The sequence below is a fragment of the Beta vulgaris genome, chromosome 1 (assembly GCF_026745355.1).
Source record: "Beta vulgaris subsp. vulgaris cultivar EL10 chromosome 1, EL10.2, whole genome shotgun sequence".
Lineage (NCBI taxonomy): Eukaryota > Viridiplantae > Streptophyta > Magnoliopsida > Caryophyllales > Amaranthaceae > Beta > Beta vulgaris.
Window position 1 is genome coordinate 49,421,803 of NC_079202.1, and position 72,089 is coordinate 49,493,891.

General features: G+C 37.7%; 3 protein-coding genes across 7 annotated transcripts; 1 reads left to right on the plus strand and 2 right to left on the minus strand.

Moving 5' to 3' along the window:
- The first annotated feature begins 3,987 nt into the window (after window positions 1–3,987).
- On the plus strand, window positions 3,988–7,598 carry LOC104891460 (transport inhibitor response 1-like protein). The gene is made up of 3 exons (XM_010677159.4): window positions 3,988–5,165; window positions 5,487–5,988; window positions 6,076–7,598. Exons 1-3 carry the CDS (start codon window positions 4,615–4,617, stop codon window positions 6,838–6,840), a joined length of 1,818 nt encoding a protein of 605 aa, XP_010675461.1. The 5' UTR covers window positions 3,988–4,614; the 3' UTR covers window positions 6,841–7,598.
- An 18,271-nt stretch (window positions 7,599–25,869) lies between these two features.
- Window positions 25,870–41,129, minus strand: LOC104891446 (pyridoxine/pyridoxamine 5'-phosphate oxidase 1, chloroplastic). 5 transcript variants are annotated; one of them, XM_048641799.2, is made up of 16 exons: window positions 40,931–41,128; window positions 40,665–40,820; window positions 40,534–40,572; window positions 39,451–39,618; window positions 39,253–39,358; window positions 38,189–38,355; window positions 37,847–38,089; window positions 37,329–37,417; window positions 37,188–37,238; window positions 36,976–37,066; window positions 36,699–36,773; window positions 36,165–36,269; window positions 36,000–36,070; window positions 35,526–35,621; window positions 26,737–26,838; window positions 25,870–26,114 (listed from the first exon to the last, which is right to left on the minus strand). In XM_048641799.2, the coding sequence occupies exons 1-15, from the start codon at window positions 41,099–41,101 to the stop codon at window positions 26,772–26,774; spliced, it is 1,695 nt and encodes a 564-aa protein (XP_048497756.1). In that variant the 5' UTR covers window positions 41,102–41,128; the 3' UTR covers window positions 25,870–26,114; window positions 26,737–26,771. The 5 variants fall into 5 exon arrangements, 3 of the variants coding, with proteins under 3 accessions (XP_048497756.1, XP_048497754.1, XP_010675447.1); XM_048641797.2 differs by lacking the exon at window positions 25,870–26,114 and having other exon boundaries at window positions 26,519–26,838; XM_010677145.4 differs by lacking the exons at window positions 25,870–26,114; window positions 36,699–36,773 and having other exon boundaries at window positions 26,519–26,838; window positions 40,931–41,127.
- Window positions 41,130–44,259: 3,130 nt separating this feature from the next.
- On the minus strand, window positions 44,260–47,985 carry LOC104891439 (uncharacterized). The gene is made up of 6 exons (XM_010677135.4): window positions 47,518–47,985; window positions 47,286–47,384; window positions 46,722–46,763; window positions 46,472–46,598; window positions 44,948–45,049; window positions 44,260–44,643 (listed from the first exon to the last, which is right to left on the minus strand). The coding sequence occupies exons 1-6, from the start codon at window positions 47,776–47,778 to the stop codon at window positions 44,525–44,527; spliced, it is 750 nt and encodes a 249-aa protein (XP_010675437.1). The 5' UTR covers window positions 47,779–47,985; the 3' UTR covers window positions 44,260–44,524.
- Window positions 47,986–72,089: the final 24,104 nt, after the last annotated feature.

Here is a 72,089-nt window from a genome sequence, read left to right on the forward strand (position 1 = left end):
GCACTTAAGTGCACTCAAATTACTTTGCAAATGGCCGATCGTTCTATAAAATACCCTCTAGGTGTTTTAGAAGACGTCCCTGTTAGGGTGGGAAAGTTTTATATTCCTGTTGATTTTGTGGTGCTTGATATGGAGGAGGATGCCCAAATTCCTATTATTCTTGGTAGGCCGTTTTTGTGTACAGCTGGTGCTGTTATAGATGTCAAGTCTGGGTCTTTAACTTTGAGTGTTGGTGATGATAATGTCACTTTTAAACTAACCAATGCTGTTAAGTCTCCTATGCTTGAGCAAAATTGCTGCAGGAGGAAAATGTTTGATGAGGGGGGGACTCATTGCCAAGCCCCTCCGATTTGAGATTGAGGAGGTAATATGGTCGTGCGGGACCTTTATAAACCAGCGCTAAGCGGGAGGCAACCCGTAGTTTTTTTCTCTTATCTTTTTTTTCTTTTATTTTTTTCATTTTTTCCCTTTTAGAGAGTGAGAGAGGCAGGAGCGTACTAACGTTAATTTTTCCTCTAAGCATAGTCCTATAGTTCATCTTGCGGCACTGAGGACATTGCCACGTTCAGCTTGGGGGAGGATTTTTGTATGTATTTTCTCTCTTTTACTACCTTTTAGTGTAGATTTTTTGCTTTCTTAGGCCAGATTTATTTGCTTTCAGAAAAAAAAAAAAAAAATATTGCTGAAAAAATAAAAAAATACGATTTGACTGGATTGGTGTGATTGCTTCCCTGTGCCCCATGATGTTCTTTGAAAGTATATTTGGGCTCTTTATCTGGATAGTTGGGCACTTGAGATTGTGATGCTGGAATGTGAACTCTAAATGCCTTGACCCTCAATGAGTTTTGATAATAAAGCGCTTATCTTGACTGCATACTTGAATTGGTTAGACTGTGAGGATTCATTCTTGCCAATGGATTCATTTCTATATCCATTCTGTTTTCTTGTGTGTTAGTTCCTCATTAGCTGACTGATCTTGACTTTGACATCGTACGCATTGATATCTGATGACTTGTGGCAATTGTTGTGATAGAGGCGTTCTTTTGTCTGCTTTTTGAGCCTTAAAGTAATTTTTGTGATATACTTTTACCTCCTTAGCCCCGCTGAGCCTAATGACTATTTCAGGTTACTAAACCTCATTACATGCCCATGGCCCTTATTTTGATATTAATCCCAAGCCTAGCTTGGGGGAGCATATGTTTGAGTTAGTATCTGAGATAGTTTTTATGAGTTACTTTGGATGGAGATGATTGTATTAAGGTACAAAAGCTGAGAAAAAGAAAAGAATGAGCAAAATGAAATACATGTGATTATGGGATTGGAAAAAAATGCAAAGAGAAAGAAAAAGAAAGATTGAAAAAGAAGAAACGAACAAAAAGTCAAAAATTCTTTCTTTTACAAGTGCTTGCAAAGAAAAAAAATTCATCACACTGCTTCAAGGATGAGTTTATTGAAATTTTTTGATTTATAGAATTGGGACACTGTTATTGGCTATATTCAGGTTGATACTTCTAGTAACTTGTGCTCCCCTATTCTTGGTTTTTCCACCACATTTCCCATACATAATCCATACCCATACCTAAGCCCTTACAACCCTGAAAAAGTCCTCTTGAGCTTGCGCTTACATTGTCTATCGATTGATGTGGTCAGTTTGTCAAGGTTAAAGAGTACGTTCGCTACTTGAGTCGACATGATTAGGTGAGTGCATTATCACCTTTCTAAACACATGAGAGTGTGAGTGGGAAGGGTTATTATGGTTGGGATGGTGAGTGATCGGGCACATCTTTTTGCCTGCCACAAAAATGTCGAGAGGAGTGACACCCCAGTGAGTGCCTTTTCGAGATTTGTATGTCATATAAGGCAGCGCATTTGATTGCTTATTTGGGCGATTGGTAAATAGAGTAATCTGAACAGTTGAACTTGAATTGTGCCTGCTTGAATGATTTATGAGCTTTACAAAAGATTTTATCTCTGTTTTCATATATAAAGGGGTAAGCAATCATATTCATGTTCATGTCTTATTTGCTTGAGGACAAGCAAAGGTTTAACTTGGGGGAGTTTGATATGTCACATATATATATAGTTTTAGATGCATTTTGATTGCATTTAGAACTCCTTTTAGAGCATTTAGGTGCATAATGGAATGAATTACGTAAGTTGTGCTCTACTACTCCCCGTTTGCGTGTTTTGATCATTTTCAGGTTACTTTGATGCAAATTGATTATGATTACCTAAGATCAAGCCTATTAATCATTGAAGATGAAGATATATTGCACAAGGATCACAATGCATCATTTCGGGACAATTTCGAGTTAGAATGAAGCAAAGAGTTGGTGAAAGAAGTGTCAAAACTGACACCTGTTCACTATTTTGGCCATAACTTTTGATATACAATTGATAATCAAGAAATTCCAGTTGGGTTGGAAACTAGACTTCAAGGGCTTTCCAATGATAGGTCACACGCCCAAACCGACATCTGGTTTGAGAGATACAGCCTTCACAAGTTGACGCAAAATCACTGTTTCTCCCGCGGTCGACCGGGCGGTTTTGCCCGACCGGGCGAAATCAATTTTTCACCAAAATGCAAGGAATGTTAGCCCGGTCAACCGGGCGAGAAAAATCCAAAATCGCTTGCGCGCCGGATCGCGGGGCGGATTTGCTTTTTTGTCGTAATTTGATCACCGTCGCCCGACCGGGCGGATTTCGCCCGGTCGACCGGCGGACTCTCAGGACGCGTTTTTCGGGTTTTTTAGCCGGTTTTGTAATAGTATAAATAGGTTTTTAGTATTTTCGTTAACTCTATCTTATTTTCTACGTTTTTTAGGCAAAACACTTAGTTTATTCTCTCTATTTTGTTGAACTTTTACATTGGAAGATTATATAGATCGTCGATTTCCTTTTCATCGTTCTTCAATCATTTGGTATTCTTCTCTACTTAGTTTAATTTCATGAATTCTTTTACTTTGATTATGTTTATTGCTTTCAATATCATCATGAGTGAGTAGTCTATTTCTAGGGTTTAGAGAGGGAAGCCATGTTTATACCTTTTTTATTGTAGTTTGATGTTCTTCAATAATTGGATTGAATTAGAATAATTCCTATTGATTTGTTATACTTGTTTAATTCATGTAATTGCGCAATATCATGAGTTATGTTTAGCTAATAAGAATTAGAATCGAAAGATCATATTCATTAGAGGCTTGTTACAATAGGTAGATTTGATTATGTTGAGCGACCGTACTGGCATATGTTAATCTAGGAGTTGTTAATGCCTGACCAAGGATTAGGAAATACTTCATTTATTGAACCTCAATCCAAGTGTTGTTGAACTATATTATATTGATTAAACTGGTATAAGCATGGTGGACCGATCGATTGCCCTAGGCTTTTAATTATTTGATAAATTCCCATTTTTCTCGCGTTCTAGTTTACTAGTTTAGTTATTAATTACTCAATCATTTCCTCTCTGGAAGTAGTTAGATAATTGAACATAAATCTGTAGAACTCCTCTCCCTGTGGATCGACCCGTATTTGCCAGTTTCTGCTAAACAGACACCGTGCACTTGCGGTATATTTTAAAACACATCAATCATGGGCCGGACCGGGATCGGACCGGACCACGTCCAAAAAATTTTGTCCATTGGTCGGGCCGGTTTGGGCCAAACTTTTGTGCCCAAAGCCCGCTATTTCGGGCCATAATTAGCAGGCTTTTCGGTCTAAAATCGAGCCGGTCAAAAAATAGACTAAAAAGTTATTTTTTGCTCGCCAAAGCAAAAAAAAAGCCGAGCCGGGCTGGATCGGGTCGGGCCCAACCACGGGTCAAAAAATTTATGCCTATAACTCGCTCAAAAATCGGGCCGAGCCGAACTAAAATGATCAGGTCTACATAATCCAAACAAGTAAACAACTACCAAGTCTCTCCACTCAAAAACTCCCCAAGTAAACTTCAAATCCGATAAAGCACCATGAATAGGCAATTGCCGACTTTAACCTTTTTCCACTAATTGAGATCTAATTGAGGTTTTATTAATTTGTAACTTTACTTATTTGACTTATAAAACAAAACGACGAGTACGATAGAGATTTCACAAAACTCCCCCTAACTACATAAAGTGGAAAGTGGTCAACTCACACAAGTGACACTCACTCACACAACCACTTCAATTGAAAATGAAAGCATAACAAAATAAATAAACTAATTATTTCCCCCCAAATAAATATAAAAAAAAAAACCTAAAAAGACAAACTCCCCTAATTATTTCTTATATAAAATAAAATAAAGACCCCCAAATAATGGAGGAGTAGTAGAAATATGAACAAGAGGAAGATGGTTGTTCTTTAGAGCTGGAGTTTTAAGACAAAAAAAAAAAAAAAAACCACCAATCAATGGAGAATCCCAATGTACTCCACACCACCACCACCACACACAAATTAAAAAAAAAAAACAAAATAAATATAGTATTAGACTATTAGTAGTAGTAGAAACCACACTCACTCATTTCCATCCCACCATTTTCTCTCTTCTAAAACCCTAACTTTTTTATTTTTTGTTTTTGTTTACTTCTCTGTTATACTTTTAACTGAATCTTTTCATCTCTCTCTTCTATCCGGAAGATGAGAGAGATTAACAGGCCCGACGATTCTACGATCGGGCCTGTTGCCGGGCTCGGCGGAGTGTCTTCATCATCTTCATGTTGCTACACTCCGCCATGTCCGGATCAGGTACTGGAGAATGTTCTAGAGAATGTTCTTCACTTCCTGACTTGTCGCCGTGACAGAAACGCGGCTTCGCTTGTTTGTAAGGCTTGGTATCGGGCTGAAGCGCTTACTCGATCTGACCTGTTCATCGGAAACTGTTACGCTGTGAGTCTTGCGCGTGCTACTAATAGGTTTAAGAGGGTTAAATCTGTTGTGATTAAGGGTAAGCCTAGGTTTGCTGATTTTGGGCTTACTCCACCTAATTGGGGAGCTAATTCAACTCGTTGGATTTCTGGGTTAGCTGAATCTTATCCTTGGCTTGAGAAGATTCATTTGAAGCGTATGTCAGTTACTGATTATGATCTTGAGATTGTTTCTAAATCTTTTCCTTTTTTAAAAGAGCTTACTCTTGTTTGTTGTGAGGCTTTTGGGACTAGTGGTCTTGCTCTTCTTGCTGCAAATTGCAGGTTTGTTTTCTATTCAAGTTTTTTTTTGCAATTGGTGAAATTTTGAAATCTGGGTAGTGTTTAGTTTTTTTTATTCTAATGTCTATTTTTGTGGGTGTGATTGGATATGTGGGAAAAATGGATCTAGATCTGAAAATGGAAAGTGGAGCTGATTAATTAGTTGCTTTATTTGGTTAATTAACTAAATGAGTTGGAAAACGATAGAAAAGTGTAGTTGAAGTTAGTAGAGATTTTATTGTTGTTGTTGTTGTTTGTTGTTTGTTGTTTGTTGTTGATGATGGTTAAGTTGTCCGTTTTTTTGTTTTTGTTGTTTTTATTCAGACAATTGAGAGTGCTGGATCTATTTGAGGATGATGTGAATGATGATGAAGAGGATTGGATATCTTGTTTTCCTGAGAATGGGACTTGTCTTGAATCGCTTAGCTTCGAATGTATTGATTTCCCGGTTAATTTTAGTGCGTTGGAGAAGCTCTTAGCGAGATCCCCGAACTTTAAGAAGCTTAGGGTGAATCGTTTCGTGTCGATTGACCAATTGCATAGGTTGATGGTTCGAGCTCCGCAGCTAACCCATTTAGGAACTGGCTCTTTTAGTCCTCCCGAAGTTTGGCAACCGTTTGAGCAAGACTTGGATTATCGAGCTGCTTTTGTTGCTTGTAAATCTCTTGTGTGTTTATCAGGTTTTAGAGAGATCGCACCGATGTTCCTGCCTTCCATATCCCCTGCGTGTGCTAACCTCACTTCACTGAACTTTAGCTTTGCTAATATAAATGCTGAGGAATTGAGATCAGTAATTTGCCATTGCCACAATCTCCAGACTTTTTGGGTAGGTGTCCTAGCTTTGTGTTTTCAATTGATATATGTAGTAAATAGTTAGAATTTTGTTTTATGAGTCATATTCTGCCCCTTGTAGGTGTTAGATACCATTCGGGACGAAGGGCTTCAAGCTGTTTCTTCAACTTGCAAAGATCTACGCGAGCTTCGTGTTTTCCCACTTGATGCTCGGGAAGACAGTGAGGGATTTGTGTCTGAAGTCGGTTTGCTTGCTATTTCTGAAGGGTGTAGGAAATTGCGATCCATATTATATTTTTGCCAGAGGATGACAAATGCTGCTGTAATTGCAATGTCAAAGAATTGTCCAGATCTTGTAGTGTTTCGACTTTGTATTATGGGCCGACACCGCCCTGACCACATCACCAATGAGCCAATGGATGAAGGGTTTGGAGCCATTGTCATGAACTGCAAGAAGCTCACTCGTCTTGCAGTTTCTGGGCTATTAACTGATAAGGCGTTTGAGTACATCGGGCAATATGGTAAACTGGTGCGCACCCTGTCAGTCGCTTTTGCTGGGGATACAGACATGGCATTGAAGTATGTTCTCGAGGGCTGCCCGAAATTGCTTAAACTTGAGGTTCGGGATTGTCCATGTGGTGATTCAGTGTTACGTGCTGGTTTAAACCACTTCTACAACATGAGATTCCTTTGGATGTCTGCTTGTAGGTTGACTCTTCCTGCTTGTAGACAGATTGCCAGAGAAATGCCTCATTTAGTGGTTGAAGCATTTACTGGTGGGATAGAACCTGTTGATGACAAGGATGAATTTGTTGATACGGTATATTTGTACCGATCTCTTGACGGGCCAAGAACGGATGCACCAGAACATGTGAGGATTTTGTAGGTTGGAAGTCGGAGGGTGATAACATGTTTCCATTGCTCTGACTCGTTCGTAATTAGAGAATGATTTTCCGCCCTTCTCGATGGTACACATGTAGTCATATGCAGCCCGGCGTTTGGAGCCTTTATGAATAGACGAGTACTCCTCCATGTATGATTCGGAGCTGTTGGGGTTGCATACGGAAAGTTATCAAAGGAGGGCGATTGGAACTCCTCAGTGCATAAGAGAATGGTCAATCAAGACAATAAGTATTATGGAGGTATTGCACCATTCGTGGTTGTTATACTCCTTTTTTCTCTTTTTCTTTTTTTACTTCCATTTTTTTCTTTTTCACATTTTCCCATGTTTTATTACCTCTTTGTGCATTTATTTCTACTACTAGAGATGGAAGATTGGAATTGGGGGAAGGATTATGAAGCTTATGAGTAGTATCATTTTTTTATATGATATGAATTCATAAGATCGGGTTCGATTATTGTATGTCAAAGATGCTCGGATCGGATTTCGATTGAATTGTTGATTTTTGGTTCAACCATAGCTTAGCTGCAGATAATACCAGGAAACTACAAGTCTCATTACAGAAGATGGATCATACTATATATCTTTCTTTCCCAATTACATATGCTCAAGAGAAACTGAATGGTTTATCAAATGTGTTTGATTGTAGTCTAGCACCTGACTTTTTATAAAATTTATTATGTTGTTAAATTTTAGCTTTGTTGAGATGAGTAATAAATGTTTATGAGAAGTATTCATGGGGATGGGCCAGAATTTAATATTGTGGGAGCCTCAGAGTCTGGGTTTGCCTTTTTCATTAGATGTAAAATCATCAATTCTGATTGCTGAGGCCCATTAATTGATGCTCAGAAAGTGTTGTTCAAGTACATGCTGTTGGCCCCTCTTCCATCTTCTCTCCAGTATTCATCTATTTTTTTTTAATCCTTCTTTTTACTATTGGATGTTTGTTTTTCTAAAAACTTGTACAATTCACAATTTGATCGTACACTTTTGTGTTTGAACATAATTCTTGCTACATAAACGCATTTTAGTATCTCTTTGATTAGTTGATCATAGATTACGAGAGTTACATTTCTTATTAAGGGTGTATTTTTTTCACCTAAAGTGAACTTAATATACATGATCGGACTTGATCAACGCCTATTTCATTTTATTTTTACAAAGATTGAGTTTCATAACCCTTTAAAACTTGTTCTTTGTAAGGTGAAGAGAATGCATTTGTGAAACTTTTTGTATTTCAGTCAATCAAATAACCTTTTGAGTTTTTTCTTCTCACGAAGTTGTAATTTTAGCATAATTTCTATCAACCAAATAATTGCTTAGTTAAAATGGTGGTTACACTAAAAAAGTTGCATGGAAAAGTTACTTACCTATCAATGGTGCTTGTTAAACAAAGGACAAATTTATAATCCTCTCTCGTCTTCAACAAAGCTATGGTAAAGTTTTCTTCAATTAAAATTTACGAAAAGTTTTTAAAATGGTCAATTCCCTAATGGTATATTCAAGAATGTTCAATTATGGAATACAGATTATGTCATATGTTAATGTTCCTTGTAATTGAAAAGTGTTACTTCAACTGTAGAAGTGCAACTACTACTCCATGTGCTCACCATCTTCCTTTTCTTTCTATGAAGTAATTATTGGGGAGAGAAATGTGGCAATATTTGTTTGTTGATTGTTCTTTGTTGGTATTCAAAATGGCAAGATTGTAAAAAAGAAAATAGAAGTGGTATCTGATTGTGCAATTAAATTTAAGCCATAGGGAGCAAAAAGTTGAGCTTTCTTTCTTTGCCTTAGCCAGTTAGTCTATCCCAATTTTCTTCAGTTGTTGGGGAAGCAAGTGGACCATTCTCTATCGCTTTCTTCTCTCAACTTTTTGAAGTTTTCATATCCTTTCAAATGTTTCGATTTGCATGTAATACAGCATGGGCTAAACTTCCTTTTTCAAAAGAGATACTCCATCCGCTTTTATAGTATGCACAATGTATTATTTGTTATATATCTAAAAAGTTGCTCCATTTCTAATTTAGTCATAAATCCTACCATCTAGAGAGAGAGGTGATAGCTCAGTGGAGTACCACCTCGAACTCTAGGGTATAGTCCAGGGTTCTAATCCTCATTCCAACAATATGTTGGGCATTTAATTCTGGGTTGTTTAGCCTTGTACTTAGCTTCTGAGCTGGTGTGCCCTGCAGGCTAGTAGTCTAGCAGAGCTTGGTTTTCAGACCAATTATCTTTCCTAATAATAATAATAATAATAATAATAATAATAATAATAATAATAAATTCTTACAATCTAGGGTGCGTTTTCTTCATCTTATTTTTATGAACTTGTCTAAATGAACTTATTGAAAATTATCTCTTATTTTAAATTATTAATTTCGAACTAGAGTTTTGACACTTCGCAAATAATATGTGATCTCACCATTAGAGATGGCAATGGGTCTTGGACCCGACCCAGACCCGCTTGGACCCAACCCATTTATAAGGGTCTGGGTCCATTTTTTATAGACCCAATGGGTCTGGGTCGGGTCTGGGTCTTAGAGAGCATGGGTCGGGTCTGGGTCCAAAAATATCAGACCCAGACCCGGTCCAGACCCGACCCACAGACCCATTTATATTAATATATTAAAAAAAAATTCTAAAAAGACTAAACCCTAATAAGCATACTCGCCCATCTCTAACAGTAACAGGCTAACAGCCGTTTTTTTTTTCTCTAACTCCAATACTCCATCCGTCTCCAATCTCCATGGCTCACTCCTTCGATCCTTCCTTGTTTCTACTCTCTAACTGGTTTGTTCTCCTACTTTTCTTCATTATCATCACGCAAAGTTAATAAAGTTATTTCTTTTTTTTTTTGTTGTTTCTGATTGCGCGTTAATTGGTTTGAACTTCAGAATTGTAGTTGAATTTGATTGCGAGTTTGCGACCACGCAATCCGGCGACCTCCTACTCTCCTAGCATTCGTCGACGACCAGCCACCTCAACAGTCTCGCAAGTCGCAAGTCGAAAGGTATGAATCTGCAACTCTAGTCTCTTTTTCCCTTTCTTTATTTTTCCTCAAGTCGCAAGGTATGATAATCTGCAAGTTTAATCTATAATCTGCAACTCGCAAGGTATGATAGAAAATGTGTAGATTTTATGAACTAAAATTGTAGTTTGGTTCGAAAATGTCATTGTAATTTGATAGAATAATTAGCTACTGTTATAGTGTTATTGTGAAATATATTGTAATTGTGAAATTTAGTGCATTTGTGAATAATTACCTACTGTTAATTAGTTTGGTTCGAAATTGTAGACTTGTTTTTGTAGTTTGATAGAAAATGTCAGTGCAAAGTCACTGCCTACCTAGTATGATTTACCTACTGTTATAGTGATAATTTATGACTATTTTGTATGATTTATGTATTTGTAGGATCTTGATGATGATGATGAAATGGACGAGAACTAGCGATGCCGAAGTGGAAATTTATGTATTTGAGACTTGAATTCTTGATGTTATATTGTTATTTTTGCTTGTCTTGAGACTTTGTTAGTTTGGAACATGTGTCTTTGTGATATTGTGAAGTCTCGTGACTCCATTGGAGAATTGTAACTTTGTAATGTGTATGGTATAATTTGTATGGTAATGCTTCACCAAATATATTCTTGAAACAATGTAGTGATCATATTCATAACAATATGCACAACTAAAATAAGTGTAATAGTTTTAAAATAAGAAACTAAGAAGGACCCATTTTAGACCCATTTAGGACCCATGGACCCATTAGACCCAGCGGGTCCGGGTCCGGGTCCGAAAATTCTGGACCCAGTGGGTCTGGGTCGGGTCTGGATCTTAAAAAAATAAACGGGTCTGGGTCTGGCTGGACCCGACCCAGACCCGGCCCATTGCCATCTCTAGTCACCATTATGCCTTTTCGCTATCTTCACTCAACCAATTATTAGAACTTGTGTTAAAATCCATTCATATGGAGCACAATACGAGCACTACGATTGATAGTTCTTCCTTTGCTGAATATATATACTTTCGGTATAAGAAATATGACATTTCAGATACTTTACTCTAAGATGAGGAATGTTAAGTTATTGTGGCATTCTCATACTATTTCATTTGTAACTAGTAAGAAAGTTTCTTATGTCTTACAAATCTAGTGAGTTAACACATATAATTACTCAAAGACTCATAATATAAGTTTCTGACCAGCATATTATAATCTTCAATATGTGGGTGGTGTTTGGGCTAATTATAGAAATGACGTTTCGTTATTGTGAAATGATGGATGATTTATAGTATTGTAGGGTTGGAATTTTGATCAGTGTACTATATATGAATAGTTTGAGTGACGAGCCCCTTAATTGTAGCCTCTGCTTTTTAATGTGTTTATCTTTACATCGTCCTTCCCTTCAACTAAAACAAATCAAAATTCCCAAGAAGAAGATATAGAGAAGATAAAGAAACTAAAACGTCCTTGAAAATTGAAAGAGACATACCAACCAGCATCTTTTTATATGTGTGACCGTCCTATGCATATCCATATGCGGAGGTGGTAGAATGGCAGTAAAACACTGTTGCAAGAATGTGACATTGAGACTTGATTCCGTTATAAAGCCATCACTCAGTCCAACCACACTATTCTTATTCTCAGTTATTACTATTCCTGAGTCATTCATCTTTACAAAAATAAGAAAGAAAATGTATTAAGAGTGAAAAAATAAATCAAGGATGTCTTGGCCTAGTGGTTAAGATTGAGGTACTGTGAACGATAGGTCACAGGTTCGAATCTCCCCTCCCCTTTTTTGTACTTTGTACCGTCTTCGTGACTCATGTGGATAAAAAAAAAAGTGTGAAAAAATAAAATCAAAAAGTTCAAATTCTACCTAAATTATTAGAATAGGCGTCTAATTTTAACATAAAATTAAACGAATTCAAGACCGAATTTTTCTAACAAGTTCATTCTATTTCACTCTAATCTAACACTATCATAGTCATCCATTCTCTTCTCATTCCTTTTTTAAAAGGTCTGAACATAAAATTTGATATGAAAAGTGGATTTTGGCAAATTCAAATAGAGGAAAAAGATAGATATAAAACCGACTTTAATATTCCTTTTGGACATTATAAATGGAATGTAATGTTTTTTGGATTAAAAAATTCTCCATCTGAGTTTCAAAATATTATGAACGATATTTTTAATCCTTATACTCAAAATATCATAGTCTATATTGATGATGTTTTAATATTTTCGGATTCCTTAGATCAACATTTCAAACACCTTAATACTTTCTTACATGTTATTAAAAAGAATGGTTTAGTCGTCTCTTTTCCTAAGATAAAAATATTTCAAACTTATAAAACTTGGGTCATATCAGAAGGGTTAATTGAGGGAGGGAAGTAGGAACTAGGTGAGTTTTTAAAAAAAATCGTCAGTTTTAAGTCATCGAGCCGGCTAAAAAGTAATACCCTAAAGTTGGGACCTACACAGGTTAATCAATAGTTCAGACCTTTTAAAATTTATCGCCCAAAGTTTAGACCTCTTTTGTCAATTTTTCAATTTTAAAATATGTAAAAACCTTGTAAAATGAACAAAAAAATTTTAATGTAAGCTTTTTTTTTAAAAAAAAAAATAAACAAAAATAAAATAATTTTTATCGTTCTCACCATAAAAGTGGTTCTCATATAAACCTATATCTATATGTATATTGCTATCGTCTTTTTTTTTTTTGTTGCTACATTTTCTATTAATGTATATCTCCTTCTATTTACTATATTACTTTAGTGTATTTGGTAATTACAACCTATAAAAAATACCAATATTACCATTTATATTTGTCATATTCCTTTCTATAACTTTCAAATATTTGTCATTTTTTCATAAGATTATGGTTCCCATCAAACTGTTTATATTTAATTTCCTATTAACTTGTTTCCATGCTTAACAACTTATTTGGTAGAAAGGATTTGGAAGGAAAAGAAAGGAACCGGAAGGAAATTTGTTACTTTCCAATGTTTGGTTCATTAAAAAAAAAAAAAAGTGAAAGGAAATGAAAGGAATTGGAAGGCAATACTCTTTAATAAAATTTCACTTTCCTTTTCTCCCAAAAGTGGGGGAATTTGGAAGGAAAGAGAAAATTTATACCAAACATGGGAAGTTAATGTTTTTTTCCTTTCTCTTCCATTCTTTTCTTTTCTCTTCCCTTGCTTTCTCTTCTCTTCCCTCCCTTTACTAAAAATGAACCAAACACACTGTAAATATAACAAGTAAATAAAGGCCATGGGAAATACAATTTACTTGTATAGGTGAGACTATATTATATGTCCTCCCAAACAACGGCTAATATACTTTGAAGATGGATTAGTGAATATTTATCTATCATGTTGTTTGGGTTTTTAGTGAATATTTTAATGTTACTTGATCGTCTAAGATCCAATCATGGAAGTAAATGTATTGTATTTGGAACGACATGCGTAAGGCGTTGAAAGGGCAAAGAGTGAGGGGTACTTTTATGGTGAAAACCTTAGCTTAAAAAATTGTGGTCCCACCACCATATCATTGAATTAGCGGGCCACGTACATGGGTGGTACTGTGGTACCCCTAAACATTCTACCGATCTACTCCATCGATACATGGCAAAATGATCTCAAAGATTGGTGGAACTTGATTTTACCAAGATTTGATATCACACTATTCACATAATACTCAATTTTTTTAAGTTCCACGATTAGTTCCTATTCTTTTGAATACATTTTCATTTTTTTAAGTTTAACTCGTTTTAGTTTAGTCATTTCAACTATTTTTTTCTCAAAGTATTACTTCATTTTAGTTTAATTTAGTTTAGTTCACCTCGTTTTATTTCAGTTCGTTTCAATTCAACTCATTTCAGTTCAGTTCAGTGTAGAGAATATGACATATTCTTTACATATTTACTCTTAGGGCCTGTTCTCTTCGGCATAAAACAGCTGAACTGAACTGAACTGAATTGAATTGAACTGGACTGAACTGAATTGAACTGAATTGAATTGAACTGAACTGAATTGAACTGAACTGATCTGAACTGAATTGAATTGAATTGAATAGAATAGTGATATGTGAGAGTAAAAGTATTGTCAAGAGCTGAACTGAACTGAACTGAACTGGTCTGAACTGAACTGAACTGAACTGATCTGAACTGAACTGAATTGAACTGAACTGAACTGAACTGAACTGAACTGAATTGAACTGAACTGAACTGAAAATAAGCTGGGGAGAACAGGCCCTTAGAGCAACTATATCTTTGATAAGAATAAGTGAAAGTTATAAAAAGTTAATATGTTGAAACAATATAAAAACGAATCCAACAATATCCCACATAACTATATAAATAATACATGATTGTCAAAGTATAATTTATGAATATTGTCAAAATGGTAGAACTAAAAGTCCAAAACAAATAAACTATCTTATTTCAACATTTTTTCGGATGAAACTATATTTTTATATATAATTTGGATATATTGGTTTCTGTAATTTACAATAAAGAGTTATATATAATAATAACTAAAATTGTTTGTTTGTAAACATAAATATCGGTTGCAATGGGAAAAGGAGGTAGCTCAGTGGAGTACCACCCGAAATTCCACAGCTTACAACTTTCATCGTACTGTGTTCTCCAAAGAGTAACTCTTCTCAAAATCACAAAAAAGGTGATAACTTGGAATCAAATGAGAAGTACGAGTTCTTGTGGTTTCGAAAGATTAAGCTACAGGAGAAACAGAAACATAGTGCTTTCCCTCCTTTTTCGCCTGACTCCTTAGTCTTAAGAATGCTGGTTTTTAGGTTTTAAAAGTGAGTGATTTCCCTTCTCCAACCCTTACTACCCAACCTGGGAACGGACATCTAATGCGTGATATACCGATTCGATCCAAGATCTTGAAATTTGGCATTGTCCAGGGTTCGAATTTTAATCCCAACAATATGTTTAGGCTGTTTATCTTTGTATCCAGCCTTTGAACTGGTGTGTCCTATAAACTAGTAGCCTGGTAGGGATTGGTCTTCGGACCAATTATCTTTCCTAGAGGAAGTAGTATTAACAAAGATAAACCCAAAATTGTTATTGTAGTTTTTTTTTTAAAAAAACACAAAGATAAGCCAATAAAAGAAGTGACAATGTACTTTTGTACAACCAATCATAGAAATTTATTGCATTCATCTGGAATCTACTTTTTATTTTGGAGTTGATGGTTGTTGCAAATTAAAGACCGAAATTTTGTTGAAAAATAATAATGAGTGGGATATTTTCCAGAAAAAGTTATGTATTAAATGTGTTGAGTATTATTCAACTGTCTGAGTCAGCTTCAATAAGTTTCACAATACGGTTAAGCACTTAAGTTAGTGAACGAAGAGCACTAAGATAGACACGCATCATATAATCATATATGATCTCTGTCTCTTGCCTTTCGGATCACCTAAAGCTAAAGTGACTAGAGTTCCTATTTAATGATTATAAATAACATGGATTTATCATTTCATGTATACAAATTTTGGCTCCTAACTAGGGAGCCTAAACAAACCCTCCTACACAAATCGGTCCAAGCAACATGGAAATAATGAATGCCTATGAACTGTGATTTTCTCTAGTCATATTAGTAAGCTTTTTCTAGGATGCAAACAATAGAGTTTAGAAGTGTGAATGATACAAGTTGAACTCATGCAACTTTGGGTTACTCCACTTCACTGGCCAATATTTCGGGTCGAGGTGAAATTAGTTGATCTTTGGCTAGGTGTCAAAACAGGTTCTTGAACAGGCTTGGATATACCTATGGCGAACAGATAAGACCCGTACATGTCAGGATTATGTCAGTCAGTTCCCTGGGTTATGATTGGTCAGGTTTTGTTCATCTGGGTTGATCACATTTGAATCATGGATTGTCGGGTGCCGAATATGTCTGGGTCGTTCCATTTACAAGACGACGATCCATTCTTGGGTAAGATCGCCTGTGGAATTTTTTTTGCCGGGTGTTTGCGCAGGTCGTATTTGAATTTCATGTACGCTTGGGTCGAGTCAAGTGTACCCGGGTTAAATCATATGACCTTAATTCGATCATTGTGAAGCATCGGGTTCATTCGCTATTAAACGTCAATTTGGCTTCGGTTAAACTCCGGGTCAAGTCATTATTGTATCTTGTTGTTAGCTTCTTTATCAACTAATTATCACTTATCAAATAGTTTCAAGATCGACTTATTATACATTATGTTGATTACATATATTAAATTGTCTTAGCATGTTCCCCATCATTGTCTTATTAAAAGTATTAAGACCATATATACACATATAAATATTAACACACTGGTTAGAAAGAGAAACTCTCTCTTCTTTCTAGTTTTTACTGTTCCATTGATTCTTCTTGTTTTCCCTCCAAATTTTTTCGGTGAACGTTTAAAACGTCTGCCATTGCTATGGCAAGGAAAACTGGAGATTCTGGGAAGAAGGTAGTGAAGCCAACAGGTCCAACATCGGATTCTCAAGCACTGAAAACTCGCTCCATTGATGAAGTAATGGGAATCGAAGCTTTGGATTTTGGTTTGGGTGATGTTTTGACACCGAAATCCTCAATTCGAAGTTTGCAGCAGCAATTGGAGGTCAGACTTAGACACACATTCAATGCGTGGCTTGATTCTCTTCATAAGACTTAGAATAAGGATCGCAATGAGGTATCGGTTTCTCTTGTTCCTATTTTACATCCTCTAGTTGATGTTGATGCAATTGAACAAAATGAAATTAGTAATAATGAGGTTTAAATTGAGGTTGAAGTTATGCTTTTTTGGAATTTCGCTGTGATTTGTTATGTTATTGGATCGAATCCTTCAATTCAAGTTATGGAAGGATTTATCCATCGTATATGGAATAGTTTTAATGTCGATAAAGTGGTTGTAATTAAGAAAGGAATCTTCATTGTTAGGTTTAATGCTATCGATAATAGAGATAAAGTGTTGCAAGGAAATTATTTATTTGATAGCAAACCTCTTATTGCTAAGCCATGGAATCCTGACATGGATGTAGAGAAGGAAGAGCTTGAATCGATTCCTATTTGGATTCAATTGAAGATTAGAAATCCATTCATCCATCACAACTGGGTGATTCGGGTGGGTCGGGTGATTAACGGGTGAAAAATCTAAATATCACATTTAGATTATACTTATTAAAAAAATAATGTACCCAACTTCCACCTACACTTTCCAAAATCATAAATAATATGCCGATGTTTTTAGCATAAAGAAAAGGTGACGTCGCACCATACAAGTTTTAGGAAGCGTCTTCATAATAACAAAGTCTCGACAACAATACTTCAACAATACGAGTTTCAACAATACGAGTTTCAACAATACGAGTTTGAACTATAAAAATTAAATGTTCAATCATTCATAATATTTCAACAAAAAGTGTTTTGGGAAGCTAGAGTTTGTAAGAGAATCAAAGGTTAGGTTTAGAGTTTTTAGTTTTTATATTTAGTATTTTAATTTAAAATTTATTATAAAAAAATTAAACGGATGGATGATGGGTCGGGTGCTTAACCGGGTGGTGGATCGGGTGATGGGTGAGAAATGGTCATCCGCATCCTACCCGGATTCGTCACCCAGTTCACCCTTCACCCGGTCTTCATCCGTTTATTACGGTTTTTCACCCTTTCATTTAAACAGGATGGAGCGGGTTACTGGATATCCACTAGATATTGCCATCTCTAGTCATACCTCCCCTAAAAATTTTGAGCCCAAAAAAAAAAATTAAATTTGTTTTTCTAATATTCTTTTTTTTTGGAGTTACATCACTTTTTCATTAGAGTTATATCATTTATTCATAAGAGTTATAGCACGTAAAATTTATTTTTATTTCTCATATAAGTATGCATTCTCATATATATATACTAGAATTTTTTGCACGCGATGCGTGCTTGGATTTTTTCCGAAACATAAACTCGATTTTCTTCGGCATAAGAGTTAAAATTTAAACATTAGATATACGAAATATAATTGTTTTTAGTTGCAAAATTTGATTGGTTTAGTTTCTGTCACTTAAGTCTATCACCATTCTTTTTTTTTTTTTTTACTTTTCAAAGTTAAATTATATGAGCAAAATAGAAATTTTATTGAATTTATTTATGATTTCTAATATTATAATTTTTTAGTTGATTTTTGAATTAAGTACAATACTTCATATATTGTAAAGAAAGTGAACACTTTGATTTCAAGTCAATTTTTTCATAGGTTGTAGTTTGTAAGTGAATTTTTAAGTTTTTGTAAAGTTTTCTCATTTTAGTAATTTGCATAACGTAAACTATGCAATTTTATGATTTTAGTTGACTTGTGAGTGATTGTTATAGCAATTTGTAAAGTTTCTTTTTTTTAAGTAATTTGTGAAGGATTTGCGAGTGAGTGTTGTAAATTAATTTTTGGTAGTTTTCTTTGAGTGTCGATTTTAATTTTGACATTCCTTTTGTAATTTAAAAAGGAAGGGGGGCAAAATAGGCATTTCAAAAGAGGACACCATTGCTCCCCCCTTCCCTTATATATATATATATATATATATATATATATATATATATATATATCAAAAGAAAAATAAACATATTTAAATGACTTTAGCTGGTTCAATCAAATTTTAGTTGAATTTAGGGTCGTGATAAATAAATAGGATTGAACTGGGTATTTACGGGTCTAGTCAGATTTTGGTTAATATCTGGTTGGTTCGATCAGGTTCGAGTTTGAATGCAGGTTTGTGTGGTTAGGACATAGAGCCTGTTCTCCCCACCTTATTTTCAGTTCAGTACAGTTCAGCTCCAATAAGTTAAGTTAAGTTCAGTTCAACTCCATTCTTTTATAACCATTTTGTTAAATATTATTATTATGTTGGTATAATTTATTTTACTAATTACTCTTATTATTATTATTATTATTATTATTATTATTATTATTATTTAAATATATATCATTACTATTAAGTATTATTATTATTTTTTTTGTTTCTACATATTATTTTGTTTATTATAGCTTTAATCATTATTATTACTATTATTATTAGGAGGAACATAGTTTAGGTCAAAGCACAAATAAACCCACTTTTTTTAGCCCATAAACCAATCAAATCGCGTCAAGACGTTTTATGATGTAATTTTCGCGGTCCAACCCAATCATTATTTTTATTACTAAATATTTTTATATTATTAAATCTAATTATTAAAATAGTAATATTAATTTACTTCTTAGATATTATTGTTATTATATATCATCATCAAGTATTAATATATTAATACAAATAATACAAAATAATTATTATTAATTATCATTATTATCATTAATTATTATTATTAATTTATGATTATTAATATTATTTATTTATAACTATCAATTTAAAAATATACAAAATACAATTATTAGTATTATTCATTATTATTACTTATCATTATAATTATTATTTAATATTCATATTATTATTGTTTAAAATATTATTTATATATTTATTACATCCAGTTTAACTCGATTTAATTTAATTTAATTTAATTTAATTTAATTCAATTCAATTCAATTCAATTCAATTCAATTCAATTCAATTTAGTTCAGTTCAGTTCAGTTTAGTTTAATTTAGTTTAGTTCAGTTCAGTTCAGTTCAGCTCCAATAAGTTCAGTTCAGCTGTTTTATGTCGAAGAGAACAGGCCCATAATATGATTTTTGCCGGGCGCCGGTCAGGTTTCGATCTGGTTTGGGGACTGACCCTCACAAGTCAAAACAGGTTCAAGTCAGGTCGATATCAGGTTGACCCAGCGGTTAGATATGTTTCTAACACCACTTAACGTCCAGTTCACTCAAGTTAATAATCAATATTGGATTTATCCATTTTGCTTTTGATAGTACTTGACTAGCTTTTAATGCACACGATGCGTGCGATGATATTTCCCCCAAATCAAACCACTACTCCCCCAATTATCATACTCATATTTCTGAATTTCACGCAATATTGTTCTCTCTCTATTCAATTGAACATCATCTTTATCAATCTTTCCCAATTCAAACCACACACTCGATTTTTTCTCTCTATATACAATTGAGACCGCGATTATTAGAAGTTGCAAAGCTGGCTTTGGCGGTCATGGAATTGGCTTTCGCTCAGCCCGTCATGGATCACCGAGCTTGCTTGCGGTCATGGCCCAAGCTCTGCAATTTATGTTGAAATTCGATTATGGGCAGAAATTTTTGATTTTAATATATGGGTTAAGTATTTTTTTTGATTTTCCCCAAATTCGAGTTCTCATATTATGTCTCAATTTTTTTTTAATATCTGGGCACGAATATTAAAGTTATATTAATGAATTTTTTTTTTAATTTTAATATATGGGTTTAAGTATTTTTTTTATCAAATTCTTTTTAATATATGGGCACAAAAACAACTGAGTTCTCATATTTTGTCTCAAATTTTTCTTATATCTATGGCACGAATATTGAAGTCATTTCTGACAAAATTTTATTTTTTTCGATCATTTATGATGTAATTTTAATTTCAACTATCTTCGAATTAAATTTTAAATAAACTGTAATTTAAGTGAAATTATTTTTTGGAAAAAAAATAATACAACACATATTCGTAAGAGTTACTGTAATTTGAGTTTAATTTTACTCGAACATACTACATATTTTTAAGATTTACTGAATATTGTACAACACACATAATTTTATTGTCAATAACGAACTGCGTACCTAAAGCATCGGCAAATTTCAGAGTTTCGTATTTAGGAATGTCGTGAAGGTCCAATCTATGAAGAGAACTGCTTTTTTTTTTTTTTGGAGTTTGTGTTATGGAAAATTTGATTTGAGAGGATGTTATGCCGTGTAATTTTTTTTTTGTTATTGTATGTAGTATCAACGTTTGGTAAGTTTTTGATTATTAATTTTTTTGATTGAATCTTTTTTGTTGGCAAGTTTATGTGGTTGAATCTTATATGAGTTGATTGATTTTTAATTTGATTTGATTGATATTTTTGTTTTGGCAAGTTTATGCATAGAATTGGAGTTGATTAGGTGGCTAGCTAGAGGTAGGGCCTGTTCTCTCCAACTTATTTTCAGTTCAGCTCCAATAAGTTCAGTTCAGTTCAGTTCAGCTCCAATAAGTTCAGTTCAGTTCAGCTCCAATCAGTTCAGTTCAGTTCAGATCAGTTCAGTTCAGATCAGTTCAGTTCAGCTCAGTTCAGCTCCATTCTTTTATAACCATTTTGTTAAATACTATTATTATGTTGGTATAATTTATTTTACTAATTACTCTTATTATTATTATTATTATTATCATTATTATTATGATTATTATTATTATTATTATTATTTAAATATATATCATTACTATTAATTATTATTATTATTATTATTATTATTATTATTATTATTATTATTATTATTGTTATTGTTGTTGTTGTTTCTATATATTATTTTGTTTATTATAGCTTTACTCATTATTATTACTATTATTATTAGGTCAAAGCACAAATAAACCCACTTTTTTAGCCCATAAACCAATCAAAACGCGTCAAGACGGTTTATGATGTAATTTTCGCGGTCCAACCCAATCATTATCTTTATTACTAAATATTTTTATATTATTAAATCTAATTATTAAAATAGTAATATTAATTTACTTCTTAAATATTATTGTTATTATATATCATTATCAAGTATTAATATATTAATACAAATAATATAAAATAATTATTACTAATTATCATTAATTATTATTATTAATAATTCATGATTATTAATATTATTTATTTATAACTATCATTTAAAAATATCCAAAATACAATTATTATTATTCATTATTATTACTTATCATTATAATTATTATTTAATATTCATATTATTATTGTTTAAAATATTATTTATATATTTATTACATTCAGTTTAATTTAATTTAATTTAATTCAATTTAATTCAGTTCAGTTCAGCTTCAATAAGTTCAGTTCAGCTCTAATAAGTTCAGTTCAGTTCAACTGTTTTATGTCGAAGAGAACAGGCCCGTAGTGGAAACTTGAAATATTATATCTATGTTGGGGCATTTAAGTAAATTTCAAGGGGGACACCATTGCTCCCCCTTGGCTTATATAATAGAGATTATTGTGTTTTCGAGTTTGTTATGACTTTTAAAGTCAAGTTTTTAATAGTTCGACTTGTCTTGTTAATTTTTCAAGTCAAGCTCAAGCTCGATTTGAGCTCACTCGAGTAACTCACATACTGTCCCATCTCATTTACCCCTATAGTTCAATTGACACAATTTTAATGAGAAAAATATAGTGTATGTGATTAGAACTTCTTGTTAAACTTGGTCGTGCATTAAAAATAATTTTCATACAAAATATAGGCCTCTTGGTAGATAATACTTTTATAAGAGCAAGAATTTAAAATTGATAATTAAATCACAATGGTTAGATGGGTAAACTTTTTTTTTGAAGATAAGAAGTTTTATATAGACTATCAGACAATGGTCACAAACTCACAATGCACCACAAGTCGGCAACTTTTAGTCAGCAAAGTTTTTTTTTAGCTCCAAATAAATGCACTCTTTTGCGCAAGAGTATGCGGAATGAAAACATCACCTCAGGAACAATGACGAACGTAGAGCAGGACAAGTCGCTGACGTATGAACGAGAACTAGTGGTATGCAGGTCATATTTAGAACCTTTTTGGCGGGAATATCATATCCCAGACAAATACGATAAAAAAGAAGATGGCCGCCATTGGAACTTTACCACAAACGGTGAGTTCTCTTTGAAGTGGGGATACTGATTTGTTCATATGGGTTGGCATACAAATAGTATAGTGTACACTAAGACTTAGGGTGTTTGGTATAGAAAAATTTGATATAGGAAACGGATTCAAATGAGCGTTTTCATTTCTAATTGTTTGGTATGAGTATTAAGTAACAAATACCGTTTACGGAAGGATTCACAATCCCCCCCATTTGTTACCCTTATCAAACTAGTGGAAACAAATCACGTTTCCTTCCTCAATCATAAACTTCTTAATTGTTTCCATTCCACTAGGATACCAAACAACTAGTAAAGGTAACAATCATTATTTCCATTTCCCCTCCTTATCCAAATCATTTCCATTCCATTTCCATTAATCATACCAAACGCCCCCTAAGTGCCCAATAAATTTGTTTTGGGATCACTTCACGTTTAGTGTAATAGATCACTTTTAGTGAAGGGTATTTTTTTCCCTAAATGAATCACTTTCATATAATTAAAGTTACTCATTTAGAGCAAAATGTTACCCTCATTTGATAATAATTTATAATTTATCGTACACCCGACAACTTCAAACATTTGTGTTCGGCATAGAAAGCGTACTTGTCTCCTTCAAAAATTTGGGGCATAAAAGGAAACTTCTCCGAAACTGGAAATTTTTTTGTATGTTAATTCTCAACAACAATATTCTAATCCTTTCCAGCCTACGAAAAAAACATCTTGAAAGCCCAAATCATTTGTTCAGAGACTATACAAGCCTCTCTTGATATATATTCGACTATCCGTAGTGGTTCTTGTGATCTCTCAGTGGGAAATCGGATCAAAAACTTCTTTGTCTACTTATGGCAGCAAGATAGATCGAACGAAGGACGAACGATGGATCTTGTTGTTATTCTTTTGGGAACTTTGACTTCACCAATATGAATTTATCTTCAAAGAAGCCATCAATCCCTTTAGAATCCTGGCATTTGCCAAAGATTGGCTAATGGCTAAGACACTAGGATCAAAGGCTAAGGAGGCAAATCGACAAGAACCTAACAACATTCCCCTAGGGGAGTCTTCCTCAGCCAATATGGACAATGGGAGCTCGATTTCCCCTCGAAATTATTACGAAAGTTTAGGTCAATGTAGTATGTAAATTAGAGCCGAGGAAGTAATATTTTGTTTACCAAACAGGTCACTATTTACTCAATTAACAAAAAGAGGAAAGTTATTTCCAAGATCTAAGCTCAAAACGCTAATCATGTAAAACATACATGCTTAAAAAATATGTAATACCAAAATCAACTTAACTTTAAAATTTGAAGCATCACACTTGGTAATTGTTATTTCTTTCCTCGAAAGTTAATTTTTTTCGATCAAGTTGCATTTCCTAAAATATGCATAGAAGTTTACTTTCCATATAATGTTCTATTTACCCATACGTATGGGTAAACAACTTCCTCGATCAACTATGTAAAACACTTCAAATTTACGACCTTCAATATCTTATGTTTTAATCAAAGCCAACCAAACAAGAACGGTTATATTCATATTGACAATTGATACATCAGAGAAACTAACAGACATGTAATGCATTTTCTAAAACTGAATATAAACCCACAATCATCGACTTCAAATCTTCAGTTTCTACTAATCGAGTGAGAACAAAACACAAAACCTTCGGCCAAATTTTTTTTTGCCAAAACATTGAAAAGAAGTGGCCCCCCTTCACTGAAAAGGTTGAATTTTGAAGACAAATGAGGATTAGGTTTACCAAACGGTTGGTCAAAAGAGGCTTGAAAAATGAAAAAAAAACTTGGTCTCACAAGTCACAACTCACATGCTAAAATCTTGTTTGGTGGAGCCCAAAGTTTGGTTAGAATCGACCATCTTTGCCTTTTTCTTTTCTGAGTTGCAGTGTTTTAAGTCTATCCTATCCATAACAGTATAACTATGAGCAAGCAACCACAACATAAATCTCCATAAAAAGCTCACCTTACATTCATGTGCTTCAACAGAGTATCATGAAAATTTGAAAAGCACTCTTGCGCTCTTTTTTTCTGAAGGGTGGCAGAAGAGTGGTATAAGTATGTGATAAGTCAAGCTTATATATGATCATACCAGAAACAATGGCACGTTTAACGATTGTCTGATGTTCTTAAATGTCAAGTTGATTAGGTACACTCCTGCAACATCTATTAGGTGCACACTTGGTTATTTGGAGCCGTCCAAATGAGAAAATTATAAATGTTACGGTAAAGTCCTTAGTCCCTGAAACTAGAGAGCGAAAATGGTCTAACCACGAGTCCAGGACAACTAGAGATGGTACCAATTAAGCATATTATTTAGTACCAATAAATACAAGGTTCTATAATAGTACAAGCACAAGTTTTATATAAAAGCAATGTACACAAGAAACCAAATTTGATAATAGAAAGAGTTTGGTAGGGACTATAAAATGTTCCAATTGACCACTCTTCCTAGAAGATTGTCTCAAAAATGGGCAAAAAAGTCGTGAGGATTTTCACATGCCTAACATGGAGGATGTTTTGCGAATTCCTAATTCACCAAAAATTAGATAATTTTGTCCATCTCAGAGATAGGTGACAGCAACCCACACATCAAGACACACTATTCCTATGCTTTTTTTATTTACTACGTTGTTATTTTCACTAGTTTTTAGGAGTTGTCGCTTTGATTCTTTTTTGGTGTACCTTTTGACTTATTTATCATTAAATAAGGTGAAAAAGGGTGAAAAGTAGTACTTTTTGGTGAAAAAAAGAAAAACAAATATAAAACAATTATTTTTTGGTGGGCCAAGTCTCCTAATAAGGAAAGTAAAAACAATGTAACAAATAAAAAACAACCATTTAAGAAAAATATAGCAACTAAAAAAAACGGAGGTAGTATTAACAAACCCCCTTCAGCATCTAATCGTGAGAAACTTTTTTTGTTTGTTTTCCTAACGATTAGGAACTAGAAAGAAAAAGAATGCCCCCGAAAGATAGTGAGACCGTCAAAAGACTTGAAACTATTTCTATACAGTTTTGTGACCACAAACAGTAATACACAAGCTGATGAACAAAAGCAAAAGAAGACGTCATCTTCAGGTTCACTAGATCAACAAAAATTTACAAGCAGCAAAAAATGCATCTTGATTATGACAAAATTAATGCATAGTATGATTAGAATAATGAATGTTAATCATGGTAATCAACCAACAAAGCCATAAATACTTATATTACTCCTATTTATAAGAAAACAAATGACAAGCCACCAAATAAAGTAACTCATTTAGATAGCTGCAATAATTATTTGATTCTCCAGATAACACAGCTTTTTTACATTAGTGCTAGCAAGCATGCAGAAAGGAGAGATGTGTATTAATTACAAGACTAACAATAATAATAATAGTGCCCAAAAGAACCAAGAAGCTTTTGAGAACAAGAATCTAAGAAACGCTTACTGTTCTTAGAAGTTAACACAGGAGAAAGTTGCAAAAGACAACGACAACACCTAAGAAATCATATTCCATGATAAAAACAAGTCAAATCCAGAAGATATATAAAGCTTTCAGCTGAGTTCAACCACAAAAGCATTCAAATTACTATCACAACTTTATAAGAAAAGATATGCAACTAAAGAAAGATCCCCACTTGAAACCTTTGAGCTACTGTACAGGCTGATACTCTTCAATCTCCCTGCACAGTAGTGCTTAACTGGAAAGGTGACTGTTCTTTTCGACAAATATCCACTTAAGCTCGAAATTTTAGTCGTCAATCGAACTAATGAATCTTTCTAATACTTAGACCTTTGATGTCTACTTTGCTAGATTACCCTACATTTTTACATCATAGCTGACAGGGTAATATATTCTGCAAATGTTAGGGGTAACTTTAAGAGGGCAAATAGATCAAGTATGATATAAAGCTTTTTTCTTATTGAATTTCCACTTCTGTCAAGATCAAACAGTTTTACACGATTATGCTCCCTTAAGACTCACTTCAACGTAAGGAATATATGCAAATCAGAAGATACATGATGCCCTGATATTGCAATGCAGTTAACTAAAACAATTAAGTTCGACACATTTTCATCATCTTATAGAAGTATGATGACATATTGCCATTGCACATACATGAATGTTCACAATGCTGATATAGCAGGTAATAGTCATGGAGCCAAGCGATCAATTTTCCATGCTCGTTTTCCGTCAACCTCCGCAGGAGAATATAGCAGTCTAGGAAATAAATATTTTGGTTAAACTCCAAACATGACATAAATGATGAACCAAAATTTGCAAATAAAAGATAAAAAGAGTAAAAGTAATATTCAATTTCAATAACAGTACATCACTGTGATTCTTATGTCAATACCCCCTAGAAAATTGACAAAGATGACAACTTTTGAAACTGCAGAACAAAAACATAGAGAAGCAAATGATAAGATATTGACATTAAGTCCAAATCCAGGGTTATCAATTTAAGGAAAGCTTCCAAAAAAAATGAATTCTCTGGAGCAGCTATTTGTTTTAATTGGTTGTGAATTGTCCTCTAGCCACAATGGTAACATTCCGAATAGGAATTCAACTCACGGTCGGTTCGATTCAGCTTATTTTGTTTTATCTTATCTTATCTGAACTTATCTTATCTTTTCTGATATGATATGATCTTATCTAATCTGATATGATCTTATCTTATTTTTATCTTATTTTTTCTAAGATTAGTGAAAATAAGTTGAACAGAAAATCTTATCTTACTTATCTTATAAGATTTTAAATAAGTTAAAAACAAAACAGGGCCTAAATGAGAGGAAAAAAACATGAACAAGAGCGAAGACACCATAATGCTCTCATAACCTCACGGGTGTGATACAAGAGGACTAAATTCTCAAATTGAAGGTTGTGGAAAGGAAACTCCAAGAACTTGGGGCATGAGCAAGAGCAACTAATCCCCTTTAGATTATTTTTCCAACAGACTATGCATAAATATATGTTTTTGTCTAGCAGCTCATAAGAACTCTTACTCATAGACTCTTGCACAGTGTATAAATGGCAAAAATTTTAGTTCTAATTTGTTTCAAATGTTCGTGCGCACATCCCTCTGTTGACATAGTTCTTCACCCATAGCCGACAAAATTTCTTATCTATTATTAAAAATAGAGGTTAATGATTGAGAGAATTCACCAAAACTAGTATTTCTTCTTCAGTGGTCTTACTGTTGATGAATGGGGTGTATATGCCAAGCAAGATATAGTGCCATTATAATGAGTCCTCATACCATTAATCTTTTTAGAAAGTTCATTCTGTCTCTTGAAGGAAACTGGAAATGGGTTTCAGCTTTTAAAAACATTAAGTTTAACTATATCTAAAGGAAATTATCTCAGATCCCGACTTTTAGCCCATTTTCCAAAATAACCATGACTTTTATACCTCTGTCTCCAATGACCCTAAACTTGTGTGTTCTCATAAACTGACAGAAAAATAGATGGCTTTATGATGACTTCATTGTCATGTATTTCATTCTCAGTATAGAGGGTTTATCATGCGCAGCTTTTCATTCATTTCATGTGTCTTGCCCTCAAAGGCAAAGATTACAGCTTATATATAAGACAGCAACCCTAGAGGTCCTAGGAAACTTCCTACCTACTTTCTTGGAATAAGACAAAAAGCTTACAGCTCATCAATCCCAAGGATGATTTTCTGATTGTAGAGAAAGAAACAAAACAGCACATGCCATTAATGACTTAAGGCTAAAACAAGAGAGTTAAGGACTAAAAAGTGGGCTTGGCTCAATACTCCTCCTCAAGCTGAGAGTGAGGTGAGAACTGAGCTCCAAGCTTGCAAAGGAGCTTGTTGTGCTGCTTAGTAGGAAGCTGCTTGGTAAATATGTCAGCCACTTGTTGAGAAGAAGGTATGTAGGCAGGAGTGATGATGCCTTGTGAGGTTTTATCTCGAATGAAATGGCAGTCAATATCAACATGTTTTGTCTTCTCATGGTGCACAGGATTAGCTGCAATTGCAAGGGCAGCTTGGTTGTCACAGTGGATGGGAGTAGACCCTATGTGATGTAAGCCAAGATCCTTCAAGAGTTGTTTAAGCCACATGACTTCACACACAGTGAGAGCCATTGACCTATACTCTGCTTCAGCAGTGCTTCTAGTCACCACAGATTGTCTCTTGGACTTCCAAGATATAGGAGAGGAGCCTAGTAGAATACAGAAACCAGATGTGGATCGTGTGGTTGAAGGACAACCTCCCCAATCACTATCACAATAGGCAGTGAGATGAGCCTTAGAGTGATTTGCAAGTAAGATACCTTGTCCAGGGTCCTTGCTTAGGTACCTCAAGACTCTTTTAGCTGCTTGTAGGTGTATAGAGGTAGGTTTATGCATGAATTTGCTCAAAATATGGACTGTGTAGGCTATGTCTGAGTGAGTGAGAGTCAGATAGATGAGTTTACCTACTAGTTTTTGATACTCAATAGGATTGGTCAGGGGTTCACCCTTGTCAGCAGTGAGTTTCAGATGGCTATCCATAGGAAGCTTCAGGGGCTTGCAATTCTGCATGTTGTAATCATCTAGAAGATCGAGAGTATACTTCTTTTGTGACAAGAAGATCCGATCTTGTTGCTGATCTACTTCAATACCCAAGAAGTATCTCAACTCTCTCATGTCTTTCATATTGAACTCAGAGGATAAGAATGCTTTTGCTCTTTGAATACTCTTCATGTCATTCCCTGTAATCACCAAATCATCCACATAGACAAGTATGGTAGTGAAGGACTCCCCTTCTTTCTTAGTGAAGAGTGAGTAGTCAGATCTTGATGATCTTGATTGAGAGAAGTCAAAACCTTTCAATGCAGAGCTAAGCTTGGAGAACCACTGTCTGGGTGCTTGTTTAAGCCCATATAAAGATTTGAGAAGTTTACACACCTTCATAGGTTGAGTAGTGTCATAGGTGTGAGATTTCCCTTCTTCAAAACCTACTTGAATTCTGCCTCCTTCTTGTGAGTACCCTGGAGGCAACTTCATGAATACATTCTCCTACAATTCACCATGCAATAAAGCATTTTTAACATCCATTTGATGCACATGCCATCCTTTCAAGGATGCTACAGCTAGAAGAGACCTCACTGTAGCCATTTTAGCTACAGGAGCAAATGTTTGCTCATAATCCACACCAAATTTCTGTCTATTTCCCAGCACTACAAGCCTAGACTTATATCTTTCTATGCTGCCGTCAGGGCTATACTTTATTTTGTAGAGCCATTTACACCCTATAGCTGTTTTACCAGGTGGGAGAGATGTGATTTGCCATGTTTCATTGATTTCAAGAGCATCAAGCTCTTCATTCATGGCCTTCACCCATTTTTCACTTTGAACAGCTTCTTTGAAGTGTCTAGGTTCTTTGTGTTTGGTGATTTGTGACATGAAGCATGAAAAAACAGGACTGCAAGTGGCTTCAATAATTTTCTCAATATTTCTAGGTTCACACTTAACACTCATATTGCTAGTGTGATAATCTTTCATCCATTCAGGTTGTCTGAGGGTTCTGGTTGATTTTCTGAGCTCAGGTGGAGCAGGGGCTTCAGGTATGAGGTCTGGTTCAATATTGGGAGCAACATTTTCAGGAATAATATTCTCAACAGGGTCAGGTATTTGTGGTTGTGGTTCAGGACAATCAGTGTAGGTTTCAGGGCAGTTTTGTGGTGTTTGGCTACTTTGTGGTGTTAGGCTTGAGTGAGATGAGAAGATTTTGTAAGGGAAGATAGTCTCATAGAACTTAACATCTCTACTAACAAACATAATGTTATTAGTGAGATTTAAGAGTTTATAGCCTTTTTGATGTTGAGGGTATCCAAGCATAACACATGGGACACCCCTGGCTTGAAACTTGTCACTAGTTCTAGTTGGATTTGAGGCCATAGCAAGACAACCAAAGCTTTTTAAATGATTGTAAAGAGGTTTGGTAGAGTACAATACCTCATAGGGTGTTTTATGCTTCAAGACAGTGTTTGGAAGCCTATTAATTATGTGAGTTGCTGTCATGACACTCACCCCAGAAATGAAGTGGCAACCCTGCTTGAAACCTCAATGCTCTTCCCATTTCTAACAAGTTTATGTGCTTCCTTTCCACTCTTCCATTCTGCTGAGGCATGTCAACACAAGAAGTTTGATGAATTATGCCTAGCTTGTCAAAGAATGGTTTGCATCTCTTGTCATCAAATTCAAGAGCATTATCTGACCTAATGATCTTCACATGCTTGTCAAACTGAGTTTTTGCAAGGTTTACAAAGTTGTGAATTGCTTCATATGCATCAGACTTGAGCTTTAAGAGATGAACCCAGACCACTCTAGAGTGATCATCCACCATTGTCAGAAAATATCTACATCCACCTTGTAAGGACCCCAGATGTCAATGTGAACAAGGTCAAAGATATTTCTTGCTCTTGATTCACTGTGCTTGTAGGGTAGTTTTGTAAACTTAGCTGCAGGGCAGGTTAGACATACATCTGTGCAACTCTTTTCAAACCCTTTCAGCCCTTCAATCTTACCAATGCTTGCAAGTGGAGCATGTCCCAGCCTTTGATGCCACAGTATGCTAGGCTTCATCAGAGGTGGATTGCTTATCACAGCAGTATCCTGCATTCATAGCTAGACCTTTCTCTTCTTTGTTGCTAATCAGAGTTTTCTTCTTGTACAGCCTTTTAATAAGAGTGTCTGTATCTTTATTAATAAGGTAATAGAGCCCATTGACAGCTCTTCCCACACCTCTCACTTGAGATGAGTCACTGTCTTGAATGATACAGAACCCAGCTTGAAAATTCACCTTGCAATTTTCATCTTTTGCAAGTTTTTGAACAGATAGAAGGTTGTGTTTGAGCCCTGGTACAACCATAACATTAGCAAGTGTTACATTGTTCTTTAGCTTCACAGTCCCATAGTGTGTGATCAAAGATGTATCTCCTGTAGGAAGATTTATTTTTGAGACTCCTTTACTTCTCACAGCATCTTCAAGCAAATTCACACACCCTGTCATATGATGTGAAGCTCCTGAGTCAATTATCCACTCATTAGGGATTGTTTCAGCAAGGTGAAAACTCACCATTCCAGCATATGAGTAGTCCATCTCATCTTCAGTTTCAGATCCTCCTACTTCGGAAGGAGTTGGTAACAGTTTCATTAACTGTTCCAGTTGTTGTGGTGTGATCATGCTAGGTACACTTGACTGAGAGTTGTGTTCACTAGCACTTGCATTTGCAGCAGCTTTGAATCCACTTTTCCCATTTCTGCCTCCTTTGCTCCATTTTTGCCCTCTATTTCCACTGAACTCCTTCTTCTTTCCCTTGTAGGCCTTTCCATTCCTGGCATTTCTTTCAGGGAAACCTATCACAAACTAGCATTTCTCCCTGGAATGACCCAATTTACCACACTTCACAACTTCCTTCATTTCCCTTGCTGTACATGGCAGCACTCTCAGGTTCCTCTTTCACAGACTTGAGGATTTCTCTTTGAGATTCTTCTTGCTGAAGAATGTTACACGCCACCTCTACAGATGGAAGAACAGCCATCATGAGCAAGTTGCTTCTTTGAAGACCATATACTTCTTCCAATCCATTCAAGAATTGGAATAATTTCAACTCCTCCTGTTGTCTATTCAGGGTACTGATAAACACATTTATCTCCTCAGTTACAGATGATATAGGAGGTAGGTGGTTTAAAGAGTCAAGCTCCTCCCACAGCACCTTCATTTCAGTGTAGTAATCTGTAATGCTTCTACCTTCTTGCTTTGTTTCATAAATCTGCTTGTTAATTCTATACTTCCTCGAACCATTTGACACCATGAATCTCTGTTCAAGCATTTTCCAGATTTCATGGGCACTTTCTACAAACATGACTGACCTCTTTATAGGTTCAGTTACATTGTTGATTATCCATGAGATAACCATGTTGTTACAAGTATCCCAAGCTTCTTGTTTAACAACATCAGTAGAGTGTCTCTTTACAACCCCAGTGACAAACCCTATTTTTCTTTTAGATGCTAGGCTAATCTCCAGAGATCTCTTCCATGACCTGAAGTTACTAGCTCCTTGAAGTTTTTCAATCACCACTGAGTTACTCCCATCAGATGGGTGCAGATATAATGGACTTGTCAATTCTATGGTGGTCATTCCAATACTTGATTTTTAACACTCTTTTTACTACTGAGAATGAATAAATAGCTTCCAGTTCTTACATAAATTAAAAGGAAAGACTCGATTTTTACAGCATAGTCTTAATATAGATACATTCAACATCAATGAGAAAGGAAGAAGAGATTAATTTGTATGAATCCGGATGCTGTAGCTCTGATACCATGATGACTTCATTGTCATGTATTTCATTCTCAGTATAGAGGGTTTATCATGCGCAGCTTTTCATTCATTTCACGTGTCTTGCCCTCAAAGGCAAAGATTACAACTTATATATAAGACAGCAACCCTAGAGGTCCTAGGAAACTTCCTACCTACTTTCTTGGAATAAGACAAAAAGCTTACAGCTCATCAATCCCAAGGATGATTTTCTGATTGTAGAGAAAGAAACAAAACAACACATGTCATTAATGACTTAAGGCTAAAACAAGAGAGTTAAGGACTAAAAAGTGGGCTTGGCTCAATACTTTATGTGTGTTTGACCTTGTCCTGTTTGGCAATTAGTTAAAACATTGAACATATTCCCAACCCCTTTTCCCTTTTAGTGACATTTTTTTCTCCCCAAAACATACCAAAATAACGGAGAAAATGTCGTCAAAAGGGAAGGGGATCGGCAAACGACATCCATTTTTCTGTCAGAGGTGTAAAAGTCAGGGTTCTTTGGGAAAATTGCCTAAATGATAGGCATATAATTTCCGTATCTTTACGCTAACCTCGAAAAAAAATCTGGCCTATAAAAGGTAAGGACCAGATATTCAGATGTGCTTAGTCTTAAATTAAAACATCGATTTCCAAATTTCACATTCTATCACATCAAGGAAAGGGCACATCCATTATAGTAGTCTACAGTCTAGGCCTTGCTGAAATTTTTTAAAATCCATTGATCAAATCAGGTTAGGTCAACCACATCTGCAAGCCATGTAACAATCATATTTGGATCACATCATTAAAAAACATGCGTTATTTGTGTAACCTTTTCCAATATTAAAAAAATAGAAAAGTTCCATCCAACTTAAACATCAAGCCAGCCCAATCATATGGAACACTTATAATGTATCTTCACAATCAAATGGAGGCACATCCAATTCACTAGTTGGCTGATATGCAATCCCCACCCATCAGTTACTATCAAGAACCCATGCACCAGTCTAAGTTTTACGTACTTGGATCCTCTAGAGTAGTAAAATAACTCTAGAAGGTAGAGTTTGAGCAATATCAACCATTGAATAAAAAATCAATGGCTCATATATTCTCTTTCCAAAATTCCCCCTATTTTATCTCATCAAAATCCACCTCTAAATCTTTCCATTCCACCAATATAAGCCCTTGGTTTAAAAATGTATGGTTCAGATACAACTCTACCTTGTAGAGTTTCACGAGAACTCTAGAGGATTCTGATTACATCTCGCTAACTAGCAAATCCAACTCGTCCCCAACTAAGTGGGTATGGAATAGGTAAATTATACGGATTAGGCAATAGAGAAGAGAAAAAAAGCACAAGGGCAATAAATGCAAGTGTCTTAACAGGAGGCTTCCTCGATTTTGAGTTCAGCTTTGCAATTAGTTAGGGGGCTTATGCTTTCTTTATCTTCATTGTTGCCTCAGGTCTATTACTTTGTGATTACCTATTGAAATTCCTGATAAAATATCCTTTAGTGTCTTAACAGGAGGCTTCCTCGATTTTGAGTTCAGCAATACATAGGGGAAGGGGAGAGAGAATGGCGACTTGGTATCGCAATTGTCTGGCTATGTTGGTGACGGCAAAGCCGCAACAATATAAAGCTCTTTTCGCTGTATTTTTGAGATAACAAGAAAGACCAAGGTCTTAAAAGGCTAGAAAACGGCTGAGGAGAAGAGGGAAGGTGACGCGAAGATGGTTTTCCAGCTTTTTTCAAATGAGAGGTTGTACACTAGTCTTTTTTCTTTGATAATGAAAGAACATACATTGAGTAAATGGGCAGCAGGGGCTATCAGGGTGGCATGGTACTCTGGTAATACTATATGGCAGTGAAAGGAAGTATAAGGGGAAGGGAAGAATATGAATTCCAAAAATATGGAGAGGACCAATGAACTTCTATGTGACACTCCCTAATCTCTCATCAAAGTCGAATACTGATTATGCACACCATACGTTCAATATAATGTCCAAGTGAATGGAGTGTATTAATAAGCTTGTAATTTTGGCAAAATGGTCAACAAATACATGATACATCATCTCATCCATTAGGTCTGTTAACATAATTTCATAATCCTAAAATAGTACAATATTATCTTAGTTTTCCTGAACAAAGCTTGTAGGAAGAAGTTACGTGTATGGTGTGCATAAGCAAGAGAGAGGAAGTCTATTGAATAGAAACCAAAAAATGGAGGGAAAAGAGAGGCAAAAGGAAGAGAAAAGGAGGAAAATACACAAGTCTTAACACCAATAAATTAGCCAGGTGGCCGGAGTCCAGTGAGTTATACCTCTTTGTTACCAAAGTAAAAGGTAGTTTTCTACAGCCTCTCTTTTTTTACAAGGTAGTTCTTGACAGAAAAAAAAAGTGTTTTATAAGTTCTAACAATTAACTTTTAGTATAATTCTACAGATCTTAATTGTGGACAGTTAGATTTAGATGAACTAGTAAAAAGACCAACAAGTTGATAACTACTCAAAGCCCATACTGCTAGTTACTATAGAAACAGCATTCGCATCATTTTGCACTAAGTGACCTACATAAAAAATAGCAGGACCCACCTGTCATGCAAGCGAGAAGGTTGCCCTTGCCAAAACTCAAAAAGTTCTGGTTTCAGCCGAAATCCTCCCCAGTATTTTGGTTTAGGGATCAAACTCCTGCACAGAGAAGGAAATTTTACTTAAAACGAACTGAGAAGAAAAATTATGAAGACACAAAAACGGGGTTCTAAGTATTATTTGAGACAAAACAGCTTGTTAGCATAAGACTACAAATTCAGAGATAGACTCCTCGTTCATGCAGGCCAAAATTCGAGGACACATAACACAAGAGAGAAGAACCTCGCCTAACTAAGTCACACTATTGAAATTTGAGATTTTTTTTGTTGGGATTGAAATTTGAAATTAGTTCCTTGTTAATACCAGAGTACCAGACAGATTCAAGGAGAAAGAATCTGTCAGTATGACAAGAATGTGAGAAATATCAGTTCATTAACAAGCCTGAGAAGCCAAATAAAAAGATATCCAGCTACATACCCCTCTGAATATAATGCCTCTAATTCCTTGTACTTCTCTTGGAGATGTCGTCGTCCTGGAACAACGCTACTCTGAACAGGAGATGAAGTCTTGATAAGTTATGTAAAGATAGGAGCTTGCGTACTCAGAGTCTCAGACAAAAGAGGATGAAAACACAAACAGAACCTGCTTGCTCACAATTGCTCCAATTTGACTCCCTCGAGGACGGCTATGAAAATAATGTTCAGATTCCGCATCAGAGACTTTTTCAACAGGCCCCTCTACTCTTACCTAAAAGATAAAATAATGATAGAATTGGTATAAATAATACAAAGAGTTCACCCAAAAAGCATATATATGAGGTGAAATTACAATATGAAAACTGTTGAAATCTTGTACCTCATCTTGCATCCATACAAAAGCCAAAATAAAATACCTACCATTAACATTAATCACAAAGAACCTTTACTATGTAGTACACCTCAAAAACCAGCAGTTTAGTCACCCACTCTCCCCTACCCCCTCCCCTGAGGAAGAGCAGATGCAGAGTTCTATCTACCGCAGTAATACGACCTCAAATATGAAATGAAAACAGACCTTACATACAATTGCATGTGAAATTCATGGACAAATCCATTATGCTGCATCATTTAGATATGTTGAACCATTACTTTAACTATGATTATTCATTTGTTCTGCGGATATTTTCAAAAATAATACCTGGCATTGACCTATCCCCTCTTCCCAGTATGACATGCAGAAGCAAAAATCCAGATTAACAAAGGACAAATCAACCTGATCCAAATTCCAAAATAAAATTAAAGACACCTTGTATCCCCTCATCTATCCTATAAGGCGTATAAGCAGACAATTTCCATAATCAGTTTCTTACGGATGTCGGATTAAACAGCATCAATCAGAATTTGCCAACACAATTCTATTATCATGAAAGCAGGTTCCGGCGGCTGGCCACTTGTACAAAAATTACAACAGTCACCTGACGATTAAGGCCATCCCAGTAAAACAAAAGTGCAGCACGTGGATTCTCAGATATTTCATATGCTTTCCGACTCTCATAATTGGTGAACCTGTATGTAGGAAATAGCAGAAGAAGGTATAGGCTGCATAAGTTAGGATTCAGAAAATGTTTTTTCTTGGTCACATTTTTATCCGTTCTAGAAGGGGGAGGAGAGAGGAAGCGAAACTAACCAGACAAAGCCATCAGTATCAACTCCTTTCAGCAGAACCATCCGCGATGAACTGTGACAGAAGAGAAAATTAGATGATATGCACCCAAACAATGCTGGATTTTTTAAGCAGAACACACAAAACATTCGAACAGCAACTCACAGTTTTCCATCCTTTGCAGCAGTTGACAAAGCCATGGCATTTGGCTCCTTCAACCCAGCAGCAATTGCATCATCAAACCATTTGCGGAACTGTAAAATGGATTTTATTATTAACAGAAGCTGTATATAAGTTGTTGAGATGGGTAAAGAAACTAAGTAGAGACAGACAAAGAGGAGTTAGGACTAAATTACAAGCTAAAGCACAGGAATGCAAAAGCCAGCCTTCGAAAAACAATAATATGGCATAGGATGTGCACTATGAATTATCAGAAGTATGATATAAAGCAAAAGCAAGATAGCAACACACAACGGATATTGATAGCTTAAGGAAGTCCTAAAAAGGTATCGGAACATGAAAACAACATGGATCCACCAGTGATATCTTGTTTCAGAAATACTCTTAAGCCATGTCACTCTCACAACAAGGAAAGAGCATTAGTAAATTACAGTGAACTTGCTAATAAGCAGGTGAATTATTTACTTGCTAAAAGCACTCATCTCATCATGATTAAACTTTACCTGCACAAGAGGGTCAGCATCAACCTGTTCCTCCAACAGTGCAGGAGATATATAGTTCTCTCTCAAAGAGGAAATGTCTACTTGAGGAGGTTTCCCAATACGTACGCACATTGAAGTGCCCGGATATGGCGGAAGATGAAGCTTATATTTTTCTAGAATAGCTGGAGGTACAAATCTCCCACCCATAAAGTGGTGCGGACCACCAAATTTCTTGGCACATAGCTTTGGTGCAGTTAAAGAGACCTGCAAGAGACAAATGACACAACTCTTAAAATCTCGGCATGAAAATGCATAAGAACAATTCTTTCCAGAAGACTAAAGAGGGCTTCCACCAGAGCCGACCAGCATGTCAGGGTTGATGCCTTCACCAGTGACATCCCCTTCTTCAACATGCCACCCAGATGGAATATCTATTGATGCAATGACAGTTGACTTCAGGCCCGTGTGGTGATGATTCTGGCAAGATACCAGCCTCTGAATGAGAGCATCAAAAGGTGGTCTTGGGGTACCTAAAAGAGTGAGCAACATCCAAATTAGAAGGTGATTTGCCTACATAGTTTTAGAATCTATCATATATGTTCTAGCAGGGTTCACTTATTAATGCAGTTGCCAAGAAGTAACATGGAACTATGATCTCCCATCAACACACAAGTCCATATGTCAACTTTTAAAGGTTCAACTTCCTGACCTTGTTCATTCTTTTTATTGTGATACAACAAGTCTAGCAAATAATATTATACTTCCTCCATTCTTTTTACATGTTACACTTTCTATTTTAGGAAGTTTCAAATTAGATGTTACACTTTCATTTTGGTAATAACTTCTCTCTATCTCTCTCCTATCACATGTTCACATGGGACCCTTTTGTTTTCTTTGTCTCTATCTCTCTCCTCTTCAAAAATTGCATAGGAGTCCGTGATTTTAAAAGTGTAACATGTAAAAAAAGAACAGCGGAAGTAGAATTTTTGAATTGTACAATTCTGCTATAAACTCCTGTAATTAAGCAATTAAGTCACAAACAAGAATAGGATAAGAGCTAAGATAGAAATTGTATTAATGTGATCAGTGTGACTCACTTTTATACAATTCTCAACCATTCAAGAGGGCTGGGTACTAGTGTGTTTACTCTCTCAATTTCTGGATATCTTTCTATCTTATTATTTATACCCACAAGAGATTGGGTTTTCCCTCACTCCTTAACAAGTTCTGACAGCATTTCTCGATTCCACCCCCCAACCCAATAACTAACATCATCTGAAGGCTTATCTAGATTGTTGTAAATTCACATAGGATACGCGCAACCAAGAATGATTTGCAAGATTCACGATTGAAAAAGTATAGCAGCTGCAGTCATATATCTAATCAATTTAGAAACCAGCATTTAGTATCAACAGACAACTAATTACCATGAAAAGAAAAGCCAAAAATTGCATCGATGATAATGTCAAAGTTATCCGACAAGTCTATAGGCAGATCTTCCACCGACAAGAAAGGGACAGACAATGATTCAAGCTACAAAAGACAACGTCACATAAGCATCTCTGATGTAAGGAAACATGTAGCTCGATAAAGGCACCCATCAATTACCATCACCCATCTTCTACCTGAGTCACCAGGCCACTATACAGAGGCTTAGGAGTGCGTTTTGGGTAGCAGATGGATAGCTCATATCCAAAGTGATACAGATGCCGAGCAGCTACGAGTCCATCACCACCATTATTACCCGGACCACATATAGCAAGGACTCGCTTATACTCGGACGACTTAAAGACCTGTCAATAACAATATATATCGTGTCATACACTCTTAATACTCCTTAAAATATTAAAAGAGGGAGATACCCCCATCCAAACAAATTTCTCTGCTTTGGAATTTGGTTTGCCACAAACAAACCAACAGCTTAGGAGTGCACTGGACACTCTTTCAAGGTTTTTCTTTGACACTTGTTCTCTTGCCCCACTAAACATATATGATGAGGGTATTAAGAACTTCGTCGTTGGATTCATTTGTTATTGTTAGTTGTTATTTTTTTACCTAAGACCCAAGGGCCAAGGCGAGCAATGGACTAGCTCATGAACAACCCTATTGTCCTTGCTAATTTTTTTATATACCAAAAATTAAGAGTTTGGATTATTTTGGGATATCCTCCTAAATATTGGGACATACTTGAATAATTTTAATGTGGAATTATTTTCAACAGATAAATGAAAATGGGGACCATAAACTCCCTCCGTCCTCTATTAGTTTACCCCTTTCTTTTGCATAGAGTTTTAGGAGGAATAGTATTATGCGGCATACGAAGAGAGAGAAAAGATTATTTATACTTAAAATTGAATATATGTGTGATGAAAAGTTTGTGGTCCCATTCCAAAAATAGCAAAAAAAGAAAGGGGTAAACTAATAAGGAACACCCAAAAGGAATACGGGTAAACTAATAGAAGACGGAGGGAGTATTTCAAGAACCCATAATTTTAAGGAGCCCTATGCACGGGACCCTTTACTAGTCCTCCTTAAACAGACCATATTCCCCCTAACCCTCCACTAACCAATGATCCCTCCTCCCTTCTATATTCAGCTTCATATTTAAAGACAACATCATTTTATGTTCTAAGTTGCTACATCTTTTTCCAATCCTAAATTCACAGAAATTCAAAGGAAAAACAAAAACAAAAACAGGAAAATCTTACCTCAGCAATAGCACAAGCAACACTTAAACCAGCCAATTCCTTGACAAATTAAGCCACAAAACAATCAAAATTCATCAACAGGAGTGTAAATGTACATCAAAAATAAAAGCGATAATTGCATATAAATTTACCATTAATTGATCAACACTGAATCCCAAAGGACCCATTAAAGTGTCATCAACCTCCGCTGCTTCTCGCTGTGATAAGTACGAAATTGATTCCATTTCTTTACTGGCGATCAAACCTAAACAACGAAACTGAGTTCTGGAATTCCGATTTCGCAAACCCTAAAATTGAAAATTACAGACAAAAAACAGACATTCGATGAGATTGTGATACTTAAATGAGTTAATTGCAAGTTGTAAGGGGTTGAAGGATGAGAGAGAATTGAGATTACCAGATGATGAGGAAGAGTGGAGAAGGGAGTGAGGAGAGAGAAAATGGAAGGTTTAAGACGAAGATGGTGGGAGGGGTTGATGGAATTGGAGGGTTTAAGAAAGAGAAATGTCTGGTTTGGAAGAAGACATGATGACATTGCTTTGGTTTTGTGAAGCAACGTCCGTCTCATCTTTTGTTTGCCAACTTTTTGCGGCGGACAAAGGACTAAAAGAGGAGTACATTATTATATTTTAGATAAGGATAGGGGTGTAAGTTATTTGGTTAAAAACCGAAAACCAAACCAAACCAAACCGAATTAGTAATTTGGTTTGGTTTTTTTTGAAATTCGGTTTGGTTTGGATTCAAAAAAAAAAAAAAATCGGTTTTTCGGTTTGGATTGGTTTTGGTTTTGGAAAACCGAAAAAAACGAATTATTGTCACTTAACATACGAATTTGGTCTATTATTTTTTTGTGTTTCTTTTTTTTAATATTAATTACGAAAATACAAAAATATTGTCACTTAAAATACAAATTATCAAAAAGTTTGGTTTAAATTCGGTTTGGTTTTTATCTTGGTTTGATTTAATTTCATTTCGGTTTGGTTTGGATTTTGGAATATGAAAAAAAATTGGTTTGTTTTGGTTTGGATTTTAAAAGATAAAAAAAATCCGATTTAGTTTGGTTTGGTTTGGTTTTTGGTTTCATATTTTGGTTTGGTTTGGTTTGGATTGAGTCGAATTTCGGTTTGGATTTCGTTTGGAAATTTCAAAACCGAATTTATTTCGGTTTGGTTTGGTTTTGACCTAAAACCAAACCAAAAACCGAACTTACACTCCTAGATAAGGACATGAGTTAGCTCAAGTGGGTAGAGGCGTAGAGCGCTCCTTCTTAGCCCTTGAGGTTAGGGTTCAATCCTTACCCCTAGCATTATGTTGCTGTTCCTACATGCTAGTAGCTTGGTTTACTAAATAACCACTTTATATCCAAAAAAAAATTAAATCACCAGTACTTATCGTTTCCATTCAACTACACTAGTGAGTTCCCCTCAAAAAAAAATACACTAGTGAGAGCCATAAACTGATTCCTTGATCAAATTTCCTCCAAATGTTCTTCTTTCGTCCTCACACATTATATGAGAAAAACAAGAAAAAAGAAAATACTAGCCCCGTTCAGCTCATAATGAGATGAGAATGTTTTAATCCTTTTTATTATTTCATGTATTTTGAATTCTCGTTATGTATATTTAAGGGAGGAGCCGTATGAGGTGAAAATTTCATGTACGGTTCTGGAACAGAGATTCTTTTAATCAAATAACGACCTTAACGGATGTCAACTCAATCCCAAGGAAATTATGCGAAAGCTTTACAGAATTATTATAAAGCTATGCGACTAGAAATCAATCCCAACTATCGAAGTTAAATCAGCAAATTCAAACAAAAAAAAAAAACTTGGGAAGTTGAGTAGAATCTGCAACAACCATTTTTAAATTGTTTAGCATTTCTTTCCTAATCGTCAACTTAACTTTCGACCATTTTTGTATTACGATTGTTGTTAATACTTCCATAATCTTCAACCTAACCTAAAGTCAAATTACAATTACAACAATATTGACAACACACAAGGACTAGAGTACCAAAAACCATATATATTTAAAGACTGGAGATCTTTCATCTCCTGTTTCTTTCTTGAGAGGTGAGAAATTAAAGAATTAAGGTAGGGGTGAAAGTTCGGTGTGCGGTTTGGATTAGGGCCGAATCCAATCCGATCCGAACAAATTTTGGATTTCAATTTTTCAATCTGAATCCAAACCAATTAGGGTTTGAATCCAATCCAATCCAAAATTTCACACTCTAGATTGGATTCGATCCGAAAATCTGATTCTTTAAAAACTCTAGTTTTTCGATGAAATAAATTAAGCAGAACAGCTAGGGGTCTTCAATGTCGGATATCGGATCGGATCCGAAAATTCGGATATCCGAAAATTTCGGATCGGGGAAATTGCGATCCGAATCCGATCCGAAATTTTCGAATATCCGAACTTTTCGGATCGGATCACCAGGTTTTCGGATCTGATACCGGGTTTTCGGATCAGATCACCGGATTTTCGGATCGGGTCCGTTGAATTTTTTGAAAAATCCCGATCCGTATCTGATCCGAAAACCCGAATTTTTTCCGGATACCCGATCCGAAATATCCGAAATCTTAAAATCGGATCGGATATCCGAAATTTCGGATCGGGTCGGCGGATTTTCGGATCGGATATTTTTGCACACCCCTAAGAACAGCAGCCTAATAGATTTAGAAAATGAGGAATCAAGTGCAGTTAATGTTTTAGGGGAAGGATTGAAGTGCTATGTGTATTGGGTTATAAAGTAGGTTTTTTATAATAAAAAATCAGTTAAGCACTTAAACCCAATCCAGATACATAATACAAGGCATATTACTATTCGGTCATATTGGATTTTTGGATCCAATTACCCTCAATCCAATCCGATCCGAAAATCCAATTTTTCAAAAAATCTCAATCCAAATCCAATCCGAACACAGTTCGAATCCGATCCGAATTACTAATTCGGATTGGATTGGATTGGATTTTGGATTTTATCCGAATAACTTTCACCCCTAAATTAAGGTGATGAAATTAGTTACTGTTGTTCACCAAGTCGGTTTCGCATGACAAGTTCCAACATTGTTTAGAGTTGTTTGAGTTGTTGATTTGGGCCCTTAGGGGAATCTTGACGCAAGGGGGGAAATATGGGTATACCTGGCTATGGACTTTACATCAGGTACATTTGTTATCATTGAGAGAATTCAAGTCAAGGTGGAGATTTATTGGAATGTCTTGAATATGTAGTCTGGCGCTCCGAATAACCGAATACATATATGAAATTTGCTATCTCGTTTTCTGTTTTGGGCCTATAGTCTATTATGTTTAGGTTAATTAAGGCTACTATATAAACCTTCTAATAAAAACCGTTGTTAGTAAACCACATTAAATCTGCGTGATTATTTCTTTATTGTTTAGTACGTTCGTTACAACAAAGTTAAAAATTGAAATTATGAAAACTAAACATTTATTGGATCTCCTTCGAATATCGTCGTTCTAATCATCAAATTGTATTTTGTTTTGAGGTGGGAACTATATAGGTATAATGAATTAGTGCATAATCATGAAAGTTAGACTTGATCAATGGGGGAGAATCCCAAATTGAGGACACACTAGCTTGACAACGAATCATGGAGTTAGTGAATAAGTCATGATATTTCTCTGCTTGAAAAATCAGCACAGATTTGACTACCTACATTCACGTCATCGGAGAACATTCACAAATTTCTGTAGAATTACATTAGCCAATAGAGACCAAAAATGGTCCCATATCAAACAGATGATTTCATACTTTACTCAATAAAACAAGATCATACATGACAATATCTCCTTCAAAATTAGAATGACAGGAGACTGTACTGACAAAGAATTGCAGCATACATAAACCAATGGTATAAATATTTGCTAAAGCATTATTAACATATGATTTCTCATATTTATCTCTACTCTCATTTTGCATCATATGCTCACCTTTAACATGAACAACAACTAATGGTGTAACTATATTACGCATGTAGAGTCTCATACTGCAATTGTCCATTACGTTCTTCATCTTTCCCCTCTTCGGAAATAATCTTCTGAATCTTGTCAATGAAGCTAAGCATGGTTGGGAGCGACTGTTCATCTGACAAAACAAAGACAAAGTAATAGATCAACACATCTTCACGAAGAATCCATGGGGCAGAGGTCGAAGTTAAGAGTTAATAGCCAAGTTAGTGTTATTCCTATCATCCCACATTCTTTTACAGAGTTGCGTTTCATGGTTTCTAATCCACACCCTTGATTACCACAGTCTTTAAGTAGGTAATAACAAAAATCATGAAGAATCTAACATGACCATACATATGGTCAAAATTTGTGAAATTTGAAAACCGTGTAAAAGTAATATGGGATTGGAGTATGAACTATGATAAGAACTGATAACTCACCTATTCGAGGAATTGTGTGGCCCCTGGGATGATGAATGACAAAAGGATCGACGACACATTTCAGGAGATCTTCTCCGTGTGGTCTCAAGAAGTCTTCTTTCCCTACAATAAGATATTTTGAATGTCAAAATACATGAAAAATCAACACATTGGACTCTCCAGTACAAAAGCTACTGCAAGTACATTGCGATTATTCTGCCATATATTGACAAGAAGGTCCAGGTCCGCAGAAAGCACTTCACCAACAAATTCTGCCAGTGTTTCTAACAGAACATCCACATTATTCAGTGTGCTACAAAGCTCATTACGACAATGAATTACCAAAGTTTGGCATGATTGAAGTCTGAATTCTTATGAGAGCTCTTGCTTTAAACACCCCTTTTTTCACCTTGACAAAAGAAAGAGGAGCATTTGGCCCTCAAGGCACCTCCAGCTGATAAAATTACTCAACATATGAGTTGTCATAAGCTAAAATCTTGTCATGCTTCGCACTGGCAAAGTTTACTGAAAGTAGGAGGGTTTAGAAACTAACTTTACTAGGAGTAAATAGTGATACACTGGTACTAGGAAATTGTTCTTGTTCTTCAAATGCAGCTCTCGGTATCAGCAGAGCCCGACCTCTGAAGATCGATGCATCCTTTTTTTATACATTAGATTCACCTCAACGATGGTGATATAAGGTATAACAATCAAAATTATTCTTATTTATCATTTAACTAAACTCATGAGATGGGTTTGCCAACTATATGTGGCACAAAGTTCACTTTCATACTAACTTCTTATCTATGAATTTCATTAGTAGCTGCACCTTAGCTAGTTTGCGCCTTAACTGTAGTTGGCCGTCTGTGGCACTAATAGCCTGTTTGTTAGGTGGTGATAATTATCATTTATCAGTGATAAATGATGGTAATAGTAATGAATTTTGGTGGAACTCCGACCTGGTTTTCTTCAGAACTTTTCATCGTCACTCAATACCCAATAATAGTCGATGCTTCCTGAACTTTCCATTGTCACTCAGTACCGAATAATAGACGATGCTACCTGAACTTTCCATTGTCACTCAGTACTTAACAGTAGACAGTGACTCAATGCTACCATCCAAAGTGATAATGGGATGTTGGAGAAATTCTGTAAGGAAATTAGTTGTTTGTGATAGGACAAGCATTACCATAAACATTAACACAAAACTTCCCTTACAAAACTATTGTAAAATTCATCACTAGACCAGTACATATAACCGCAATCAAACAAGTCGTAAGTTCATCTATGATCTACGAATGATCTCTTTTCCACAGGCACAACAAAATTTCATTCTTCCTTAGCTACCAACTACTTCATATCAAGCAATTGCGTTCTTTTCAAAGTAACGTGTAAGCAACCACAAGTACAGAAAGTTGTTGTTCTCAAGTAAACGGAAACTTCATCATAGACTAAAAACAATCCAACATTTACTCACACATTTTGCATATTGAACACTCGAAGTTTTCACCACATTATAGAGCAAACAGTAAAACTAAATTTTACCTAAAAAGTGGATTGAAGGGCATTCAATAGGAGAATCATATGCTTTCTGCCATGATTCAGCCTTTAGTTTTGCTCCTGAAACTATCACCAAAAATTTAATTTTGGGCACTTTTGTCAAAGCCAATCCCTGAGATAAAAACACCAATCATAATTCATAACCTACCAATCAATACATACTCAAATCATCTAAATATCAAATCTTTAATATTATCTAATTGTTTATTCATATAGATACTAAATTTCACTCTACCTGTGCTTGCAACCCGGGTAATGCAGCTGACAAAATTGCCCCCTAAAACACACAATACAAATATAAAGTAAACAAAAATCAGCTGCCCATAATTTCATCATGTTTGGTAGTAGCACTCAATGAGTCCATCAAAACAAACCATTTCCAGTTATTTCCTCCGTTGTTTCATAATAAAAAATTCGAATTTTACCCTTATCAATCCATTACTTTAACCATTAAATATTCGTAATATTCAATCCATAAAAAACTATGGAAACATGATAGTTTTAAAATATACATTTAATACTAATTCAACAACATATTACACTGTAACACGTGATCAACTAATTACATACTTTTTCGTTTTTATATTTCTCGCTATATTTCTCAATTTACGGATTTCTAGGTAATTTTTGGAGAGGAAAAAGGTAGAGAGCGAACAGAAAAAGAATTCATGTACTAGAAGAAAGATAGAAAGAGTTTATTGCCAAAAAAGATAGTCTAGCAAGTAATAAATGAAATTGTAGTGAGTATTATGGAAAGGAGGAAGTATGAATGGAGTAAAAGCATAAAATTTAACTGTACCTGAGAGAAACCCAGAAGACCATCAATGGGTCCATACTTAATCATACAATTTTCAATATATTCCAAGCTTTCCTCAAAATTAGTATATGTTGTAAATTCCTGAAAATAAAATACAAAATCACCCAAAAAAAAGTTACACCCACATAATAAAATTAACTAATTAATATAAAAGAAACTCATTTCTTAACAAAATAAAATAAAAATGGAAGAATAGAGAGAGAAAGAAACAAACTTTGTTGTATTGAAACCACTCATAATAAGGAGGATCAAAAATTCCTTCAACATCAGATTTTCCTTGGGAAGGAAAAGGTGCATCAAGAAAAACAAGATCAAGTTTTTGACGGACAGATTCAGGCCATTTATTCACTTGTTTCTTCAATATTTCTCCGCTTGTTCTAAAACCATGAAGACATAAAAATCTGGGTTTTCTGATTTCTTCTTCAATTTTGTAATCACTTCCCATTATTTTTATTGTTGGAAGGATTTTTAGCATCCAATACAAACACGCCCTTTTGATTTAGTTTAGTGGGTTTCTGAAGTTTGGGTATTGTTAGTTTGTTACAACTTGCAAGTGAAATGAATGGGGGTGGTTTAAATTAAAATTGGAAAAGGAGGAGATGTTATATTACATGTGGGAAAATTAGAGGTGTGGAACTGTGGAAGTAATGTGGAAAGAAATGGTGGGATGTTGATGTTTTTGTGTTAAAAAAAGGAGAATCGTTTAGCACACGAAGGTTGAATAATTGAGTTGAGTATTGACCCACGAATCAGCCACGATATTGGAAATCAGTGACGAAATAGTCTGGTCATCTGATAGCTAAAGTGGACCCACCAATGGACAGCCGGCCAATTGAGACCTTGCCTCTGGGCCTCTAAGAGCTTATTGGCTTAAGGAGTGAAAGTTATTCGGTTAAAAATTTTGAAAAAAATTGATAATACCAGTAATAATTATGAATGTTCCGTAATTTTAAATTTCAACTTTTGATTATTTTCGAGTGGTCTCAACTATTGCTCATGGTTTACGAAAATAGTCGAAGTGGAGTGGTGATTGGTTCTACGGATTATTTTTTTTTCTAAAAAAGTCTTTTTCCTGTTTGCACCATCTCCTTTCTTCTCTCTTCTCCCTCCATGCCATAATTCTCCTTCCCCCTCCCCTGCTACCCCCTCCTCTGCACCGCCCTGCCACCCCATCCACATTCCCTTCCTATTTATCCTTTCTCGTCAAGCTGCATCCATCACTAGGATCCCTCGTACCACCCACCTACTCAACTCTTTCAGTGTCGTGGTGATGACAGAAAACGAGATAACATTGACCCACCATTAAACCCCCTGAAAAATGACGGCGGCTAGTTCACTCTCTCTCCAAACTCCATAACCGCCAATTCGTAACACATACGACTATCAACCCGGTCGAATTGCAAGGCAACCGGAGGTCAGCACACCGTATTCTTCACCAAATTAGGACGTCTATATAAAGAGAAAGTAAAAACTAAGGGCTTTTTACAAGTTAGTTAGTTAAATAAATGAGAGTTGGTTTCAAGTTGGTAATATGTAATAAAGTATATAAACACTCTCTCTCCTCCTGTATGAGATAAGTCAGAATTATAAAATTTTCTCACTTCTCTCATTGTCTTTCTTCTAATTTTCTCTCTCTAAGATGAAAAATACTCCAAGCTGATATCAGAGATACGACTTGATTCTTAGTAATTTCCGCATTAAAACTTGCAATCAATTGTGTGTTGATTGTGTATTAGTATCTATTTCTTCAAGATTTTACTAGACTTTTCTCATCCTTGAAGAAATTCTTCTGTGATTCTTGAAATTTTCTCAAGATTCAAGTGCGAATTTATCAAAATTGTGTTTGATAAATCGATTTCATCAAATATGTCTGAAATTCCGAATTCGAATTTTTTAGAACCGCAAGTTACTTCGTTGAATTCCGCGATCAATTACAATGATCCATATTTTATTTTTCATTGTGATAATTCGAACAGTTAACTAGGTCACATTATCTTCAACGGCGCTAATTATGTCAATTGGAGTTGTAGTGTGAAGCTGGCGTTTGGTGCGAAGAACAAGACGTATTTCATCGATGGAACTCTTGTGAAACCTTCATATGATTCTCCTGATCTTTAGAAATGGATACGAAACGACTATATGGTAACTGGTTGGATCTTGTATTCTATGGAGAAGTCAATTGCAGAAACTTCTATTTTTACTCTTTCCACTCGTCATCTTTGGTTAGAACTTCAAGAGAGTATGGTCAATCTAACGCTCCTCTTCTCTATGAAATTCACAAAAAAATTTGAAGTCTGTATCTCAAAATGATGATTAAATTGCTGATTATTATGGTCGTTTGAAGAAAATTTGGGATAAATTGCAAGTTTATGAGCCTTATCCAAATTGTAATTGTGGTGCTTTGTTGAACAATTTATTAAAGAAGATTGCTGAAGCTGATGAACTAAGGAAACTGATTCAATTGTTTGTTGGGTTGAACACTGGATATAATACTGTTAAGACACATTGGTTGAGTATGAATCCTCTTCCTACTGTTAATAAGGCTTTCCAGATTTTACAGCAAATTGAGAAAAAATAATCATTGAGTGTTGAATCTTCTACTTTTGAAATGAGTGCTTTATTATCCATGAGGAATTCTTCTTCACAAAATAGACCTTCTTATAAGAGAGATTTTAGGGAGTCTAAAAAGGTCTAAGGCTGAAAAATTATACTCCCTCCGTTTAGTTTTAATCTACTCACTTTCCTTTTTAGACCGTTTCAATTTAATCTACACACTTTCACTTTATCTATTTTAAGTGACTTGTCCCATCCAACCCTTCTATCTTTCTCCACCCAAATAGGGCTCCTCTTCCATTCATTTTAACCCAAATTACCCCCACCTACCAACCACTTTACAGCCACATAATTCCTCTTAATTACCCACTCCTTTTAATTACCCACCCACTTTACAGCTATATCCCTCATTCTCTCTCTTCCCCTCCATTCATTTACACCTAAAGGCTAATGTGTCTCACTCCTCTGTTTCACTCTTCATCAATACAACCCCCATTCTCTCTCTTCCCCTCCATTCATTTACTTTCTCTCTCTTTTTCTAGATCTCTGGTTAAATTTAATCTCTTTTTCTGTTGGTTTTTCTTCATCCCACAAAATTAAATATTGTGTCTCTGTTGGTTTATCTTGTGAAACGAAAATTTAGGGTTTTTTTTCAAGCAAAATTCTACTGAATTCTCAGTGTTGAATTGTGGATTTAAGTCTTAATTCTGGATTTTTTTTTTCGAATTATGGAGCGATCTTCCATATTCAAGCGAAAATGGAGGGGCAAGTTTTGTAGATCTAAGTTATCTACTCCTGCTTCATTTGAAATGTCGAAGGAAAATGATTATTCAGAATCTTTTGCACCTGATACAGAGGATCCGTATGATTCTGGTCCATATTTTGCTCCTGATTCAGAGGATTCTTATGATCTTTGTGAAATCATCGCTCCTAGTCAGAGTATTAAGGAACCTGAACATTCAAGTAAAAAAAAGCGCAAAAGAAACAGAGTAGACGAAGATGAACTGCGAGAGGAAGTGAATTTCTCATCCATGTCTACAAAAGAGTTTATTTTTCAACTCTTAAAAATCAGAATTCCTCGTCTGAAACGACGTCATATGAGCTAAGTTTTATGTTTATTTTTTTTATGAGCTAAGTTTTATGTTTATTTTTTTTATTTCAGTTGCCTTGCATAGTTGCATGTGGTGTTGTGTGTGGATTATGTGCTGATCTATTGGCGTGCATTTTACTGTGGGTGTATGGGTTATATGCCTCGCATGTGTTGGTGGCTTGCATCTTCAGTTGTGTATGGATTATGTGGTGCTCTTTTTGGTAAAAAAGATATCAGTTGTGTATGGATTATGTGGTGATTTATTGGTAAAAAAGATATCAGTTGGCTTACATCTTACTATGGGTGGATGGATTATCAGTTGGCTTGCATGTGTTGATGTGGAAAAAGAAAATATAAAACACCCTAAGTATTGTTCCATCTTCTCTGTACACACTGATTTCATCAATTCCATGTTAAAACATGAATTATTCAATTATCTTTAGTTTAGGTTATCTACCTCTTAAAGTATGAGTATATTCACTTGGTTCAGGTGTTTTGTTTAAGAGAGATGGATTAAGGGTGTTCGGGTCTGATTAGATTCATCATCAATTCCATGTTTTAGAAGATGATGATAAGTGAACTACAAAAAGGGGATGAAAAAAACAGAAGTGAGATGTACTTCATGTGTTACAGGTTTGGTGAAATTGATATGCTTAATGTGTCCTTGGTTTCTCCCAAAGTGAACCAAGTTAATTAAAAAGATATGGAGGGAGTATTGCACCTTTATTGTATCTATATCTAGAGCCACCATCAATTTTGTTAATTGAAATTGTATGATGAAGGCACTTGATTATATACATGGAAGAGATTTCTGGTTTTTTATGTGTTTCCTCGATGATGAAAGCATGCCCTATAGGAAATTAAATGACTTTTCTATTGTATGTGTATCTCGAGCCACTATCAGTGTTGTAGCTTTGTGATAGCCTAAATTGGATATAAGAAATTGATACTACAATGTGACACCTTTGGCACACAATAGCTTAAACCTGTATGATGAGGCACTTGATTATATATACATGGAAGAGTTTATTGTCAATTTCAATGCTGAAATTAGTTATGCCTGAGAGGAAAAAACTTACAAAATACTTCAATTTATAAATACTTCACTTTGAATTTAACTTACAAAAGAAGGGACTACTTCTCCCTTGGTTTCTACGTATCGATTCACAAAAGAAGGGACACCTTTTCCCTTGATTTTTACATATTACTCCACAAAATAGGGGGCTGGTTTACAAAAACTTACAGAATGTTCTTGAACTTTGATGTAATCTTAAAAAAAAAGATTATCCACTCCATGTGCAACTACATTCTGCATGGTTTCATCTTGCTTTACTCCATTGCTTGTGTTTCCTTAGTTGCTTCTTGTAACCATTGTCGTGCCTCATCAATTAATTGTTGAGATACATGAACTTGTAGTGGAAGTTGACCCAAACTTTCGAGCCTCGCTTTGTTTACATGAGGCTGCACATAATTGTTGCCTCCTCTCACTTTTATTATCTCTATCATGTTGGTGGATGCTCAATGAAACAGAGTATCCAGATTAGCCTTGCAATTTGATTTTGTGGGGTTAAAAGTGGACGCATTGCATTGCTATGAGGCCTTATACTACCCTTTTTTACTAGCCTACAAACAGTAGCTGCACATACTCCTAACTTGTCTGCCAAGTCCCTCAGATTTGTTCTATGTCTCAATGGAATTGATGTTAGCATATGCTCTGTTAACTGTAATTGCTTTCTTCCAACTTTACCTGCCATGTTCTTCTTTACATTTACTTGCTCCTGCTCAGCATTTTGCTTCTTGGCTATGTTCCAGATGACACTTGCAGTTTTCCGACATACATGGAAGTCAGCTGCAATTTTTGTTATTGCCCCGTAAGGAAGTTCATTGTTTCTGGCTTGTGACAGCAACAACTCAGCCATTTGTTGCCTTTGATCATCACTCAACCAAGGCCGAGGATGATGTTGAGGCAAGTTAATGATATCACTATCCATGATTTCTCCCATGATAGAACAACTGAGGCCTCCCCAACACCCCCCCCCCCACCCCAAAAAAAAAAACAAAGGTTGAGTGAAAAAAAAGACCTTAAATGGCTGAAGTTGCTGCTGTTGACTTGATGGTGTTGCTGTTGACTTGAGGGCGTTGTGGCTACAAGGAAGTCCTGGTGGAGTAAATGGTGGAGTAAATGTGTTGATGTTGAGTGGATGCTTGCTCTCTCTCTCTCTCTCTCTCCTAGTATTGGTGGAGTAAATATCTTAACTCCCCTCTTACAGTCATTGTATTTATGTTTACTTTGGCTGTTGAAATTTTGGAAGTGTAAATTTGCCTCCAAAATTTTGGTGTGAAATTATGTAAAGTCAACTTTGGAGGGAAACGAAAAATAAAAACTTAATGCTATGCTTTTTCATTGAATTACAGTGTCCCCACTCCCCTTAATTTTTTTGTTAATAAAGTTGCCCACATGGGCTGGTTATTTCTCTTTCTTACTTTTTGGTTTTCTCTTTCCTACTTTTTATACTTCTCTCTCCTCCTTTTCCCCTTGCTGTCAGCAAACAGTGCCTTTATCTTGGTTCTCCCCCAAAGCACACCGTGTAGATTAAAACTAAACGGAGGGAGTATGTGATCAGTGTAAGGCAAAAGGTCACACTAAGGAATTCTGTTTCCAGCTTGTTGGTGAACCAGAGTGGTTTAAGGAACTGAAAGCAAAATCTTCTCAGAATTCTAATCAATCTTCATATTCTAGAAGATTAGTTGCTAATGTTCAAGAACATCCATTGGATTTTGGCACTACCAGATCTAGTACCTTTGGATCATCTGTTGATAATGTTGGTGCCCTATCTAATATGGTCAAAGAATTGATGAAGATGATGCAGTCTCAGAATTCTTCTGCTTCTCCTGTTGAATACTCTCATACGGTCAACTTTGCGGGTATTGTATCTGCTGCTAATGTTGAAATTTTTTCAGACAAATTTCATGTTCATATGGCATCTCATTTAGATATGTTTGCTAACACACATAAACTTTTTATCTTCGCTTAAAATTACTCTTCCTGATTGTTCTTCTAAATCAGTGTCTATTGTTGGCACTGTTCATCTCAATTATCATATTACTCTCTATATGTTTTTTTATGTTCCTTCTTTTAACCACAATTTGCTGTCAGTTGGTGGACTTCTTGATCAAAACGCCTTATATGCTAAATTTGATCAGGATCATTGTTTCTTCCAGGATCTTTCTTATTAATGATGATGTCAAAGCTCTTATTGGGAAGAGACGTCATGGACTTTATAAATTCATGAAAGAAGTTCCTTCTTCCATCAATTTTATTTCTTCTACTGCTTTGTCTACATCTACTAGTTTGCCTTCTTTTGATCTTTTTCGTGCTAGATGTGGTCATCTTTCTCTTGGAAAGATTAAACACATTCTTGTTCATCATGTTGATGTAAATAAAATAAATGATTTTCATTGTGAAGCATGTGTGTTAGGCAAATATCATAAGTTGCCATTTCTAGTTTCAACATCCATTGCATCTATTTGTTTTGAATTAATTCACGTTGACCTATGGAGTCCTTATCAAACTCCTACTTTGACTAGGGCTAGATATTTCCTTACTATTCTAGATGATCATTCTAGAACTACATGGACACATTTATTACATTCCAAGCAACAAGTTTCTTATATTATCGATCACTTCTTTCTCGGCCTATGTTGAAAACCAATTTCATGTTACTGTCAAGCATATTAGAAGTGATAATGGGACATAAATTGTTCAAGAAACATGTACTTTGTTTTCTTCTAAATGTATAGTTCATGAGAAAAGTCTTCTTGGCCTTCCTCAACAGAATGGAAGAGTAGAACGCAAGCATAAACACTTGCTTGAAACTGCTCGTTCCTTGAGATTTCATGCCAATCTTCCTGTGAAATTTTGGGGAGAATGTCTTTTGACTGCTACTTACCTTATTAATTTGATTCCCAATTCTGTTACTGGTTGGAAAACACCCTCTGAAATTTTGTTCAAACAACCTCCTTCATATGCTCGTTTGAGAGTTATGGGTTACTTATGTTATGCTGCTGGCAAAACTCATGAGAAGCTTGCACCAAGGGCTAAAAAGTGCATTTTGCTTGGGTATCCTTGTGCTCAAAAAGGATACAAGCTTTATGATTTAGACACTCACAAAATTTTTCTTAGCCGAGATGTTATGTTTAAGGAAAATATTTTTCCATTCCATTCTCCTCCTCCTGAAAATACTTCTCATTCTTTCCCTTTAGTGAATCCTGCTTTTTCTCCCGATGATTCACCTCTTTTTTCTACTTCATCTATTTGATCTTCTCCTATATCTCCATAACATGATAATCTTTCTTTTTCTAATGCTCGTCCTACATCTCCTATTTCTATTTCTCCTCATGTTTCTTCTCATTCACCTTCATCCTCATATTCTACTACTCCAATTTCTCCACAACTTATTTCACCTACTCCCCCACTTAGGAGATCTACAAGACCTTCTAATATCCCTATAAAATACAATGATTTTCTTACTACAAAAACTTCATCAGCTTTTCATGCTTTACTTCATCCTTCTCTTTCTTTGTTAGACACTACTTTAGTAGCTTCCTTAGCTATTGTCCTTAACACATCTGAACCAAGTTCCTATGAACAGGCTAAAAATGTTCTCTCAGTATCTTTCTTCTAATTTTGTTCAATCAGGATTCGTCAATATTCTAAGAACGCACAAACACATCTCAAGGTGGATTGTCATTTTATCAGAGATTATGTTCAATCAGGCTTCATTTATATTCTTCATGTGAAATCAGCTTTGCAACTTGCTGATATTTTAACCAAACCTCTTGGTGCTGAACAACATTCCTTTATGTGTAACAAGCTAGGACTTGTTTCAAATCCCCCAAGTCCTGCTTGAGGGGGAATGTTACAAGCTAGTTAGTCAAATAAATGAGAGTTGGTTTCAAGTTGGTTATATGTAATAAAGTATATAAACACTCTCTCTCTCCTATATGAGATAAGTCAGAATAATAAAATTTCCTCAGTTCTCTCAGTATCTTTCTTCTAATTTTCTATTTCTAAGCTGAAGAATACTCCAGCTTCTCAGGGCTAGATGATATTTTTTGGATTCTCAAATACTCGCGATAAAAATCTTGTTGTCATTGATGAACTGCTCTTGTACAGGAATCTCGCGACACTGATTGTGTGCTCGACAAACTCGATTAGTTTTTCTCTATATTTTCTTTTTTTTTGGATGATTATTTTGCAGTTGGGTACTGGTTTCTCAAAAACTGATTTTGGATGAATATCTTATAGTACTGATTATTAAGGTGAAATTTGGAGGTTTTAAGATGGATTTACTCTCAGATGTAAGGAAGGTGGTGGTTTTGGTGGGGTTTTGGGTTTCTTGAGGGGAGGGGGTGTTTTGGTGGGGTTGGCGGTGGGTCGGGTTTTCAAATGGGTGTGGGTGTTGGCAGCAAGGCGGTGGTGGCGTTGGAGTTGGGTGGTTAGAATGGTGGGGTCGAAAGTGGAGGTGGTTTTTATTGCTCTACATATCTTAACTTGGTGGGACTATTTTCTTAAAACACGAGCAATAATTCGGACCACTTAGGAATAATTAAAAGTCGGATAAGAAAATGGCGGAACGCTCATAGTTAGGATTGTTCCTATCAATTTTTCCTAAAAATTAAGATTCAATCAAATCTAAACCAAATTAGTAATTCGGATTGGACTCATTTGGATCGGATTGGATTAAGAGTGATTGAATCCAAAATAACTGAATAATATATAGTCCTTGAATTGTATGGTTAGAATTGAGTTTAACAAATTCTTTTTTTTAAAACAAAACCAAATGGTTGAGCGACCTTTCCCTTCCCCTAAAACAATACATATCTAACTTCCTAATTACTGTTGAAAACTTCATTTTGATTCTCGTGCCTATCAAAATTTTATTTTGATTCTCGTGACTAATTATGGGCTTGTACAAATTAAAACTACTATCGAAAATTTTACTTTGATGCTCTTGCCTAGTTTATTTGATGGACAAAACGGAATTTAAAAATATTGGTTATCTTGGATCAGATCCAATTTATCGTCTGAAAATTCATATTGGATTGGTTTGGACTCAAACACTAATTATTGGATTGGATTCGAATTAGAAAACGAAATTCCAAATTTTATATTATGATTGGATTGGGCTAGGCCTAAGTACTTTAACCGCTAATTGGCGTCCATTGTAATATTACTTGTATTTTTTCTGATTTGTATCATTAAAATTATATAATGGTATTTAAAATGGTGTGATTTGGGAGATGTTTCATGTTTGGATATCAAGTGAAGTGCATTTATATATTTCTTATTTTTGTATCGATTGAAGGGTATTTATAAGAGGAAGACCAAAGTATAAACCTACATTCTCACTCTCTTTGATATTAAGAGTCTCTTGGAAAAGGCTCTTGTGTTGAATGGAGGTATTAGGAGAGAAAGTTAGGCAGCCTTTTCCTTCATTAATCTTTTGGCCTGAAGGGGCACAAAACGTTTGAACTTTGAAGTACGTGGCTTCAAGTGAAGGAAGTAGATTCATCAACCCTCGTAAAAATAAGGAGGTCATCTGCAAACATAAGATGAGACATAGGGACCTCATTTTTCCCCGCCCAAAAGAGGGTACATGACTTCCCAAGACATGCCTAGTTAATAAGACCCGCTAAATGTTCTAGACAAATATTGAATATGAAGGGGGACATAGGGTCACCTTGACGAAGACCTCTAGAGTGATGAAAGGTTTGAGATTTTTTTTCCGTTAATGAGGATCGCGGAATTAGCTTTCTTTATACAATTCATGATGAGCTATATTGAAGGATTATCTATGTGATGGTCTGAAAGACACTGGCGACAAAATCCCATTCCAAGCGATCGTAAGCCTTTTCTAAGTCCAGCTTTAAAGCAAACCAACCCAACTTTCCTTTTTTTCTTATGCATAGCATGGAGGACCTCAGACACTACTACAAGATTAATATTCAATTCGTAACCCCTCCCATGAATAAACCCATTTTGATTCGATGAGACTCATGCATGAAGGCATATAAGGTTTCATTCTATTCAGTAGCACTTTTGTCACCAACTCATAAAAAGTATTGCACAACTTATAGGACGTGGATGTTTTAGACTTTCAGGATTTGGTTGTTCGGGAACAAGAGATATTAGGGCTTGACCTAGACCTTGGGGAATATCCCTTTTTCCAAACCATTTCCTAATAGTTTCAAAAATTTCAGGCCCTATAATGTGTCATTCCTTTTGAAAGAATATAGGATGAAACCTATAGAAAATGGTTTTTTTCGTATTGTACAAGTCCACATAAAAATCCCTAATTAGGTTGCCAAGTCAATTTGGCCAAAGATTAAGTTCCCTATGCCATCCTTTAGACAACAAATGTCACTCTTTTGCCATTTGATAAGCACACTCCTATGAAAGAAAGCCATATTCATATCCCCATGAGCCACCTAGTCTAGTCTACTCTTAGCTAACGAAAACCACTCTTCCTGGAGTAGGATATCCATAAATTCTTTTTGGAGGTCTTCTTCAAGGTTAAGATGGTATATAGAGTTTGCACTACATTGCAAATAGTTTTTGATGCCCTTAAGCTTTGCTACAACCCATTTCTTTATTCAGTAAACATTGCCAAAAACTTTTTTGTTCCATGTGATGAGCTCATTTCCAGCTCTTATAAGCCTAAGGCTAATGTCACCAACTATACTACCCCTCGAAGCCGCCTGAACTAACCCCTTAAAGGTCGGAACCTAGATCCACATAGGTTTAAAACGGAAAGGCTTCACCACCAAAGGAGGGGGAGGGTTGTCAAATAAAGGTGCAAAAAATCAGGGCATTCTTATCTTATGGAATTCAGCCCGTGTGAATGTCCATATTATCAACAAAAATCCCCAAGGAGTTCATGCTATTGTGGAGGTAACTTTTAATATTCGTATATTTCTTTTTGCTATATATTTATGCTAGCCCAAGTTTTAACATTAGAAAATTTAGTTTTGGATAATTTGCATGATGTTTCGAAAAATATTAATATGCCTTGGTTAGTGATGGGGGATTTCAATAAAGTTATGTGTCAAACGGAAAAGTGGAGGGAAATCCAATAAACAATCATCGCACCAACCTGTTTAATCATACTATTAATATTTGTAATATGCTTGATCTTGGTTTTAATGGGCCAAAATTTACATAGACTAATAGAAAGAAGAATAAACCCATCTTTGAGCGGCTAGAGCCTACATAGAGGCTTTGGGAATGATGATTGGCTTATAAAATTTCCGAACTCTTGTATTTGGCACTTATACCCGAATATGATCATATCATACCCCAATTCTTTGCACCTTTGACAACCCTCCATCTCCTTTGGGGGCCACTTCTTTCCATTTTGACCCATATGATCAGTTTTTTTTGTATACATACATTAATGAAAATATTTCGTCAAAAATTTTAAAGTTTGAATCCCGAAATAGAAACAGAACCTATATTTTGGGAAGAAGGGATAACAAGATTAACTAGAGTAAGCTATTTATGTCCAAATTACAAAGTGATTACTACTACTTTTTCCTGAGTAAAATAGTAAAATGATGATTATGAGCAGGTTGATCATTGTTTGGGCCCCTGGTCTGGCCCAATAAAATATTAAAAGGCATTTCACCCAAAGCCTAGTCCTCTCATATCAAGGAGGATTCACCAGCTTTTAGGGAACAAAAAGCTGATTACCTTAAAAAGGTGGTGGCTCCCCTAGGCATTGGGAGGCTCCCAAAAAGGGTTTCTTGTCTGGGAAATCCCCAACAACTATAAATACCAACAATCCCATCAATGAACAGGTATTCAATTCTCACCTAACAAAACCAGAGCATCTCTCTCTAGACTGGATTACTTTCTCTCTCTACCTCAATCTCAACTGACTTGAGCGTCGGAGGGGCTTTCCCGGAACACCCCCGGGCCAGTTTTTCCTTGTTTTGCAGGATTGGAGACTACGAGACTCGGGATTCTAACCTAACTCGGGATTTGACTCTCACCTTAAACATATTACTCTTTTGACTAGTTTCTAGGCAGAAACAGTTTGGCGCCGTCTGTGGGGATACTACATCTCAAAGTCACGTACCGAGAGCAACATGGCACCCCGAAGGAAAACCACCCGAGGCTCACTGTCTCGTCAACCCACACCTCTCCAGTCTCACCAACCCAATGTCTTGGTCGAATCCCTGGCCATAGACGACGAGGGGTCGACCCCCCGTAACGATGAGCATTCTGCTCCCCGAGATGACCCTATGCCGGTCACGATGGCGGACATCGAACGGATTGCCCGACAGTTGAACGAAAACATGCAGAGTTTGCAGGAGCTCATAGCCGGGATCCCCCAGCTCAATCAAGGGGAGCCCCGAGAGCTGACCGGGCAGAGCCTCGTGGCAGGGATAATCCTCAAACTCACGTTCCTAACCGGAGCGAGCAACGAGTGGTAGGAGAGAGAGATCCCGACAGGCTCACTCTCAGAGGACACAGAACTCGGATGCCAGGCGCATCATTGAAGGAATCGGAGGCGCAGAGCGGAGCAGGACGCTCGCATCCTCTTAAACAAGAAGAGAGAAGAAAAGGAAAGGATGCACCGGAGGAGCAGGCTCACTCTCAGACCCCGAGGAGGGAACGGAGAAAGTCTCCTGTCGGGTCCAAGAGGACGAGGCAGGAGGACGAAGCGGACTCAGGGCCCCTCGGAACAAGCAACACCTTGATCAATCGGGGAGTCCTCAACTTCATGACCCCTTCAGTCGGGAGATCATGGAGGTACCTAACCCGGGAAAGGTTAAGGTCCCCACCATGAGCAGTACTCGGGCAGTAGTATCCCGAGGATCATATGGCCGCATACAAGGCTCAGATGAGTGTGCAGACGGGATGTGAGGCCACCTGGTGCCGTACTTTCCCGACGACCCTCAAAGGGTTGGCGCTCAGTTGGTTCTCGGGCTTTCACCTGGCATCATAACCAACTTTCTCGGTTCTAGAGGCATTGTTTCACCAACACTTCATTGCTGGACGTAGGCACAAGAAAACCAGCATCCACCTAATGTCCATCAAGCAGCAAGAGCACGAGAGCCTTGCAGATTATATCAAGCGATTCAATGAGGAGTCGCTGAAGATTTCAGATCTTCAGGACGGGGTTGCATTCACCGCCCTAATGTCCGGACTCTGGCCGGGAAAATTCAGATGGTCCCTCGCTGAGAACGAGGTCACCACTTTCACCGAGGCCATGAGTCGGGCTCAGAAATTCATCCAAGCCTCGGATATTGTAAGCCTGTCGGGGAAAAGGCTAAGAAGAAGAAGGAAGAACTCCCTTACCGGGAACCAAACAAAAACATGAGGAATCACCAACAGTTGCTCCCGAGAGCAGTAGATAACGGGAATGATCCACGTTTCAACAGAAATAGGCGGGAAATCTATTTGGATCTCAAGCACAAATCGGTATTCCCATTCCCCCACCTATCAGAACTTCCAAAGATAGGCGGGATCAGAGATTATGGTGTGAATACCATCGGGAGTGTGGTCACACCACGAAAGACTGTCGGGAGTTAAAGAAGGCCTTGGATCACTTGGCTGATCAAGGAAAATTGAACAGATACATCAAGCATCCCTGAGAGGAGAAAGGGAAGGAGAAAGAAGCGAGAAAGATAGCGAAACACCGAGGGTATGTTGGTGTCATACGGGGGCCATGCCTCGGGAGGATCATCTGGCCGCGCTCGCAAGGCCCATCTCAAGCAATGACACATCGGTGCTGGATGTGGAACCTGAAAGGCGGATGCCCGATAATGACATTCGGGGAGCCTGACCGGCACTTCACACCCCCATGATGACCCCTTGGTCATAGAAATGAAAATAGCAAACTCTCGGGTGAAAGAATCCTTGTTGACAGTGGATCCTCAGCCGACATCATCACACTCGACTGTTTGCTCAAACTGAAGTATACCGAGAAGGATGTGATCCCTACCAACCAACCGTTGATCGGTTTCGGAGGCGGGTCGGTCTACCCTCTCGGTTACGTAAAGCTGGCTGTAAGACTTGGGAAGAGGAAAGGGAAGGAGTCTACCAGTAGATTCCTAGTTGTAACCCCGCTACCTTACAATGCTATCATGGCGAGGCCCACCATGAACAAGATAAAGGCTGCCATCTCGGTATACAGCTTTGCTTCCAATATGAAACCGATGATGGGCAATGTCGGGAAGATTTATGGGACCAGCAAACAGCCCGGGAATGTTATGTCAACAGCTTTCGAGCTAAGGCACCCGAGAGAAGAAGGAAAAGAAGAGAAAGAGAGAGGAACCAACAGAACCCCGCGGGACTAGGGTTTATATATCCGAGAACCCCAAGTACTATGAAGCCCCCGACCTGTGGAGGAGGTCGAAGAGGTCGTGATAGATCCAGAAGTCGGGCATACATTGAGGATTGGCTCAAACCTCAATCCCGAGATCAGGGATCAGCTGGTTCGTACCTTGAAAGAATTCAAGGATGCGCTTATTCAGCTGCGACATGCAAGGGCTGAACCCCGACTTTGCTTCCCATGAGCTAAACATCAAGGAAGGGTTCCGCCCTATAAACAAAAGCTCAGGCATCAGGGTCCCGAGAGGAATGCCGCAGCTGCGAGAAGAAAGAAGCTACTAGAGGCGGGAATCATCGAAGAATGCCAATACACGGAGTGGTTGGCTAATGTGGTCTTGGTGAAGAAGGCCAGCGGAGCTTGGCGTATGTGCGTCGACTTCACCGACCTTAACAAAGCATGCCCCAAAGACAACCATCCTCTCCCGAAAATTGACAGATTGGTTGACTCCACAGCGGGTCACGAGTTGCTCAGCTTCATGGACGCCAATGCGGGATACCATCAGATCCCCATGGCTGAAAAAGACCGAGTCCATACTGCCTTTGTCACGGCCCAAGGCGTGTACTGCTACAAGATGATGCCCTTTGGGCTAAAGAACGCAGGGGCCACATATCAAAGAACCATAAACAAGGTCTTTGCAGAGCAACTCGGGAGGAACATAGAAGTTTACGTGGATGACATGATTGTAAAGAGCAAGAAGAAGAAAGATCATGTAGAAGATCTGAGGGAGACCTTAGCGACACTTAGGCGCCATGGTATGAAGCTAAACCCCAAGAAGTGTGTGTTCGGGGTAACTGGCGGTAAGTGTCTGGGATTTCTGGTTGACGAGAGGGGGATAGAAGCAAACCCTGACAAGATTAATGCAGTGCTGAACATGTCTTCCCCAAGAAACGTTCGGGAAGTGCAAAGGCTGACGGGGTGCCTCGCTGCTTTGGGGCGCTTCCTGTCCCGATCAGCCGACAAAAGCCTGTTGTTTTTCAGAGCCTTGAAAAGAAAAGAGTTCGACTGGGACAAAGAGGCTGAACAGGCGTTCAAGCAATTGAAACAACACTTGGCAACGCTGCCTAAACTCATATCTCCCTTGCCGGGAGAGACTCTCTATATATACCTCTCGGTATCAGAGCATGCACTCAGTGCGGTGTTGGTTGCAGAAAGGGAAACATCCCAACACCCCGTCTATTTTATCAGCCATGCATACCGAGGGGCAGAGTCGAGATACAACGAGGCTGAGAAAATGGTGTTCGCCTTGGTGATGGCAAGTAGGAAGTTGAAGCCGTATTTTCAAGCGCATCAAATCATCGTCCTAATCGGACAACCTATCAGGAAGCTAATTGAGAACAGGAATCACTCGACCCGAATGACCGAGTGGGCGGACCAGCTGGCTGACTACGGGTTGGAATATGAGCCACGTCGGGCAATCAAGGCCCAAGCCCTCGCAGATTTCATCAGCGAATGCTGCTCCCGTCCGGAGGACATCGAAGTAAGGGAGTCGTGGGAGCTGCAGGTAGATGGTTCTGCGACCAAGTCGGGAAGTAGAGCTGGACTGGTCATCATACCCTCTATCGGGGACAAAATGGAATATGCAGTGAAGTTTGACTTCCTTGCCTCAAACAACGAGGCCGAGTATGAAGCACTGATTCTGGGCCTACAAATTTGTATCACCTCGGGAGCCCAGAACATACTAGCAAAATCCGACTCCCAACTAATAATGGGGCAGGTCTCGGGGGAGTATGAAGCTAAGGAAGACAACATGAGGATGTACCTTAACAAGACCCGACAGCTAATTCAGAAGCTAACTTCATTCAAAATCCAGCATTTCCCCCGGTCCGAGAACCAACAGGTTGATGCCCTTGCTCGTATGGCTAGCTCAGCAGAAGGGTTAGCCCCCCGCAGCATAATTTGGGAAGTCCTTGAGCAACCAAGCATCAACTCTTTGGAAGTGCACACTTTGAACCGCACCGACACCTGGATGGCAGAAATCATAGGGTATCTTCGGGACGGATTCTTGCCCATAGATGAGAAAGAGGCTGAAGCCCTTAAGAACAAGGCGGGATGGTTTCTTTGGCATGAAGGAAACTTGTACAAAAAATCTTACACGCACCCGTTGCTAAAATGCGTCACTGCATTTGAAGGGAACTATATTCTAAGGGAAATCCATGAAGGGGCTTGCAGCAGCCATCAGGGGGCCAGGACAATAGCTGGGAAAGCTCTAAGGGCGGGGTACTATTGGCCCACCCTAAAAAATGATGCAGAGGCCCTGGTCAGGAAGTGCCCTAATTGCCAACTTCATGGAGATATACCTCGGGCCCCAACCAATCAACTAACCACTATCCAAGCTGTTCTTCCATTTGACAAGTGGGGAATGGACCTCATAGGCCCCTTTCCAGCGGCCTCGGGGCAAAGGAGGTTTCTCTTGGTAGCCATCGACTATTTCACGAAATGGGTCGAGGCGGAACCACTGGCCTCCATAACAGACAAGCAAGTGCAGAACTTCATATGGAGAAACATCATCACCCGGTTCGGGGTTCCCAAGACTCTCATCTCAAATAATGGAAGGCAATTTAACAGTGGGCCAACTCGGGAATACTGCTCCAGGTTCGGCATTAGAACAAGGTTCTCCGCAGTGTCCCGACCCCAGACAAATGGTCAAGCAGAGGCTGCAAACAAAGTTGTGCTGAATGGGATAAAAAAGTCTCTAGAAGGAGCTAAGGGAAGCTGGATCGACGACCTCCCGGGAGTGCTATGGTCGGCAAGGACAACGGTGAAAGAAGCAACTGGCCATTCACCCTTCAACCTGGTTTATGGAAGCGATGCTGTCCTTCCTGTAGAAGTTGGGATACCATCCCCGAGAATGACATTCTACGATTACGAGCAGAACGAAGAAGAAAAACCAGTCAATCTAGACTTACTTCCCGAGACAAGAGGCAATGCTCTGCTGAATTCCATTCACAACAAGCTACGAGTAGCCAGACAGTTCAATCAAAGGGTCAGGGCTCGCCCTATCCTAGTCGGGGACTGGGTGGTGAGAAAGGTGGAAGTTACTGGCCTCACCCACCTCAAAGGCAAGCTCGGGCCAAAGTGGGATGGACCTTACAAGGTTGTCGCCGAGGTCAAGCCCGGGACATACCGACTTGAGTCACCAGAAGGCACCCCACTTGACTGACCCTGGAATGCAGACAATTTGAAGAAGTATTTTATCTAAGTTACCTTGTAACATGGCCACACTTGAGCCATTTCTGTAATCAAAATGCAAGCCAACTCGAGGTATTCGCCAATCCCCTTTTGAGTTAACATTGACTAAAGCCGCCTTGACCATAGTTGAGCCGTCGGTTTTATCATTCGTTACAACTCGGGGCCATTAGCAATACCTTATTAGAGCTCAGTATTATTGCAACAGTAATGAAAAGTTGACATTATCTTATAATTGCAACGAATGATGCAATTATGCATAACACGAAAAGGCAAAAGATGAATCAAGAAAATACTTCCATTCATAGAAAATAAAGTACACCTAAAGGTTCAAGAACAGACTCTCAAAACCGCAAAATAATACCCGGAACAAACTCTCGGGCAGGGAAATAAAGTTCAAATGAAAAGCAACAAAACATAATCTAAACAGCAGCAGTCTTGGTAGGGGAGCTGTCGGTACTGCCGGTACCATCCTCATCATTGGAACTCTCCGACAGGATCTCTGGTTCAACGTCTACCTCGGGGTTGAGTTGGAGCCTCGGGAGGTGTGGAAGGAAGAGCAGTCGGGTCCTCAGAAACCTTTGAAACCGAAGGCTGAGGCGCCTTGGAAGCAGATGATTGTGGAGGATCCTTCTTGGCAGCCTGCTCTGCATTCACCCGCTGCTCCTCGGCTATGCGGGCATCAAACTCAGCCTCGACCCTCGACCAATCCAGAGAGGAGTCGGGACCAACTAAGATACCCTTCAATCGCTCCTTCGTTTCCCTGACCGCCATCCGGTATGAACGAGAAGCCATCTTCCCAAGTAATCCAAACCCTCGGAGACCTCTTCCATCCCTCCAAGAACTCAGTTGCCCAGCCTTCGCCTCTTTGGAGGCCTTCTTAACTTGTGCGCGGAGCGCTTGGCTTCTTCTCGCGCCGAGAGCTTGACGCGTAGCTCATCCAACTCCGCCTGAAGGGTGTTCCTCGCAAGGGTAACAGTGTTAAGGTCATCAGTCAGCACCTTCTGATTATCCTTCAGTGCTTTATGTTCCTTAACAGCAGCGGAGGCTTCCTCGAAGGTGTCCTTCTGAGAATTCAACTCGGTAGTGAGCCGAGTAACTTCAGCATCCTTCTCCTGAATCTGCTTCTTAAGGGCGTCAATCTCCCCTTTCAGTTCAACGACGCCCTCCTCAAATTGGGAACGACGATTTATCACAGAGGTCATACGAATGGATGTCTGCAAGATAAAGCAGAACATTAAGAAATACCCAATAGAGAAATAAAGAAGTCGGGACAGGTACTCACCTCGAGCCAGGACTCGTACAAAGCATTAATCTCGCCCATGCCCAGGTCCAAGAGAGCCTTATCATCGGCATCGGTATAAAGGGTATGAAGAGCAGACCTCACTCTAGCCATCTTCTGCGCCGGAGAAATAGAAGTAAAGGGAGTATCAATCCCAAACTTCTCGACTCGGGTACGCTTTTGTAGAGGCTCCTCAGAACCTATCAAAGCATCCTCGGGAAAGCTCGGAGCCTTCCGCTTGCTTCCCGAGGAGACCCCTGACGAGGCCTTGTCGGAAACCTTCGAGACCACAAGCGAAGGCGCCTTAGCAGCCATCTCCGCCTCTGCTTTTTCAGCAGCTTGAGCCTTCTCCACATCTGACTTCACCTTGCGGGAGCGGATGTGAGGCTTCTTAGCCCTCTTGGACTCGGTATCCTGCAAATGAAAAGGAGTTAGGAAAACAGAAGAAACAACTCGGTGTCGGGCTTAGGCTGAAATTAAGATTCACCTTGGGAGCCGGGGGTACAGACATAGTCTCTGTGTCCAGTTCCGCCAAGATTTAGCTGCCAAGTCGTGGCTACTGATGAATCGCTCGCCATTACAGGATCGAGTCGGTGTCGGGCTAGAACTGAAACAAACATAATGTCAAAATTTAGCGTAAACAAGATAAATTGCACATTTGGATAAGGAGTTTACCCTTATCACAGCTACAACTCAAGCCTACAGCCGCCAAGAACATCTCGTTCCGGATATCATGGCGAGTGGGCAACCAATTCGAAGGCACATAAGCCAAATCCCCCGAATGTATTCTCGGGTAGTAGAAAGGTATATCCCAGCAACGCCTCCTCCCGAGACATCTCAGGACCGTCTGATTCAATCTAAATCGGGACCTTCCTCGGGGGTAGTATGGGATCCCCAATCGCCGCTGGTATAGACTGTAGAAGGTTCTTCTGAATCCTTTTTGGTTAGAAGGGGATCACGAACCACTTTGTAACCTGGGCGACACTGAAAACGAACCACCCCGGACCTGGCGCTCAGCCGGGCCAAGCATCAATGTAAAAACATGCGCCACAGGCGCAAACTCGGGGCCACCCCGAGAAGATCACAAACAGCAATGAATCCATTTATAGTTAACCAGCTGTTTGGAAGTAAGTTGGTCAGAGTAAGCTGGTAACCATTTAGTAGGTCCTTGATAAATGGGTGCAAGGGAAACCTAAGGCCCATCTGCATGCTATGGTGGTACACTGAAACACACCCAGCAGGAGGAGTCAATACCGACTCCGCACTCTTGGCCCTCACAACAAAGTAAGGGTCTTGGATCCAAAACTTAGTCCCAATATACTTCGCATTTCTCTCCATATAAGTCATAAAGCTGGCCTCGGGAAAGAATGTATGAGGGCCGCCCTCGGGGTCTAAGGAAGGGACCTCTTGTCCGGATGTGGTCGGGGCTTCATCTTCGGGTTCCTCGAAAACCGTCACCACCTTGTCCGACAATAACCTGTCCAGATAACTCGAACTACAGGGTTTATGGGCCAAGGAAACATCAAAAGGTCCCGGGACAACCCCTTCATCTTCCTCGCTTAGGGAATCCGATGGAGTGGAAAGAGGAATGGCCTCGGGAACGGTGGAAGGGTCCTCACAGGGAACCCGAGTACTAACCAAGAATCCATCTACCTCCCGTATCTCCTCAGAAAGTCTAATGGTAGAAGAAGAAGACTCACTAGGATCCGACTCGGGATCCATCCTAAACACCTAACAACAAAAGTAAGAAAAGGAAAGGGACACGAGGGGGCGTACCTTCTCAAACAACAGTCGGGAGTGGAGACTGAGGCGCGCGCTAGGAGGACTCGGGATCGGACGAAATTCTAGAGATTCTAGAGATAAATTCTGGAGAGCAATTCTAGAGAGAGATTCTAGAGAGAGTGAAAGTGATTGCAAATGATTTGGGATACGGACAAATTCTCTCTCCATCTCTATATATAACCTCAAATCTCCCCTCCGCGTCGCGACAACCTCTGGACCCTCAATGGGCCCTCAAAAGATTGGCCAAAAAGAAGGAAAGCCCATTCAAATTCAGGCCCAAAAGTCAATGGTCAAACTTCCAAGCGTCAAATGCCCTCTCAAAAACCTTGACTCTCCAGTCATCCCCGAGTGGTATACCTTGGTCAGCCCAAGAGTTTCATACTTAGCCAAATAATGAGCTAAGTCTAACCACACCCGACATGAGATGGCATATAAAGGCTCATTGGCCCCCGAGTTGGGTACCCCTGCTTGGTCAATCCAAGGGGTCACATACTTAGCCAAATAATGGGCTAAGTTCATTCATGCATAACTCGGGATTACATGGGAAGGCCTATTGGCCCCCGAGTTGGGTACCCCTACTTGGTCAATCCAAGGGACTCTCAATACTTAGCTCATTAGTTCCATCATAACCAACTCGGGATTACATGGGAAGGCCTATTGGCCCCCGAGTTGGGTACCCCTTCTTGGTCAATCCAAGGGGCTCATACTTAGCCAAATAATGAGCTAAGTTCAACAATAACCAACTCGGGATTGCATATGGAGGCTCATTAGCCCCCGAGTTGGGTACCCCTACATGGTCAATCCAAGGGGCTCATACTTAGCCAAATAATGAGCTAAGTTCAACAATAACCAACTCGGGATTACATGGGAAGGCCTATTGGCCCCGAGTTGGGTACCCCTACTTGGTCAATCCAAGGGGCTCTCAATACTTAGCCAAGTAATGAGCTAAGTTCCATCATAACCAACTCGGGATCACATGGGAAGGCCTATTGGCCCCCGAGTTGGGTACTCCTTCTTGGTCAATCCAAGGGGCTCATACTTAGCCAAATAATGAGCTAAGTTCAAACAATAACCAACTCGGGATTGCATATGGAGGATCATTAGCCCCCGAGTTGTGTACCCCTACATGGTCAATCCAAGGGGCTCATACTTAGCCAAATAATGGCCAAGTTCATTCATGACCAACTCGGGATTGCATATGGAAGCTCATCAGCCCCCGAGTTGGGTACCCCTACATGGTCCATCCAAGGGGCTCATACTTAGCGTCATAACCAACTCGGGATTACATGGGAAGGCCCATTGGCCCCCGAGTTGGGTACTCCTACTTGGTCAATCCAAGGGACTCACACTTGGCCTAAGTCCATCCCAGACCAACTCGGGATAGCATGAGATCCTTGGGTGCCCCCCTATCCCGGGGTCGATAATATGCAAATGAACACCTCCCCCACTCGGGGCCCCCACTCGGGGTCCCCACTCGGGATTTGAGATGCCGCGGCATGCCCGAGTCGGGATGACGTGCTCGTGGCTGGACGCCTCCCCCCACTCGGGATTTCAGCATACCGCACTCGGGGTCATTAGTGCGCTTTCGGGACAGGGCTCACACCCCTGTTCCACGCTATAACCCAAAACCCCACTCGGGACTCCAGCAATTGATGTGGCGAGATGCCACGATGTCCTCGGGTCGGGGTCAATGTTGGACCTTCAGCCGAAGCTCCCCTCGGGGTCTAGTAATTCCCCTCAAAAATCCCCCTACAAGTGGGAGAACTCGGGTCGGGTTCCCGGACCGAGAGCAAGTTCAGAAAAATTCGCCAACCAACCGCATTCTGAAGCCAGAGTTCATTTACGATTATTTGGCACGGGGCTAATTGTTTGGGCCCCTGGTCTGGCCCAATAAAATATTAAAAGGCATTTCACCCAAAGCCTAGTCCTCTCATATCAAGGAGGATTCACCAGCTTTTAGGGAAGAAAAAGCTGATTACCTTAAAAAGATGGTGGCTCCCCTAGGTATTGGGAGGCTCCCAAAAAGGGTCTCTTGTCTGGGAAATCCCCAACAACTATAAATACCAACAATCCCATCAATGAACAGGTATTCAATTCTCACCTAACAAAACCAGAGCATCTCTCTCTAGACTGGATTACTTTCTCTCTCTACCTCAATCTCAACTGACTTGAGTGTCGGAGGGGCTTTCCCGGGAACACCCCCGGGCCAGTTTTTCCTTGTTTTGCAGGATTGGAGACTACGAGACTCGGGATTCTAACCTAACTCGGGATTTGACTCTCACCTTAAACATATTACTCTTTTGACTAGTTTCTAGGCAGAAACAATCATCAACCAAGTATTGGAATGCATGATAAACGAGTTTATCATACAATGGATTGAGTATGTCTTGTCCAAAATGACTTGAAACTAATAATTCCAATCTATTACTATATGCTTTGGAACAGCTTTCCCCGTTGGATAGGAAAAGAAGGACCGCGCTTTTTGGCTCGTTTTGTTCATCTCCTGCTTTCTTTCTGGCTACGTCCGTACCGCTCCTCGTGGAGTAGATCCCGCATCCAACTTACGTTTTTCTTCCTAGTTCTTTTTTTTACCTGGTTTCCAAGAATATTTTTTCTTTCTATCCCGAATCGTGTGCCTTTCTGCCGAGTTCCTCTCATGACCGGGGGTTGAATACGGAAATGGCATCTATCCTTACGGAAAACGAAAGTTACCGCTCTAATTCTCAGGATTCTCATTCTGTTATCGGCCTTCTCCGATGTCCGCCTTCTTGTACTGATAGTTGGTTTCTTCCTTATCTTCAGCTAAAAGCTGGAAGGGGATTTGCAGTATTTAAAAGCAGAGAAAGGGTCGCCTTGTTGAGTTCTGCGGGAAGGAATTTCGCTTTTTTCGGCAAGACGCGCGCATCTGATCTTTTGCTCTTTTCTAGGGCGGATACTCGCTCAGCGCTAGCGCTAGCAAGTTAGCGCAACAACTTAGTGTCTTGTTTTCTTCGCTGCAAGTAACCATGAATTGGGAATCCTACGCAATTCTTGTTTTCTTAAATCAAATTCTTTCGAGGCGTTCCTTTCCTGTAGCTAATGTTGCTATTTAACCCCGTTCTATTCCCGGCAGCGGAAAAGATCACAGCGCTTACTCTTGTTGCAACGGCTATACAGAGAAAGCTCTAATGATATTCGTTATGATTTGGGCCCTTTTCCACTTATCCTCAAACTCAGGCGCAATATCAAATTCTAATGTTTTTGAATCCTCAACTGCAAAAGACCCTTCTTTCTTCACTATGCTTTCAAGTTGCTCTGTACTAGCGTGATAGCAAGGGAAATTGAAATTGTTTAGCTTCTCTTCTTGGACCAATCCCTGAGAGCGGAATAATATTAGCTTTATAGTACGAAGGCTAGCTACCTGTTTACAAAATTTTAGATAAAATTGAAAATAAAAAAAATTGATACAATACATAAGCTCAAGTAAAGATAAGATAAGTTCAGATAATAAT

Excerpts from the sequence above, each read along its gene's own strand:
- LOC104891460 (XM_010677159.4), top strand. The coding sequence starts at position 4,615 with ATGAGAGAGATTAACAGGCCCGACGATTCTACGATCGGGCCTGTTGCC. Across the intron at positions 5,166-5,486 it reads CTTCTTGCTGCAAATTGCAG|ACAATTGAGAGTGCTGGATC; the intron begins GTTTGTTTTCTA and ends GTTTTTATTCAG. Across the intron at positions 5,989-6,075 it reads ACAATCTCCAGACTTTTTGG|GTGTTAGATACCATTCGGGA; the intron begins GTAGGTGTCCTA and ends TGCCCCTTGTAG.
- LOC104891446 (XM_048641799.2), bottom strand. The coding sequence starts at position 41,101 with ATGAGACGGACGTTGCTTCACAAAACCAAAGCAATGTCATCATGTCTT. Across the intron at positions 40,821-40,930 it reads CCACTCTTCCTCATCATCTG|GGTTTGCGAAATCGGAATTC; the intron begins GTAATCTCAATT and ends TTTCAATTTTAG. Across the intron at positions 39,619-40,533 it reads TTGCTTGTGCTATTGCTGAG|GTCTTTAAGTCGTCCGAGTA; the intron begins GTAAGATTTTCC and ends TGTTATTGACAG.
- LOC104891439 (XM_010677135.4), bottom strand. The coding sequence starts at position 47,778 with ATGCTAAAAATCCTTCCAACAATAAAAATAATGGGAAGTGATTACAAA. Across the intron at positions 46,764-47,285 it reads GTCTTCTGGGTTTCTCTCAG|GGGGCAATTTTGTCAGCTGC; the intron begins GTACAGTTAAAT and ends TGTGTGTTTTAG. Across the intron at positions 46,599-46,721 it reads TACCCGGGTTGCAAGCACAG|GGATTGGCTTTGACAAAAGT; the intron begins GTAGAGTGAAAT and ends TTTTTATCTCAG.